Here is a 72,089-nt window from a genome sequence, read left to right as displayed (position 1 = left end):
CATCTTTAATAATTGACTCCAACATTTTCCCCACTACTGATGTCGGGCTAACCGGTCTATAATTACCCGTTTTCTCTCTCCCTCCTTTTTTAAACAATGGTGTTACATTAGCTACCCTCCAGTCCATAGGAACTGACCCAGAGTCGATAGACTGTTGGAAAATGATCACCAATGCATCCACTATTTCTATGGCCACTTCGTTAAGTACTCTGAGATGCAGACTATCAGGCCCTGGGGATTTATTGGCCTTCAATCCCAGCAATTTCCCGCTTTATAAGGATATCCTTCAGTTCCTCCTTCTCACTAGACCTTCGGTTCCCTAGTATTTCCAGAAGGTTATTTGTGTCTTCCTTCGTGAAAACAGAACCAAAGTATTTGTTTAACTGTTCCGCCATTTCTTTGTTCCCCATTATAAATTCACCTGAATCTGACTGCAAGGGACCTACGTTTGTGTTCACTAATCTTTTTCTCTTCACATATCTATAGAAGCTTTTGCAGTCAGTTTTTATGTTCCCAGCAAGCTTTCTTTCATACTCTATTTTCCCCCTCCTAATTAAACCCCTTTTCCTCCTCTGCTGTATTACAAGTTTCTCCCAGTCCTCAGGTTTGCTGCTTTTTCTGGCCAGCTTATATGCCTCTTCTTTGGATTTAACACTATCCTTAATTTCCCTTGTTAGCCACGGTTGAGCCACCTTCCCCGTTTTATTTTTACTCCAGATAGGGATGTACAATTGTTGATGTTCATCCATGTGATTATTAAATGTTTGCCATTGCCTGTCTACTCAACCCTTTAAGAATCACTCGCCAGTCTATTCTAGCCAATTCACGTCTCATACCATTGGAGTTACCTTTCCCGTTCAGGACCGTAGTCTCTGAATTAACTGTGTCACTCTCTATCTTGATAAAGAATTCTACCATATTATGGTCACTCTTCCCCAAGGGCCTCACACAACAAGATTGTTAATTAGTCCTTTCTCATTAGCATGGCCAGCCCTCTAGTTGGTTCCTCAACATATTGGTCTAGAAAACCATCCCTAATACACTCCAGGAAATGCTCCTCCACCGCATTGCTACCAGTTTGGTTAGCGCAGTCAATAGTAGATTAAAATCGCCCATGATAACTGCTGTACCTTTATTGCATGCATCTCTAATTTCTTGTTTGATGCTGTCCCCATCCTCACTACTACTGTTTGGTGGTCTGTACACAACTCCCACTAGCGTTTTCTGCCCTTTGGTATTCCGTAGCTCCACCCATACAGATTCCACATCATCCAAGCTAATGTCCTTCCTTACTATTGCATTAATTTCCTCTTTAACCAGCAATGCCACCCCACCTCCTTTTCCTTTCTGTGTATCCTTCCTAAATATTGACTACCTCTGGATGTTAAGTTCCCAGCCTTGGTCACCCTGGAGCCATGTCTCTGTGATGCCAACTGAGCAATGCACCCAGAGAGGCACCGCTAAGTTTGTGGTCATGGCCCTCCAAACCATGGTCTAGTATCTACGTTGATTTCGCGGGCCCATTCCCAGGCAAAATGTTCTTGGTTATTGTGGATGCTTATTCAAAATGGAATGAATGTGTAATAATGTCTGTAAACACGTCCACTGCCACCATCGAAAGCCTACGAGCCATGTTTGCCACACACGGCCTGCCTGATGTCCTTGTCAGCAATAATGGGCTGTGTTTCACCAGTGCTGAATTCAAGGAATTCATGACCCACAATGGGATCAAGCACGTCACATCTGCCCTGTTGAAGCCCGCATCCAACAGCCAGGCAGAACGGGCCGTTCAGACCATCAAGCAAAGCTTGAAATGTGTGCTGGAAGCCTCCCTGCAGACCCGTTGTCCTGAGTCCTGCTCAGCTACCACACCAGACCCCACTCGCTCACCGAGGTTCCCCCAGCTGAGCTGCTCATGAAAAGGGCACTCAAGACAAGGCTCTCTCTTGTCCACCCTGATCTCCATGATCACGTCAAGGGCAGGAGGCATCAACAAATTATGTACCATGATCGAGCAAACTTGTCACGCGATATTGAAGTCAATGACCCTGCATTTTACTCAACTATGGACATGGTCAAATGGCTTTCTGGTACAATCATAGCCAAAGAAGGGAGTAGGGTGTTTCAGGTCAAACTGGCCAATGGACTAATGTGCAGAAAGCATTTGGACCAAACCAAATTGTGATTCACAACCAGCCACGAGCAACCCGAAGAGGACACCACCAACTTTGACCCTCCAACACACACACAAGTGGCAACCGACATCATGGTTGACCACGAAGCTGAACTGACCATCCCCAGCAGCCTGGCAAGGTCAGCAGCCCAGCGAAGAACCAACCAACTCAGCCACACCTGCATTTGTTCCGAGACGATCGACAAGGGAGCGAAAAGCCCCAGATCGTCTCACCCTGTAAATAAGTGTATTATTGACTTTGGGAGGCAGTGATGTTATGTATGTAATCCTTCGCAATTTGTATCATACCACCAACAGAGGGCCTACCTGTTGGAGTCCCAAGGGATCCCAGCATCCCTTGGGAGCACTGTATATTAGCAGGCCTTCCATGCTGTATTGACACTCTGGAGTTTAATTAAAGGAGCTAAGGCCACACTTATTCATTGCATACAGTAGTCAGTTGTATCACTTTATTATGAGTATAACAGGGTCTTGCATCTGAGTCCACGTGGATCTGCACTTTGGCTCCTGTGAAGTTGCCGATGCCTGGTTTGAACAGCGAGAGGAACTTGCTCAGTACTTGGACACATGTATCTTCCTCTGACGACAACGCCTTGATGTCGTTCTAGTCGCATCTGATTTTTTCAAGCCAGTTCCTGCCAAACAGCGTTGGGCCATTACCTGGGACAATCGATAGCGGTAACTCATGAATCGCACCATCATATGACACTTTAATTGTGGCACTTCCAATCACCGTTCTGAGTTCTTTGGTGTACGTGCGCAACTTGGTATTGACTGGACTCAGCCTGGGCCTCACAGCCTTAGTATCCCACAGCGTGTCGAGTGCCCTCTGTCTCATTATCGATTGACTCGCTCCCATGTCCAGTTCCATCGATACCGTCACCCCATTAAATTTCACGTTGATCTTTATCGGTTTGCTCTTGGGAATGAGTATAGTCCATACACTTCCTCCTCTGGTATCTCGGGTTGCGTATCTGGATCTGCGCGAGTCTGACCATCATCCTCCACGTGATATGTCGCAGCACACTTGCTCATTTGTGGACACTTGTGCTGGATGCCCCACTCTCAGACAGCCTTTGCAACTATATTGCTTAAATCAGCACTGCTGGTGCCGGTGATTTCCCCCACAACGCCAACACAGAGAAAGTGTATACATTCCCGCTGGCGAACTTTGGGCAGCCACAGGTTTTGTGTACGCAGTCAGGTAGGCCTGGCCGTGTGCCGCTCTGCCGAACGCCGAATCGATTACAGTACTTGCCAAGTTTCGATTTTTCACTGATATCTGCTTTAGACTTCTATCCGTCGTCATGCATGATTGAGCGATTGTGATGGCCCTGTTCAAGTCCAACGTCTCCACCACCAGTAATTTATGCAGGATCACCTCATGGTTGATGCCAATTACAAAGAAGTCGCGCATCATGTCTGCCAACACAGCCCCGAACTTGCACGGTCCCGTTAGACATCTCAGGTCGACAACGAATTCTGCCGGATTCTGGCCCGCTGAGCAAACGTGCATATAAAATCTGCATCTCGAGATGATGATGCCTTCATCTGGCTTAAGGTGGTCCTGTACCAGTGTACACAATTCTTCATACGTCTTCTCTGTTGGACTCACAGGCAGGAGTAGATTCTTTATCAGACCATAAATTTTGGGACCGCAAACCGTAAGGAACACTGCCCGGCGCCGATCTGCGTCGCCGACCTCCTCCATTTTGTTGGCCATGTAGAACTGTCTCAAACAGCTCACAAAGTCTGCCCAATCTTCTCCTTCCACAAATCACTCCAACAATCCAATTGTGCTAATTTTCGCATGCAAAGGTTCTTGTTGCCTCATTGTCAAATGTTGTGTATGCAATAACTGTTAGACTGAACACTGTTTGACTCCAAGGGGCATGACCTTGGCTCTGCTTTATTAAGGCCCAAAATGACTAATATACAAAATGCCTGACCTAATATACTTGGGCTGCACACACGTACATGCAGTCCAATGGCCTCCAACAGTGACGCCATCCAGTGGTTAGTGATCCCAAAAGTACATACATGACAGAAACACGGCAGTCAATTTGTACTCCGCAAGCGATAATGATCAAATAATCTGTTTTTGTTATGGTGATTGAGGAATAAATATTGTCCAGACCACCGGGGACAACTGCTCTCCTTTGAAATTGTGCTGCGGAATCCTTTTTTGCCCACCTGAGAGGACAGATGGGGCCTCGGTTTAATGTCTCATCCAAAAGACAGCATTCCCTCAGTACTGCACTGGAGTGTCAGCCTAGATTTTTGTGTTCAAGTCTCTGAACTGAAGCCACAACGTTCTGATTCAAAGGCGAGATTGCTACCCACTGAGCCACTGCTGACACAGTCCGTGCTGTGCGGCTTTTTGGCAATTGTGTTGCCTTTGCAATTACACTCTAATTTACACCAGCCTTTATTCATGGTCTACATTTTTTTTAAGATTCAATACATTTTCTCACCCCATGTAGATTATGTTGCCATTTCTTCATGTCTGTACCTTCACTCTGCATTTTTAAACATTTTCTTATGAGTATCAAAAAAGAAAGACTTGTAATTCTATAGCGCCTTTCACGACCACAGGATGTCTCAAAGCGCTTTACAGCAATGAAATTCTTTTGCAGTGTAGTTACTGTCGTAAGATGCATAACGCGGCAGCCAATTTCCGCACTGCAAGCTCCCACTGACAGCAACGTGATAATGACCAGATAATCTGTTCTGGTTATGTTGAATGAGGGATAAATAGTGGCCAGGACATCGGGGATAACTGCCCTGCTCTTCATCAAAATAGTGCCATGGGATCTTTTCCGTCCACTGAAAGGGCTGACGGGGTTTTGGTTTAACATCTCATGCCCTGGAGTGTCAGCCTAGATTTATGCAATTTATGGGTTCATCCCTGGCGTGGAACTTGAATTCACAACGCTCTGACTCAGAGGCGAGTGTGCTACCCACTGAGCCACAGCTGACACTGAATTAATACAAAAAAACCTGTTGCAGAACATAAGAAATAGAAGCCGGATTATGCCATTTGGTCCATCAATAAAATCATGGCTGATCTGACCATGGACTCAGTTCCACTTTCCTGCCACTCCCCGTAACCCTTCACTCCCTTATCGCTCAGAAATCTATCTCCGCCTTAAATATATTCAATGACCCAGCCTCCACAGCTCTCTGGGGCAGAGAATTCCATAGATTTACAACCCACTGAGAGAAGAAATTCCTCCTCATCTCAGTTTTAAATGGGTGGCTCCTTATTCTGAAACTATGCCCCCTAGTTTTACTTTCCCCTATGAGTGGAAATATCTTTTCTGCATCCACCTTGTCGAGCCCCCTCATTATCTTATATTGCATTCCTTGTTGACGGATGGGATAGCAGCTTCCTAGGGAGCGCTCCCCAAACAAACCCTCATCTGATGCCATCTTCCACCTCTCTCTCCCTCAAATCTCTCAAACCCCCCCCCCTCCCCGTCACTGTCTAAGCCCCCTCTGGTCCTAACCCTGACCCTCAAGGTATTCTACCTACCCCTTAAACTGTGCTACAAAGGCCCACTGCTCATCCCCCATCCCCCAACTGCGGCCTACCTTCCAGGCCAACCTCCTCGCTGCCAAGTCCCTCCAGCTGGACCCACTCTTCTCGCTCCCCATGGATGACTCAGCTGCTCCTAGCGACCCCCAGCGATCTCAGTGGTGGTGAACCGTCGATCAGCTTCAAAAAAGGTTTGGGTCTACCTCACGCGCGAGCCTTCCCTTCGGGCCTCCACCCATCGGCGACGACCAGGCCTCCCTCCATCCATCGCTGACTGGGCCTCCCTCCATCCATCGACGACCTGTCCTCTCCTCCTCCAGTGGCGACCTGGCCTCTCCTCCAGCACGCGGTGAGCACAATAGCTGTGCCCACTCTGACCTCTTTGACCTCTCCTCCTTCCACAAAATGGACCTTTGACTTTCCCAATGACTGCCCCCAGCCAGGCCTCGGTTCACTTATCATCCCACTGAAGGGCGCCATAGGCAATTAGGCTCATACAGCAATGTCTGGTCTCCAGTAGTCTTGGATCCCCTTGCCACTGGACCAAGACCTTGCTCAGCTAAGCCCGTGTGATAGCCGATGTGCAACGGCCACCCCATGTTAAAAGAACTCACGTACAGGCATCTTCCACCCTTTAATATGAAGTTCGGGACCTGGAATGTCAGGACCCTCATGGACAATTCCAACAGCGACAGGCCAGAACGCCGTACCGCCATAGTTTCCCGGGAACTTAGATGCTTCGATGTCGACATCATCACCCTAAGCGAGACCCGGCGGGCAGGGGAAGCCAGCTCAAGGAAGCTGGATGTTATACCTTCTTCTGGAAAGGCAAACCAGAGGAAGAACGCTGCCTCGACGGAGTCAGTTGCGCTATCAAGAATGAGCTGGTTGACCGCCTCAGAGACTCCCCCTGTGAGATTAGCAAACGTCTCATGACTCTCCGACTCACCCTATCTTGGAACCAGTGCACCACAGTCGTCAGTGCGTACGTCCCAACACTCGATGCAACAGATGAGACCAAAGAGGGTTTTTAACTCCAGCCTCGACAAATCCATGCCCCGCGTCCCTATGGACGAAAAACTGATCCTCCTCGGTGATTTCAATGCCAGGGTCGGCAAGGACACAGTCCTCTGGGGAGGCGTGATCAGCAGAAAGGGCGTAGGAAAAACCAATTCCAGTGCTACCCTGCTCCTGAGCACAATCTTGTCATCATTAACGCCTTGTTCTGTCAGAAGGACAAGTGCAAGGCATCGTGGCAACACCCTCGTTCCAAACACTGGCACCTGCTCGACTATGCCACTGTTCGAGCCAGGGATCGCAAGGATGTGCGCATCACCCATGCCATGACAGCAGCTGATGACTGCTGGATGGACCACCGCCCAATCCGTTCCATCATCAACATCAACATAGCCCCAAAGCGATGATGGCACTCGGAGCAGTGCCGCAAAAAAGTCAATGCCAGGTCACTTCAAGACCCAGCTAAGAGAGCCCTATATAGCCAGCACCTCACTGCTAACCTGGCGACCCTTGATGACCCCGAGACACAAAATGCCCACAGTGTGCCCTCCAGGCCACCATAACCAATGCCTGCGAAGAGACGCTCTGTCACTCAACCAGGAAACACCAGGTCTGGTTTGATGAGAATGACCAGGAGATCCAAGAGCTAATAAATCGCAAGCGCAGGGCATTTATGAACCTAAAACAACAACCCAACTCGGAAGCAGTAAAGCAGCATTACAGATGGCTTAAAGCCGAGGTCTAACAAAAAATCTGCGACCTAAAAAATAGATGGTGGATGGAGAAAGCACAGGAAATTCAGCAGCAGGGTGACAGCCATGATGCGTGAGGATTCTTCACCGCAGTCAAGGCCACCTACAGCCCAAGCACTCAAAGCCCCACCCCACTGCTGGCCAATAACGGGGAGACATTCATCAAGGACACCGAGGCAGTCAGTACCCACTGGAAGGAGCACTTTGAAGATCTCCTCAACTGTGACTCTGCCTTTGACACGAGTGTCCTCAACTCCATCCTGCAGCATGCTAACCGCCACCATCTCAGCAAAACCCCAGCCCTACACGTGGTAGAAAAGTCTATCCATCAGCTCAAGAACAACAAGGCAACGGGAGCGGATAGAATCCCCACTGAGGTACTGAAGTATGGCGTAGAGGCACTATTGGCATGAATGCATGACCTCATCTCTCTCATCTGGAAGGAGGAGAGCATGCCGGGAGATCTCAGAGATGCTGTAATCATGACCATCTTTAAGAAAGGGGACAAGTCTGACTGCAGCAACTCACAGGAATCTCCCTGGGAAAGTCGTCGCTAGAATCCTCCTCAAACATCTTTTCCCTGTGCTGAGGAGCACCTCCCGGAATCATAGTGCGGATTTCGTCCTCTACGGGGTACAACGGACATGAATTTTACGGTGCAACAGTTGCAGGAAACAGCACCAACCCTTGTACATGGCCTTCTTTGACCTTACAAAGGCCTTTGACACTGTCAATCGCGAGGGACGATGGCGCATCCTCCTCCATTTCGGCTGCCCCCAAAAGTTCATCATCATCCTCTGCCTGCTGCAGAGGAAAGTGCGTGCGGCAAACCAATCCCACTCACCCTTTTCTTCAATGACTGTCTGTCCCACCTGTGACAGAGACTGTATTTCCCGTATTGGACTATTCAGTCACCTAAGAACTCACTTTTAGAGAAGGAAGCAAGTCTTCCTCGATTTTGAGGGACTGCCTATGAGGATGATATCTCATATGTTTTGATAAGATCACCTCCCATTTTTCTGAACTCCAATATGTATCGGCCCAACCGACTCAATCTATCTTCATAAGTCAACCCCCTCATCTCCGGAATCAACCCAGTGAACCTTCTCTGAACAGTATCCAATGCAAGTATATCCTTCCTTAAATACGGAGACCAAAACTGTATGCAGTACTCTAGGTGTGGTCTTACCAATACCCTGTACAGTTGTAGCAGGACATATCTGCTTTTATACTCTATCCCCCTTGCAATAAAGGCCAACATTCCATTTGCCTTCCTGATTACTTGCTGTACCTGCAAACTAACTTTTTGTGTTTCATGCACAAGGACCTCCAGGTCTCTCTGTACTGCAGCACTTTGGCATTTTTCGTCATTTAAATTGTAATTTGATTTTCTATTTTTTTCTGCCAAAGTGGATAACCTCACATTTTCCCACATTATACTCCATCTGCCAAATTTTTGCCCATTCACTTAGCCTGACTATATGCCTCTGCAGATTTTTTTTGTCCTCACAATTTGCATTCCCACTCATCTTTATATTATCGGCAAGCTTGGCTATATTACACTCGGTCCCTTCAGCCAAGTCATCAATATAGAGTGTATATAGTTGAGGACCCAGCACCGATCCTTGCGGCATTCCACTAGTTACCACTTGCCAACCAGAAAATGACCCCTTTATCCTGACTTTCTGTTTTCTGTTAGTTAGCCCCAACCCCGTGAACTTTTATCTTGTGCAGTCATCATCATAGGCAGTCTCTTGGAACCGAGGAAGACTTGCTTCCACTCTAAAAATGAGTCCTTAGGTGGCTGAACAATCCAATACAAGAACCACAGTCCCTCTCACAGGTGGAACAGATAGTCACTGAGGGAAATGCTGGGTGGGACAGGTTTGCCGCATGCTCTTTCAGCTGCCTGCGCTTGATTTCTGCATGCTCTCAGCGATGAGACTTGAGGTGCTCCCGGGTGCACTTCCTCCACTTAGGGCAATTTTTGGCCAGGGACTCCCAGGTGTCAGTGGGGATGTTGAACTTTATCAGGGAGGCTTTGAGTGTGTCCTTGGAACATTTTCTCTGCCCACCTTTGGCTCGTTTGCCCTGAAGGAGTTCCGAGTAGAGCACTTGCTTTGGGAGTCTCATGTCTGGCATGCAAACTATGTGGCCTGCCCAGCGGAGTTGATCAAGTGTAGTGCTTCAATGTTGGGATGTTGGCCTAGTTGAGGACGCTAACGCTGGTGTGTCTGTCCTCCCAGGGGATTTGCAGCATCTTGCAGAGACATCGTTGGTGGTATTTCTCCAGCGACTTGAGGTGTCCACTGTACATGGTCCATGATTCTGAGCCATACAGGAGGGCAGGTATTACTACAGCCCTGTAGACCGTGAGCTTTGTGGCAGATTTGAGGGCCTGGTCTTCAAACACTCTTTTCCTCAGGCAGCCGAAAGCTGCACTGGCGCACTGGAGGCGGTATTGAATCTCGTCGTCAATGTCTGCTCTTGTTGATAAGAGGCTCCCGAGGTATGGGAAATGATTCACGTTGTCAAGGGTCTCGCCGTGGATCTTGATGACTGGGGGGCAGTGCTGTGCAGCGAGGACAGGCTGCTGGAGGACCTTTGTCTTACGGCTGTTTAGTGTAAGGCCCATGCTTTCATATGCCTCAGTAAGTGCCTGGTCTCCAGTCATCTTGGACCCCTTGCCACTGGACCAAGACCTTGTTCAGCTAAGCCTGTGTGGTAGCCGATGTGCAAGACCACCCCACGTTAAAAGAACTCACGCATAGACATCTTTCACTCCCTTAATATGAAGTTCGGGACCTGGAACGTCATGGACAACTCCAACAGCGACAGGCCAAACCCCGCCCCTTTTTTCTTGTGCAGTAACCTTTTATGTGGCACCTTATCGAATGCCTTCTGGAAATCCAAATACACCACATCCACTGGTTTCCCCTTATCCACCCTACTCGTTACATCCTCAAAGTACTCCAGCAAATTTGTCAAACATGATTTCCCTTTCATAAAACTGGTTGATTGAATTATGCTTTTCCAAATATCCCGCTACTGCTTCCTTAATAATGGACTTTAGCATTTTCCCAACGACAGATGTTAGCCTAACTGGTCTGTAGTTTTCTGCTTTTTGTCTGCCTCCTTTTTTAAATAGGGGCGTTACATTTGAGGTTTTCCAAACCGCCCCAGAATCCAGGGAATTTAGGTAGATTACAACAAATGCATCCACTATCTCTGCAGCCACCTCTTTTAAGACCCTAGGAAGTAGGCCATCAGGTCCAGGGGACATGTCCACCTTTAGTCCCATTATTTTATCCAGTAGTACTTCATTAGTTATAGTGATTGTATTCGTGATTGTTCCTCCCTCTCATAGCCCCTTGATTATCCACTATCGGGATGTTTTTAGTGTCTTCTACCGTGAAGACCAATACAAAATATTTGTTCAACATCTCTGCCATTTCCCTGTTCACCATTATTAATTCCAGTCTCATCCTCTAGGGGACCATGATTTACTTTAGCCACTCTTTTCCTTTTTATGTACCTGTAGAAACTCTGACTATCTGTTTTTATATTTCGTGATAGTTTACTCTCATAATCGATCTTCCTTCTCTTTATCATTTCTTTAGTCATTCTTTGCTGTCTTTTAAAAGTTTCCCAATCCTCTGGCCTCTCACTAGTCTTGGCCACATTGTTGCCCTTGTTTTCAATTTGATACCCTCCCTTATTTCTTCAGATAGGCACGGATAGTTATCCCTTTTACAGTCTTTCCTCCTCATTGGGATATATTTTTGTTGCGAGTTACGAAATATCTTCTCAAATGTCTGCCATTGCTCATCAACTGTCCCATACTTTAATCTATTTTCCCAGTCCATTTTAGTCAACTCTGCCCTCATACCATTGTAGTCTTCTTTATTTAAGCTTAGGATCCTGGTTTGAACTTTCTCAACCTCCAACTGAATTTGAAATTCAACCATGTTATGGGCACTCATTCATAGAGGATCCTTTACTCCGAGATAATTTATTAATCCTGTCTCATTACACAGTACCAGATCTAAGATAGCCTGCTCCCTGATTGATTCCACAATATACTGTTTAAGGAAACTATTCTGCATATAGTCTATGAACTCTTCTTCAAGGCTGCCCTGGCCAATTTGCTTTGTCCAATCAATATGAAGGTTAAAATTGCCCACAATTATAGCCGTTCGATTATTTCATGCCTCCATTATTTCTTGATATATATACTCCGTCCAACAGTGTAGCTACTGTTAGGGGGCCTATATACTATGCCCACCAGTGACTTTTACCCCTTATTATTCCTTATCTCCACCCAAACTGATTCAACATCTTGATCCTCTGAGCCAATATCGTTTCTCACTAACGCACTGATCCCATCCTTTATTAACAGTACTACCCCATCTCCTTTTCCTTTCTGTCTGTCCTTCCGAATGAATGAATATTTTAGTTCCCAGTCCTGTTCACCTTGCAACCACGTCTCTGTAAAGGCTATCAGATCATACCCATTTGTATCTATTTGTGCCATGAACTCAACTATTTTGTTACAAATGATATGTGCATTCAGATAAACAGCTTTTAAGTTTTTTTTTTACCATTTTGTTCCTGCTTTGACCCCACATTCTGATTCACCTTTATGTTTATACACTATGTCCCTTCCTGGCACACTCTGGTTTTTATTTCCCCCAGTGCTACCCTGATCTATTGTCTTCTCCTGGTTATTTGAATTTTTAAATTCTCGCTCAGCTGAATCCGCCCCCTACTAATTCGTTTAAAGCCCTCTCTACAGCCTTAGTTATTTAATTTGCCAATACCCAGTCCCAGCATGGTTTAAGTGAAGCCCGTCCAAACGGAACAGGTCCCTCTTACCGCAGTACTGGTGCCAGTGTCCCACAAACCAAAATCCATTTCTCCCACACCAATCTTTGAGCCACGTGTTTAACTCTCTGATCTTATTTACCCTGTGCAAATTTGCTCGTGGCTCAGGTAGTAATCCAGAGATTATTATCTTTGTGGTTCTACCTTTTAATTTGGCCCCTAGCTGCACATACTCTCTCAGCAGAATCTCTTTCTTTGTCCTGTCTATGTCGTTGGTACCCACGTGGGCCATGACAACTGGATCTTCCCCCTCCTACTCCAAGTTCCTCTCCAACCCCGAGGAGATGTCCCTTAAACCTGGCAAGACAGCCTTCAGGACTCACGCTCTCAGCTGCAGAGAATTGTATCTATCCCTCTAATGATACTGTCTCCTACCACAACAATGTTTCTTTTTAATCCCTCTACACTGCCCCATCAAACACTCCCAGGGCAGGTACAGCACAGGGTTAGATACAGAGTATAGCTCCTTCTACACTGTCCCATCAAACACTCCCAGGGCAGGTACAGCATGGGTTAGATACAGAGTAAAGCTCCTTCTACACTGTCCCATCAAACACTCCCAGGTCAGGTACAGCACAGGGTTAGATACAGAGTATAGCTCCTTCTACACTGTCCCATCAAACACTCCCAGGGCAGGTACAGCACAGATTAGATGCAGAGAAAAGCTCCCTCTGCACTGTCCCATCAAACAATCCCAGGCTAAGTACAGTACAGGGTTAGATACAGAGTATAGCTGCCTCTACACTGTCCCATCAAACACTCTCAGGCCAGGTACAGCACAGGTTAGATGCAGAGTAAAGGTCCCTCTACACTGTCCCATCAAAACACACCCTAGGTGAAAGGGCTATGAAATGACTGCCTGTGTCAAGCGGGAGCAGGAAAGCTACCCGCACATTCCGAGGCCAGCCTGAAAAAATTCACATTGGCCCATCTTTTTTCTGGCATAAATCTGGGGGTGGGGGCGGGGAGGGGCATATGGCATTTGAACATTGCTGGGAGATGTACAAGTGAAGCTTGCAGGTTGTTATCTGGGCTGAGGTTACTAGCTGCCGGTGGCACATAACCACAAGTAAACTGAATAGTCTTGACTCGTGCTCTTGGTATGTGTATCTGTTTCAGCATTGCAGGTAGACCACCACCTCTCCTTTCCCCTTCCTGTAGACACGACCGCTTAATTGACATACCAGCCAGTTTCCTGTTTATGTGGCAGCCATGTCTCTGTCGGTAACACTCTCACCTGAATAAGTAGGTCATAGGTTCCAGTCCCACTCCAGAGACTTCAGCATAAAATGTAGACTGTCACTCCACACTGTTGGAGGTGCCGCCTTTCGGATGAGGCCCCAGCTGCTTTCTCAGGTGGGCGTTAAGGAGCCCATGGCGCTAGTTCTCCCTGGTGTCTTGGTCCATCCATGATCCAACCATCCCTGAACCAACAGTACCAAAACAAATTACAGTGATTATCACATAGCTGCATTTGGCATCTTTCTGTGCAAAAATTGACTGCCTTGTTTTCTACACTACAACAATGATTACGCAACAAATCCACTTCATTGGCTGCAAAACACTGACAGGTATCCTGAGTTTGTGAGTTTGTGAACGTTGCTATGTAATTGCAAGTTCTTTGTTATTTTCTTCCCTCCTCTCCTGAAGACACCTTTAGGATATTTTCTTTCATTGTTAATCACCCCACCATTCCTGTAAATTTTTGTAACAGATTTTTGTGTTTCTTTTATTTTAACCGCTAATCTTTGCTTGTACTCTTTGCACTTCTTATATATTTGTTCAATTTCCCCCTGCACTGTGTATTCTACCCGGTATTTGACTCTTCTGTACCTGACGTTCATCATAAACCTTTTTATCTTTTATTTTAACCCCTATTTCCTTTGTCATCCATTTTTGTCTTGTCACATTTTCTTTAATAAAGTTGGGGACCACATTAGCCTCCATCCAGTTAATGTTAGAACATAATGATAATAAAACTAACAGCTTCATCAAGAGTGAAGACCAATGCAAAGTATTCATTTAATATTTCTGCAACACCCAGTGAGTCATTTGCAACCTGCCCTTGAACATCCTTCAATGGCCCAGTAAAGTCTTTGACAGTTCTCTGATGCTTCACATAACTGAAAAAGCTGTTCCCATTAATTCCACAATTTTTTATGATCTTCTTAGCTGATCTAATAGCGGCCTTAGTTTTCTTTAGCTGTTCCTTGTACTTAACTCTGTTTAGTTAAGTACTCGACATGTTTGATTTGTAAAAGAAAAGAAAGACTTGCATTTCTATAGTGCCTTGCACAACCACCAGATGTCTCAAAGTGCTTTACAGCCAATGAAGGAACCTTGGAATGTTAGTCACTGTTATAATACGGGAATGGCGGCAGCCAACCTTGCACAGCAAACTCACAAACAGCAATGTGATCATGACCAGACAATCAGCCCTTGCTATGTTGATTGAGGGATAAATAGCGGCCAGGACACCAGGGATAACTCCCCTGCTCTCTTTCAAAATAGTGCCACGGGATCTTTTACGTCCATCTGAGAGGGCTGACGGGGCCTCGGTTCAACGCCTCATCCGAAAGACAGCACTTCCAACAGTGCATCATTCCCTCAGCACTGCACTGTCAGCTTATATTTATGTGCTGAAGTTCCTGGAGTGGGACTTTAACCCACAACCCTCTGACACAGAAGTGAGTGTGCTACCCACTGAGCCATAGCTGACAATAGAAACATTTTTGTTTACATCTAATTTGTCTTTGTACATGGCCAATTTCCCACTCTGGCTTTATCTTTTCACATTCCCTTCTTGTGACTTTGAGTATATATTTGTCTCCCACATTTTATTTCTCTTATTCTTCAAAACTTTCCATTTGTATTCGACATCTGTCTCATCACAGTTTTGGTCTCCTTACCTAAGAAAGGAGGGAGTGCAGACTGATTCCTGGGATGGCAGGACTGTCTTATGAGGAGAGATTGGGTCGTCTAGGCCTGTATTCACTAGAGTTTAGAAGAATGAGAGGGGATCTCATTAACACGTATAAAATTCTGACTGGGTTGGACAGACTGAATGTGGGGAGGATGTTTACCCTGGCTGAGAAGTCTAGAACAAGGGGTTACAGTCTCAGGATATGGGGTAGAAAGTTTATGACCAAGATGAAGATAATTTTTTTCACTCAGAGGGTGGTGAACCTGTGGAATTCTCTACCACAGAAGGCTGTGGAGGCCAAGTCATTGAATATATTTAAGAGGGAAATAGATGGATTTCTAGAAACAAAAGGCATCAAGGGTTAAGGGGAAAAAGCAGGAATATGGTGTTGAGATAGAGGATCAGCCATGATTATATTGAATGGCTGTGCAGACTCGAAGGGCTGAATTGCCTACTACTGCTCCTATTTTCTATGATTCTATGTTTCACCACCCAGTAAGGTTAGACAATTAAACTGTTCCAAATATTCTGCCATTTCAGCAAAGTTTGCCCTTCTGAAATCTGGTACGAGTTGTAGATTCTCAGTACCTTTTGTTCTACCAGCCAATTGAAACTGTATAATGTGGTCACTGTTGTCCAGATGTTCCTCTACATGGAGGCCCGATATGAAGTCAGGCTCACTACTAAACACTAAATCTAACATATGATTATCCCTGGTTACTTCATTGACATGTTGAGTCTTATATATTTTCAATAAGTTTTTCAGCTGCACTTCGCAACACAACAAAGGGTAAACCATCGTGTCACTGAATTGCAGGAAATTAAAGTCACCCATCAAACAAAGGTGGCATACTTCTGATGCGTTGGAATAGTAACTCATCATGTTCAGGTATCTGACCTGGGGATCGATAATAATTACCAATAATTAGTCCCTGCCCATGAGCTTGTCCACTTGAACACAGACAGTTTCAGCCATACGTAATCAGGCAAAGTCAAATCTCTCACTCAAAAAACAGCACCTCCTCTTTGATCTACTCTATCCCTTCTGAATCCCTTGTAGCATCTCAGGAGAATTTGATTTCAGTCCCATCACTTGCATCTAGCCATGTCTCAGAAATGCACTAAATATCACATTTTTCCAACATAGCACACAATTGCATTTCTAACTATTTGTTTCTCACACTTCTCATTTAGAGGGATAAGATCTTTCATCTACCTTCTTAGAGTTATTTATTCTTATGTGCCCTCTACATGTTTAAATACTTTTTTATAAACACGTTTAGTGAAAATTATTTTTTTCCAAACATACTAAATTTCCAATATGCGTGACCAGTCACACCTCAAGGAAATTTTGCTGATATGGAGACGAGGATGCATAAAGAGTTGTATTAATGCAAATTATTGCTTTCTTTCCTGGAAAGGCTGTTTTTAAAAAAGTAATCTCATCACAGCAGGTTAATAATGTAGTTTAACAGAGGCAAATATCTTTGAATGTCAATATCAATAAAACTTGCATTCATAGAATCATAGAAATTTACTGAACAGAAGGAGGCCAACTGACAAAAAGCCTAATCCCACTTTCCAGCTGTTGATCTGCAGCCTTGTAGGTTATGGCACTTCAAGTGCATTTTTAAATGTGGTGAGGGTTTCTGCCTCTACCACACTTTCAGGCAGTAAGTTCCAAACCCCCACCAAGGTCTGGGTGATAAAAGCTCTCCTCAACTCCCCTCTAATGTTTCTAGTAATTACTTTAAGTCTAGGTCCCTGATTATTGACTTCTATGCGAAGGACAATAGGTCCTTCCTATCCACTCTATCTAGGCCCCTCATAATTTTATTCACCTCAGTTAAGTCTCTTCCCTGTCTCCTCGGTTTAAAGGAAAACAATTCCAGCCTATCCAATCTTTCCTCAGAGCTAAAAGTCTCCAGTCCTGACAACATCTTTGTAAATCCTCTCCATACCCTCTCTAGTGCAATCACGTCTTTCCTGTAATGTGGTGGCCAGAACTGTACGCAGTACTCTAGTTGTGGCCTGACTCGTGTTTGCATTGAATAACCCCTTTAATCAAACCTGCAACCTCTACTACCAAGAAAGACAAGGACAGCAAGTGCATAGGACCACCACCACCTGCAAATTCCCCTACAAGTCACACACCATCCAGAGTTGGAAATATATTGCCGCTCCTTCATCATCACTGGGTCAAAATCCTGGAACTCCCTCCCTGATGGCACTGTAGGAGCACCTTCACCACACGGACTGCTGCAATTAAAAAAGGCCGCTCACCACCACTTTCTCGAGGGCAATTACGGATGGGCAATAAATGCTAGCATTGCCAGCGACGCCCACATTCCATGAACGAATAAAACATTTTTTTATCAGTGGCCACATTGTTCGAAATCACCATTCTGTTGTACCTAACATTGGCTATAGACAACTGTTGTCAGTCTTGTCTTATACCTTAAGTTGTGTATTCAGGTCTAGAGAGACCTGCAGGCGTAAGTTTTGTGAGAGCCAAACTGCCAGTGTCCTGGCCGACATCCTTCCTCAACTAACAGGACATTCATCTGACAGTTGTTGATAGGACCTTACTGTTGGCTGTCCCGTGTATTCACATAACAACAGTGACTGCTCTTCAAAACTGATTCACTGTGAAGCACTTTGGGACATTCTGTCTTTATGCAAGTTCTTTCTTTCAATCTGTAAATGATGGCGAGGTTGAAGCGTGTTAGATCAAGACATTTAGACTCCCTGGTGAACTGAATGCTAATGCTTGGAATATGAATAAGTTAAAGTGAAAGAGATGTGCCACAAATTGTGAATCTAATACTTTCACTCTGTTCCTGTATTTGACTGTTCACTTCCAAATTAGGGCAGAGAAGATCGAACTACTGATGTTTCACCTTGTTTGAACAACCTCAAGAACTCTCTGGGTGGTGCTTAGCAGATCTTACAAACTCCCCAATCATTTATTATAAACCTTAATTATTGTGCGTGCTGGAGATATTCGGGTCTGGTTCCGATTACCGGTACAATGGCAAAGACTATTGAATTATTAAAGGACCTGAAAGAGAACTTGCTGAACAACAACTCAACCGCATTCAAAATCATTATGAATGGTGCAATCTTTCTAATCATGGGTGGATTTGAAGAACTCCTGGAAAAAAAGATCCCGTGTCCGTGTGATGTGGAAATGAATACTACCTACTTCTCAGTGTTTCTCAGTATCCCTTTAGTGTCATTATTTTTCATCAGTGTATTGGTGCAATTTTGTTCACATCAATGCCATTGGTGCAATGACTGCTTCAAAGTCGGCGACAAATGCTGCAAAGACGGCAGCAATTCATGTTGCTTGTTCTCATTTTTGTCATTTAAAGCATTGATTCCATCACTAATGTGGACCGTCGTATTCTTCTTGGACGGTGATTATTACGCCTGTTCAGAGTTCATGAAAAGTAATGAAACTTCGGCTGTTCAGACATGCATTGAATTCAAGTGCAGCCCGAATCCGAATAAACTTCCAGCTGATCTACAAAGTGCTTGCAATCAATCGCGGGTGAGTAGTGTATTTAAATGTTCCTTCTAATGATTAATTGTAACAAAAAATATACAGCAGCAAATTACATTTACACAACACCTTTAATGTAGCAAAGCATCTTAGCCATTTCATATTGGAGATCAGTCCCGAGCTGGAGTCGAAGGGCGGACTGGGGAGACACCTGAGAATACTGCATATACTATAGATCTTCAGGGGTCTTTAATGTCAGGAGAGCTAATGTAACTCTAGCGTAGGGGAGAGATGTAGTAATCCTGAGAGGTTCAGTGTGGAGGACAGAGGGCTAAATGCTCTGTCACTGATAGTAGAACAGAGAGCGGGAAAGATGCCGTACACCAGAGTTGGAACCGAGGAGGGACACTGGACTCGAAAAGGTAACCGAGATAGGGACGGCGAGCTGTGCAGAGATTTGAAAAGAAGGGCAAGGATTTTGAATTTGGTGTACTGAGGGAGGATAGAGATCGGCAAGGATTAAAGGTGATGGGGAGTGGGAGAAATGGGCGGGGTGGCAGTTATTGATCAGCTGGTGTTTGTGCAGCATAGAGCTTGGGAGATCAGTAAGGAAGGGATTTGAAAAACGAAGTCTGGAGGTGTCACACTCATGAATGAGGGTTCCAGCAGTGAGAGTGAGAAAGGGCAGAGGTGGATGATGTTTCAGGTGAGAAAGTAGGCAACTTGGGGATGTGGGGTGAAAACTAGAAATGTGGCAACAGTTACACACCCACCTACACATGCTATTATACTGTCTTACACAGATGCACTTACATACACACACTCTATCAGACAAACACATAACTATCCCACACACACATAGTGAGACGCGCATTCTTTTAGACACACACGTACTTGCCCCACACACTCAGACACACATTCTGCCATATAGAGACATACCGTCCCACGCACACACACACTCTCGGGCACATTCATACACACTTTCTGTTGTACAGCCACATACCGTTGAAATCGGAATTGTCCTTCGTTGCACTGCAGAGGAGGAGAGCTCCATGTTGGATGTCGCCCCTCAAATCTCTGCAATGGAACAGTTCTGTTAAAGGGTCGTTGTTTAAATCATTTTCTGATTTCTCCATCCATATCTTAACAGCTCATCGGTTGCCTTATAATTGTATTTACCCTGGCTGTGCTGGTATTATGCTACGGTCTTCCTCGTTGCATTTGCTGTGACAGCATGAAGAAATCGTGTTGCTTTGCCTACGTGAAGAATTCTTATTACAAGTTTGAATATAATTATCTACGTGGAAAAGAGGAAGAAAGGCTGATTGTGGAGGAATTCAGACGCAGAGCAGTTGAAATGGCGAAAATAAACTCTGTCACGGAGATCAAAGGAATCCCTGAATACTTTGTGCCTGCACAAAGAAATGGCGGCATTGCAACGGACAATCTGGTAAGTGTTAAGCACGGTCCAACCACCAGCGAGTGAAATGGCAATGTCAAGCTGTGATCTCAGAGCAAGTGTGATGAGTGCAGCTAAATTCAACCCACAAAATGCTTTAAAATATTGTGGGATTTTCCACTCCAGCACATACTGGGAGTGTGTAAGCAGAAATTACATTTTGCTCGCCCTTGATATTTCCAAACATTCATAGTACTGGTGGGGAAATCATGAGTTAAGAGGTGTGGAATTTTGCAAATATGCTCCTGGCATGAGGCAGGAGAGCTGAAGCAGGAAAATCGAATTATAGTTCTTCAAAGGGATAGCCCAGGCACGCCCGACCGCCAGCAACTGACCCATAACCCGCACTCACAAGCAGTGAGCTGCTCCTCCCTCAAACCCAGTACAAGGCAGCACCATGTCATTATTCAACATCACTCAAATTAGCTGCCGCGTTTCCCACATTACAACAGTGACTGCACTTCCAAAAAGTAAGGGCGTAAACGCTTTGAGGCATCCGCTGATCGTAAAAGGCACTGTGTAAATGCTAGTCTTCTTATTTTTTTAAATTATTTTAACAAGATATTGCCATCTGTATAGTTGGGGATTATTTTGGTGAAAGGATGGAAACGGGTGCTAAATGGGTGCTGTGCTAATAACACACGCCTGTTTGAAAGCCTGGTTTTTGCACCCACTTTTGGTCCTAATTGTTGGTAACAATAATTTGAACTTGTCTTGCGGCTAAAATGGACAGCTGCAGATTTAGCACTCAAGCGCTGATTAGACACAATTTTCGCGGAGCAGTATATGTGGGCTGCATATGTTCACTCACCTACTTCCACTGAAGGTGTGGTCAGTGCTGACTGACACACAGCCGGCACATTTCAGGTTGGCTCAGGGATCGAGAGGGAGCACAGGTTCTCAGACGTGGCACTAGAGGCCGTGGTGGAGGAGGTCCAGCATTGGAGGGATGTCCTGTACCTGCAGGGGGTAGGAGTCCACCTCGCCCTCCTGTCCCTCTCTCCCGCAACAGCTGGTGCTGCTCTGCCTGTCCTCATGTCCTCCTGCAGGCCAAGGAGAACCTTAGCCGATGACCAAGCACTCCATTTCTACTGGGGATAGATTACAAAATGCAGTGGTACAGAAGGATCTGGGGCTCCTTTTACATGAAACAGTTAGCATACAGGTACAGCAAGTAATTAGGAAGGCAAATGGAATGTTGGTCTTTATTGCAAGGGGGATGGAGTATAAAAGTAAGGAAGTCTTGCTACAGCTGTACAGGGTATTGGTGAGACCACACCTGGGGGCCGAAATTGCCCTTTTCCTTAAGACCGGTTGCCACCGGAAATTGGCGGCCATGCTACAAAGTGGAATGGCTGGTGATTTTTCGTGGAATGGCCGCCATTTTGAAAATTGCCCTCCTGCGGTGTCTGCTTGTGGACCGTTCCCCCCACCTATGCCCTGCTGCTTTACTGTATAAATATTTTAAATACAAGAAATATTTATGTATTAACTATATAAAATCTTAAGTGCGTCATCAGAGCGCGCACTGCTGATTTCACCACCCCCAAACCCCAAATTCTGCCAAGAAAATGTTGCTGCTGCTGCTCGGTGCCGGCAACAGCTTTTTCTATCGGTGCACTACCGGGTCGGCCCGACAAATCTTTAGAATTCTCTATGCCAGAGAGCTGGGTCATTGAATATATTTAAGGTGGAGATAGACAGATTATTTGAACGATAAGGGAGTCAAAGATTATGGGGAGCGGGCAGGGAAGTGGATTTGAGGCCGAAATCAGATCAGCCATGATCTTATTAAATGGCGGAGCAGGCTCGAGGGGCCGGATGTTCTTATTTTCTTACTAAGTGTCCAGTAATGTAGTGGAGCACATCACTCACTCGTTAGGTGAAGTCCTCAGAGAATTTCCAAAATTAATGTTGATAGAGTGTTGACAACATGCCCCAGAAAGTCTCCCGATGTGTTAGAATATACCTTGAAGTAGCGCTCAGAATCCTCTGCAACGTCTTGTTTATCCCAGTCAACTGGTCGCTGTTGGCCTTAGGTCAAGTGCTATCCTCCTTAATGAGCACTAGCAGGCAATTTAAGTGTCAATCAGCCCCTTCATGATTAGAGCATGCTTCAGCTCCTTTACCCAGATGATGTATTGTGCAAAACATGGGTTAAACCATCGGTTCAGCTAATGACCCAATCTTGGCCACCTCAGAGGCTCTTTGGTGCCTAAGTATCCGGAGAAAATCACCCCCAAAGATAATAACAGAAATCCAAAAATCATCAAATCACAAACACAAGGGTAAATTTTAACTTTTGGTGATGGTGTAAAACGATAGATATTGTATCAGCCACCTATGATAAGCCATTGTCTTGGGAAGGAAAATCAGAGGAGCTGTAAAACGGTCGGCTGGTCCGATATTGCCTGTTTTACACTATCGCCCCTGTAGGTAAGTATAGTTACTTTTCTGACACACATGAGGTAAATTTAACTTTGGCCGATGGTGCAAAACAGACAATATTGAATTATATTCAGAACCCAATGTTCCTTTCCATTCAAGAGAATCAAAGGAAAAGTCAGGGCGAGCACATAATGGGCAGCTGACTCGACATCGCTCAGTTTGCGCTCTCACGTAAAGTAGAAATTACCCCCATTGTCTATTTGTTGCTACAAAGTCTTGGGTTTGGTGGTGGATCTGGTGTTGAACGCTTTGTTTGACCTGTTCCAGGCAACTTCTCCATAAAGTTACCACCAGGACAGGCATTTGCGATAGAGCCATACCTCAGCTAGGACCTTCAACGAGCAACATGAATAATAACCTCCATGGTTAGTGTAGTGATTATGTTACTGGACTGGGAAGCAATGGTTTGGTCTAATTATCCAGCAAAACAGACAATGGTAGGTTGTAACAGTTAAATAATTTTTTTTAAAATAAAAAGCTGGTACCAATAAAAGTGACCGTGGAGTTTTGAGATCGTCATAAAAACACAACTGGTTCACTAATGTCCTTTAGGGAAGAAAACTTGCCTTCCTTACCTGGTCTCGCCTCTGACTCCAGTCCCACATCAACATGGTTTGACTCTCAAACTGCTACAAAGAATAACAAGAATTCCAGACTTAAATGCCTTAAGAAGAGGACTAACACCATCTTCTCAGGGCCACTAAGGATGTGCAATATTGCCAGCTGTCTCTGCGATGCCCACATCCTGAGAATGACTTTAAAAAATCTGGCTTGGCATTCTTTTCATTCCCAGTCCAAGACAGGAACATTCAGCAACAGTTGGACACTGAATATCCCAGTCTCAGGTGTTTCCTGACTTGGAGCAAGGACTGAAAAGGCAGCCTAGTGAGAGATTGGAAGCCACATGTCAGTGCTCCCAAAGTACAAGACCCTTCAGGAAATAAATGGGAGGGGAACACGCCCCACCTAAAAAAAATGAACATACAAAAATATATCCTATGAAATTCATACTATTCCTATGCAGTGTGGGGTGGGAAGATCATTAAACCTTTTCCTGCACTGTACCCAGGTGCAAAGCACTGCTGAATTTACCGTAAACTCTTTGGGCTATATTAGGCCACGCTGATTTAGTTTGTTGGGGTGGCCTCTTCCTGCCATCCTCAGGGAAGAGAACCTACCTACGTGCCCTCACTCCCTCAACAAGATGCTGGAGGGACTCATTATTAAAATGAGGTGCCTTTCAGACATCATAGTACAGACCTGCACTCACTAATACAAACTTCACAAAGGAAAATCCAACTGTCTGCAAATGGGACCATGGCCCCTTTAAATATATTGGTAAGGAGCGTGTCATCTGGTGATGTCACCAGACCCGCTCCCATTAATTGGAATGGGAACCACGCAGGGCGGTCCTAACAAGGCCCCATTACGATAAGATGTTATTTTTGGCTGGGATCGCCGCAGGACCGGGTTCATCATCCGCCGCCCCCAGCTCCTGCCTTCACCAACTGTATTGCCAACTCGTGCGATTCAATCGCGACAGACGCAATTTCAGAGTGAAATAAAGCCTCATTTGTGATCTTCTGATGGCAGGCCTAAATCTTGAGAACCTTTTCTTGAAAAAAATACACCGATTTGCGCAAGCAAGAATAACATCAATGTATTTCTGCATAAGCGCAAATTGGCATTTATGCCAAGATTTAGGTGATTCTGAGCATTGTTTCACTCTAATTAGGCCAATAATTGCGGTTGGGGGCTTACTTCCGGAGTATGCTTCCAACCTATGAAAGGAATACACACTTACCTGATGGTAGCCGTCCTGTGAAAACTTGCGGTCTAACAATGCGAGGCTGAGGGCAGCGTAATGGCCCTCGGATCCCAGGGATGCAGCCTGTGCGGAAGGGTGCCTGGGATCACGTGGGCCTGGTCTTCCAAACACAAAACAGAACTAGATTTTAATCATTTCAGAAAGGGATCCTGTAATCAGATTTAATGGAATCCTGTAATCAGAATTAATTACAATTTACAGGATTGGAATGTAATTCCTAATTAGCTTCAGTCCACCAACTGCACTAATAATGCAATTCTTTGATAATTTTTGACATCATTAAAATTCCAATAAGAACCAAGAAATAGGAGCAGGAGTAGGCCATTAGGCCCCTCGAGCCTGCTTCGTCATTTAATGAGATCATGGCTGATCTGATCATGGACTCAGCGCCACTTCCTTGCCTGCTCCCATAACCCTTTATTCCCTTATCGCTCAAAAATCTGTCTATCTCTGCCTTAAATATATTCAATGACCCAGCCTCCACAGCTCTCTGGGGCAGAGAATTCCACAGCTTTACAACCCTCTGAGAGAAGAAATTCCTCCTCATCTCAGTTTTAAATGGGCAGCCCCTTATTCTGAAACTATGCCCCCTCGTTTTAGTTTCCCCTATGAGTGGAAATATCCTCTCCACATCCACCTTGTCGACCCATCATTATCTTATACGTTTCGATAAGATCACCTCTCATTCTTCTGAACTCCAATGAGTATAGGCCCAACCTACTCAACCTATCTTCATAAATCAATCCCTCATCTCCGGAATCAACTTAGTGAACCTTCTCTGAATAGCCTCCAATACAAGAATATCCTTCCTTAAATATGGAGACCAAAACTATATGCAGTACTCCAGGTGTGGCCTCACCAATACCCTGTACAGTTGTAGCAGGATGTCTCTGCTTTTATACTCCATCCCCTTTGCATAAAGGCCAACATTCCATTTGCCTTCCTGATTACTTGCATACTAACTTTTTGTGTTTCATGCACAAGGACCCCCCAGGTCCCTCTGTACTGCAGCACTTTGTAATTTTTCTCCATTTAAATTATAATTTGCTTTTCAATTTCTTCTGCCAAAGTGGATAACCTCACATTTTTCCACATTATACTCCATCAGCCAAATTTTTGCCCATTCACTTAGCCTGCCTCTATCCCTTTGCAGATTTCTTGTGGCTACCTCACAATTTGCTATGCCATCCATCTTTGTAACATCAGCAAACTTGGCTACATTACACTCGGTCCCTTCATCCAAGACATTAATATAGATTGTAAATAGTGGAGGCCCCAGCAACGATCCCTGCGGCACCCTACTAGTTACTCTTTGCTAATCAGAAAATTACCCATTTATCCTGACTCTGTTTTCTGTTAATTAGCCAATCCTCTATCCATGCTAATATATTACCCCCAACTCCGTGAACTTTTATCTTGTGCAGTAGCCTTTTATGTGGCACCTTATCGATGCCTTCTGGAAATCCAAATATTTACAGAAATATTGAAAAACTCAATTGATTCAGTATGATTTCTGTATGATTTCCAATTTGAAAATGTTTACAATGTGCCTGAGGTGTCCCCTTGCCAGTTTGTATCAAAAGTAACATTTCTATAGGCAATTGCTGGTGGGGAAATAGCCCAACTCTGTGCCAGTAATTGCTTTTTCGTGGGCCATGCAGATAGTCTGTCAACTGACAGTCAGCAAGTTCTGGGTTTTGTGAACTTGCACTGGATATCAAAGGGGTTATGACGGCGTAGTCTGAGAGTACACTGCCATACCCACCACAAAATCCGGGCCATTGTTAGCAGCAGTGTTGAAGTACACCTCAGCCAGATTGTTGCATAGAAACACTGCTACTTCATCCCATATGATGCAATGTCTTGTCCTGCTCCTCAGTGAGACTGAAGCAGTAGCCTGTACAGTGCAGCAACTTCACTGAGTAACTCCTTGAGCATGTAATTTCCATCAACAGATGGGAGGAGCTTTGAGACATAAAAACTAATAAGACCCAACTCCTGCCCAGGAGCGTTCATTTCAACCCAAGCAGCGATTATTAATATTTGTCTGGGGTGAGGGGGAGAGAAGCTTCGAGAGGGAGTGCCTGGCAGTGACTTAATTCGCAGCAATAGCATCTCCCTGGGAACCAAACTCGGTCTCACCTCCGAGCGGCCATTACCGCACATCCCCGGTCACTGCGCCTGCGTGGCCGTGCTGCTCGCCGGGATTTGTAGTCTCCGGCTATTTGTGCGTGGGCCGAGTGGGAACAGAGAACTACAGTGAGGCAACATTGAAGAGCTGGAGCTGTGAAGCGATTCTAACACACCTGGGGGGAAATTGCAGCTGGAGGCTTCCTTCATATGAATGCCTGCGACCCGAAAAAAATCCACCAAAGTACCTGGTGGTCCCAGAGGAACATAGGACACCGATCAGAGGCCGAGATATGCTGCGCAGTGGAGAGATGTCTTTCACGTACGTACGTATGTACGTGCTGGAGTATGTATGTGGGCCTGGTCCACCAATCACTATGCAGTATTCTCATTGATAAAAATGGGAACTCCGTTTGTACGAGTTCCCATTACTCTCAATGAGAATAATCCCCTAAAACACCGAAACACAGCATAATAAATAAATAAATAAAACACCTCATATATTCAAAATTAATCGCAATTAATATTTTAGAAAAAAAATTGGAATTTTTTAAATGTGTTTTTATAGGGTTATAAATAACCTTACCTTAATGGACAGGGTTTTTAATGTAAAAATGTGTGTTTAATTTTAATTTGTGTGTGTTTTAAAAGGGTTTGCGTTGGTAAAAGTAAGCTACCAGGCGTAAAAGTTTGAAGGACATTCACTGTGATTGAGTTGGGCAAGTAGCCCAATCTCTCCCGCGTGGATGTCCTTCTCCCAGAGATGTTGAGGATCTGTACGGAAAAATCTTGACAGATCGGAAAAGCCGTTTTTCGGCGCATGGGCATCACTCCCCGAAAACCGACTTTTGCGAGGCTTCGCCTGGTCCGTACGCAGTTTGTACGGATCCGGCGAAGCCAGAATTTTCGGCTCATCTTCTTTTCCTGAAAATCGTGAATCTTGTCTCCATGGGAAGGTGTTTTCGATTTTTTCAACCCCAGAACTTACCTTTGGTTGGCAGCCGAAGGGACTTCATTGTATTTTGTTGGGCACCAGGTGAAGGTGTCTTATGTTTGGTTGGTAAGGATTCTTAAAGTTCATGCTTTTATCTCTGACTGTGCTTTTCCAACAGGCAGACAACACTGAAAGTGGTGCACTTTTACAGCAAGTTGGAGCAGGAGCAGCCATGAACAGTGCCCAATCGTAATTCAATGCAATTTATTGAACTTTTATTAATTACTATTGTAATTTTATTCACTTAATGCAGTTGCTGAATTGTATCAGCAGCTAAAATTTAAGGGTAAATGCTCCCCTTCAGCCCCTCTGAGATGGGGGTGTGGAATTTTACATTAGTCGGTCATGTCGTGAGTACTGTGAAGGAAATTGTTCCCTGAGATCATACATTTTCCTCATTATAGAAAATGTACCATATATAGAAAATGTAAACTTAAATCATAGTGTGCCCCGTTATAAAAAATGTATCCTTAAATTACACAATTGCCCCATTCTAGAAAATGTGCCCTTAAAATCAAACGTTTGCCGCATTATAGAAAATGAACCCTTAAATCGCATGTTTTCCCAATTGTAGAAAATGTAACTGCAAATCTACGGAGTGGAGCGGGAATTTGGTGAGAGTGAGAATTCGGTGCAGAGAGGGAAGCAGATGCTAAGTAATGTAAATCAAGGGGCAACAGTAAATATATAAATAATCAGTAATTAATTACATCTAAAGGGATTTTTAAGGGAAGGAAATCTGCCATCATTACCCGGTCTGGCCTATATGTGACTTCAGACCACAGCAATGTGGTTGGCTCTTAATTGCCCTCTAAAATGGCCTAGCAAGCCACTCAATTGTACACAACCACTATGAAAAACAATAATAAGAATAAAACCGGACGGACTATCCAGCATCCACCTCGGCACCAGCTATGGACACGACAACAGCACACCAAGCCCAATTGACACTGCAAAGTCTTTCTCACTAATATCTGAGGACTTGTGCCAAAATTGAGAGAGCTGTCCCACAGACTTGTCAAGCAACAGCCTGACTTAGTCATGCTTACAGAATCATAACTTTCAGCCAATGTTCCAGACTCCTTCATCACCATCCCTGGGTATGTCCTGTCCCACCAGCAGGCAAACCCACCGGGGATGGCAGCACAGTGGTATCCAGTTGAGAGGAAGTGGCCTTGGGAGTCCTCAACATTGACTCTGGACACCATGAAGTCTCAGGTCAAGCATGGGCAAGAAAACCTCCTGCTGATTACCACCTACCATCCTCCATCAGCTGATGAATCAGCACTCCTCCATGTTGAACACCACTTGGAAGAAACACTGAGAGTAGCAAGGGAACATAATGTACTCTGGATGGGTGATTTTAATGTCCATCATCAAGAGTGGCTCGGTAGCACCACTACTGACCGAGCTAGCCGAGTCCTGAAGAATATAGCTGCCAGACTGGGCCTGCAGAAGGTGGTGAAAGAACCAACACGAGGGAAAAACCTACTTGACCTCGTCCTCACCAATCTACTTGTTGCAGATGCACCTGTACATGGCAGCATTGGTAGCAGCGACCACCGCACAGTCATTGTGGAGGTGAAGTCCTGTCTTCACACGGAGGACACCATCCACCATGCTAAATGCGATAGATTCAGAACCGATCTAGCAACACAAAACTGGGGATCCATGAGGCGGCTGTGAGCTATCAGCAGCAGAATTGTATTCCAACATAGAAAAACATAGAAACATAGAAAATAGGTGCAGGAGCAGGCCATTCAGCCCTTCAAGCCTGCACCGCCATTCAATCAGTTCATGGCTGAACATGAAGCTTCAGTACCCCCTTCCTGCTTTCACGCCATACCCCTTGATCCCCCGAGTAGTAAGGACTTCATCTAACTCCCTTTTGAATATATTTAGTGAATTGGCCTCAACTACTTTCTGTGGTAGAGAATTCCACAGGTTCACCACTCTCTGGGTGAAGAAGTTTCTCCTTATCTCGGTCCTAAATGGCTTACCCCTTATCCTTGGACTGTGACCCCTGGTTCTGGACTTCCCCAACATTGGGAACATTCTTCCTGCATCCAAACTGTCCAAACCCGTCAGAATTTTAAACGTTTCTATGAGGTCCCCTCTCACTCTTCTGAACTCCAGTGAATACAAGCCCAGTTGATCCAGTCTTCCTTGATAGGTCAGTCCCACCATCCCAGGAATCAGTCTGGTGAATCTTCGCTGCACTCCCTCAATAGCAAGAATGTCCTTCCTCAAGTTAGGAGACCAAAACTGTACACAATACTCCAGGTGTGGCCTCACCAAGGCCCTGTACAACTGTAGCAACACCTCCCTGCCCCTGTACTCAAATCCCCTCGCTATGAAGGCCAACATGCCATTTGCTTTCTTAACCGCCTGCTGTACCTGCATGCCAACCTTCAATGACTGATGTACCATGACACCCAGGTCTCGTTGCACCTTCCCTTTTCCTAATCTGTCAGCATTCAGATAATAGTCTGTCTCTCTGTTTTTACCACCAAAGTGGATAACCTCACATTTATCCACATTATACTTCATCTGCCACGCATTTGCCCACTCACCTAACCTATCCAAGTCACTCTGTAGCCTCATAGCATCCTCCTCGCAGCTTACACTGCCACCCAACTTAGTGTCATCCGCAAATTTGGAGATATTACATTTAATCCCCTCGTCTAAATCATTAATGTACAATGTAAACAGCTGGGGCCCCAGCACAGAACCCTGCGGTACCCCACTAGTCACTGCCTGCCATTCCGAAAAGTACCCATTTACTCCTACTCTTTGCTTCCTGTCTGACAACCAGTTCTCAATCCACGTCAGCACACTACCCCCAATCCCATGTGCTTTAACTTTGCACATTAATCTCCTGTGTGGGACCTTGTCGAAAGCCTTCTGAAAGTCCAAATATACCACATCAACTGGTACTCCTTTGTCCACTTTATTGGAAACATCCTCAAAAAATTCCAGAAGATTTGTCAAGCATGATCTCCCTTTCACAAATCCATGCTGACTTGGACCTATCATGTCACCATTTTCCAAATGCGCTGCTATGACATCCTTAATAATTGATTCCATCATTTTACCCACTACTGAGGTCAGGCTGACCGGTCTATAATTCCCTGCTTTCTCTCTCCCTCCTTTTTTAAAAAGTGGGGTTACATTGGCTACCCTCCACTCGATAGGAACTGATCCAGAGTCAATGGAATGTTGGAAAATGACTGTCAATGCATCCGCTATTTCCAAGGCCATCTCCTTAAGTACTCTGGGATGCAGTCCATCAGGCCCTGGGGATTTATCGGCCTTCAATCCCATCAATTTCCCCAACACAATTTCCCGACTAATAAAGATTTCCCTCAGTTCCTCCTCCTTACTAGACCGTCTGACCACTTTTATATCCGGAAGGTTGTTTGTGTCCTCCTTAGTGAATACTGAACCAAAGTACTTGTTCAATTGGTCTGCCATTTCTTTGTTCCCCGTTATGACTTCCCCTGATTCTGCCTGCAGGGGACCTACATTTGTCTTTACTAACCTTTTTCTCTTTACATACCTATAGAAACTTTTGCAATCCGCCTTAATGTTCCCTGCAAGCTTCTTCTCGTACTCCATTTTCCCTGCCCTAATCAAACCCTTTGTCCTCCTCTGCTGAGTTCTAAATTTCTCCCAGTCCCCAGGTTCGCTGCTATTTCTGGCCAATTTGTATGCCATTTCCTTGGCTTTAATACTATCCCTGATTTCCCTAGATAGCCACGGTTGAGCCACCTTCCCTTTTTTATTTTTACGCCAGACAGGAATGTACAATTGTTGTAATTCATCCATGCGGTCTCTAAATGTCTGCCATTGCCCATCCACAGTCAACCCCTTAAGTATCATTAGCCAATCTATCTTAGCCAATTCATGCCTCATACCTTCAAAGTTACCCTTCTTTAAGTTCTGGACCATGGTCTCTGAATTAACTGTTTCATTCTCCATCTTAATGCAGAATTCCACCATATTATGGTCACTCTTCCCCAAGGGGCCTCGCACAATGAGATTGCTAATTAATCCTCTCTCATTACACAACACCCAGTCTAAGATGGCCTCCCCCCTAGTTGGTTCCTCGACATATTGGTCTAGAAAACCATCCCTTATACACTCCAGGAAATCCTCCTCCACCGTATTGCTTCCAGTTTGGCTCGCCCAATCTATGTGCATATTAAAGTCACCCATTGCACTCCTAATTTCCTGTTTGATGCCCTCCCCAACATCACTACTACTGTTTGGAGGTCTGTACACAACTCCCACTAACGTTTTTTGCCCTTTAGTGTTCTGCAGCTCTACCCATATAGATTCCACATCATCCAAGCTAATGTCTTTCCTAACTATTGCATTAATCTCCTCTTTAACCAGCAATGCTACCCCACCTCCTTTTCCTTTTATTCTATCCTTCCTGAATGTTGAATACCCCTGGATGTTGAGTTCCCAGCCCTGATCATCCTGGAGCCACGTCTCCGTAATCCCAATCACATCATATTTGTTAATATCTATTTGCACAGTTAATTCATCCACCTTATTGCGGATACTCCTTGCATTAAGACACAAAGCCTTCAGGCTTGCTTTTTTAACACCCTTTGTCCTTCTAGAATTTTGCTGTACAGTGGCCCTTTTTGTTCTTTGCCTTGGGTTTCTCTGTCCTCCACCTTTCCTCATCTCCTTTCTGTCTTTTGCTTTTGCCTCATTTTTGTCTCCCTCTGTCTCCCTGCATAGGTTCCCATCCCGCTGCAATATTAGTTTAACTCCTCCCCAACAGCACTAGCAAACACTCCCCGTAGGACATTGGTTCCGGTCCTGCCCAGGTGCAGACCGTCCGGTTTGTACTGGTCCCACATCCCCCAGAACCGGTTCCAATGCCCCAAGAATTTGAATCCCTCCCTGCTGCACCACAATCTGTAACCTCATGGCTTGGCATATCCCTCACTCTACCATTACCATCAAGCCTGGGGACCAACCCTGGTTCAATGAAGAGTGTGGAAGAGCATACATCAGGAGCAGCATCAGGTGTACCTGAAAATAAGGTGCCAACCTGGGGAAGCTGCAACACAGGACTACATGCAAGCTAAAAATTGGAAGCAGCATGCTATAGACAAGGCTAAGCGATCCCACAACCAACAAATCAGACTAAAGCTCTATAGTCCTCCCACATCCAGTGGCGAATGGTGGTGGACCATTAAACAATTAATGGGAGAAAGAGGAGGCTCTATGAATATTCTCATCCTCACAGAAGCCATTCTTCAGCCAATTCGATTTACTCCACATGATATCAAGAAATGGCTGAATGCACTGGATACAGCAAAAGCTATGGGCCCTGACACTATGCTGAAGACTTGTGCTCCAGAACTAGCCGTGCCTCTCGCCAAGCTGTTCCAGTATAGCTACAACACTGGCATGTATCTGACAATGCGTAAAACTGCCCAGGTATGTCCTGTCCACAAAAAGCAGGACAAATCCAATCCAGCCAATTACCGCCCGATCATTCTACTCTCAATCATCAGCAAAGTGATGGAAGATGTCATCAACAGTGCTATCAAGCAGCACTTACTCATCAATCACTGATGCTCAGTTTGGGTTCCTCCAGGACCACTCGGCTCCAGACCGCATTACAGCCTTGGTCCAAACATGGACAAAAGAGCTGAATTGCAGAGGTGAGGTGAGAGTGATTGCCCTTGACATCAAGGCAGCATTTGACCGACTGCATTATCAAGGAGCGCCAGTAACACTGAAGTCAATGGGAATCAGGGGGAAAAATCTCCACTGGCTGGAGTCATACCTAGCACAAAGAAAGATGGTTGTGGTTGTTGGAGGGCAATCATCACAGTCCTAGGACATCGCTGCAGGAGTTCCTCAGCGCAGTATCGTAGGCCCAACCATCTTCAGTTGCTTCATCAATGACCATCCTTCCATCATAAGGTCAGGTGCAGATGTTCGCTGATGACTACATAGTGTTCAGTTCCATCTGCAACTCCTCAGATAATTGAGCAGCCCATGCCCACATATAGCAAAACCTGGACAACATTCAGGCTTGGGCAGATAAGTGGCAAGTAACATTTGCGCCACACAAGTGCCAGGCAATGACTATCTCCAACAAGCGAGAGTCTAACCACCGCCCCTTAACATTCAATGGCATTACCATCACCGAATCCCCTGCAATTAACATCCTGGGGGTCACCATTGACCAGAAGCATAACTGGACCAGCCACATAAATACTGTGGCAACAAGAGCAGGTCAGAGGTTGGGCATTCTGTGGCGAGTGTCTCACCTCCTGACTCCCCAAAGCCTTTCCATCATCTACAAGGCACAAGTCAGGAGTGTGATGGGATACTCTTTACTTGCCTGGATGAGTGCAGCTCCAATAACACTCAAGAAGCTCGACACCATCCAGAACAAAGCAGCTCACTAGATTGGCAACCCATCCACCACCTTAAACATCCACTCCCTCCACCATCACCGTACCGTGGCTGCAGTGTGTACCATCTACAAGATGCACTGCAGAAAATCGCCAAGGCTTCTTCGACAGCACCTCCCAAACCCGCAACCTCCACCACCTAGAAGGGCAAGGGCAGCAAGCACATGGGAACACCACCACCTCCACATTCCCCTCCAAGTCACACACCATCTTGATTTGGAAGCATATCGCCATTCGTTCATCGTCGTTGGGACAAAATCCTGGAACTATTTCCCTAATAGCACTGTGAGAGTACCATCACCACATAAATTGCAGCAGTTCAAAAAGGTGCCTCACCACCATCTTCTCAAGAGCAATTAGGGATGGGCAATAAACGCTGGCCTTGCCAGCGATGCTCACATTCCGTGAACGAATAAAAAGAAAATAGTACTATGGGATCTTTTACATCCACCTGAGAGAGCAAAAGTTAGTTTAATTTCTCATCGAAAGGACAGCACGTCCAACAGTGCAGCATTCTCTCAGCACTGCTCTGGAGTGTCAGCCTAGATTTATGCGCTTGAACCCACAACCTTCAGACTCAGAAGTGAGTGTGCTACCCACTGAGCCACAGCTGGTGCTCAGTTACAGATACAGTTAATCTCTATGCTATCTAGGCTGAAAATGTTTAAAACATGCCTGAAGTATTCCCTTACTCTGTAGGCAATTGCTGGGCATTTTGTGGGGAAATAGCCCAACTCTGCGCCAACAATTGCTTTTTGGTGGGCCATGCAGATGGCCTGACACTGCATACCTTGACAGACCACAAATTCCAGATTTCGCGAACTTGTGGTGGATTTCAGGGAGGTTATGACAGCGTAATCTGAGAATACACTGCCATACCCACAGCAAAATCTAGGCCATTGTTAGCAGCAGTGTTGAAGTAGACCTTGGCCAGATTGTTACATAGAAACACTGTTACTTCACCCCATATGATGCAATGTCTTCTCCAGTGAGCCTGAAGCAGTAGCCTGTACAGTGCAGCAACTTCACTGAGTAACTCCTTGAGCCTGTAACTTCCATCCACAGATGGGAGAAGCTTTGAAAGTGATTTTTAACTAAGCTCAGGTGCGTTCACTTCAACCCGAGGTGCAATTATAGAAACATAGAAAATAGGTGCAGGAGTAGGCCATTCGGCCCTTCGAGCCTGCACCACCATTCAATAAGATCATGGCTGATCATTCACCTCAGTACTCCTTTCCTGCTTTCTCTCCATACCCCTTGATCCCTTTAGCCGTAAGGGCCATATCTAACTCCCTCTTGAATATATCTAACGAAATGGCATCAACAACTCTCTGCGGTAGAGAATTCCACAAGTTAACAACTCTCTGAGTGAAGAAGTTTCTCCTCATCTCGGTCCTAAATGGCTTACCCCTTATCCTTAGACTGTGACCCCTGGCTTTGGACTTCCCCAACATCAGGAACATTCTTCCGGCATCTAAGCTGTCCAGTCGCGTCCGAATTTTATGTTTCTATGAGATCCCCTCTCATTCTTCTAAACTCCAGTGAATACAGGCCCAGTCAAACCAGTCTCTCCTCATATGTCAGTCCTGCCATCCTGGGAATCAGTCCGGTGAACTTTCGCTGCACTCCCTCAATAGCAAAAACGTCCTTCCTCCGATTAGGAGACCAAAACTGAACACAATATTCCAGGTGAGGCCTCACCAAGGCCCTGTACAACTGCAGTAAGACCTCCCTGCACCTATACTCAAATCCCCTAGCTATGAAGGCCAACATGCCATTTGCCTTCTTCACCGCCTGCTGCACCTGCATGCCAACCTTCGATGACTGATGTACCATGACACCCAGGTCTCGTTGCACCTCCCCTTTTCCTAATCTGCCACCATTCAGATAATATTCTGCCTTCATGTTTTTGCCTCCAAATTGGATAACCTCACATTTATCCACATTATCCTGCATCTGCCGTGCATTTGCCCACTCACCTAACCTGTCCAAGTCACCCTGCAGCCTCTTAGCATCCTCCTCACAGCTCACACCGCCACCCAGCTTAGTGTCATCTGCAAACTTGGAGATATTACACTCAATTCCTTCATGTAAGTCATTGATGTATATCGTAAATAGCTGGGGTCCCAGCACTCAGCCCTGCGGCACCCCACTAGTCACTGTCTGCCATTCTGAAAAGGACCCATTTATCCCGACTCTCTGCTTCCTGTCTGCCAACCAGTTCTCTATCTACGTCAATACATTACCCCCAGTACCATGTGCTTTAATATTGCACACCAATCTCTTTGTGGGACCTTGCCAAAAGCCTTTTGAAAGCCCAAATACACCAAATCCACTGGTTCTCCCTTGTCCACTCTACTAGTTACATCCTCAAAAATGTTTAGAAGATTTGTCAAGCATGATTTCCCCGTCATAATTCCATGCTGACTTGGACCAACATTTATCCCGACTCTCTGCTTCCTGTCTGCCAACCAGTTCTCTATCCACGTCAACTCATTACCCCAATACCATGTGCTTTGATTTTGCACAACAATCTCTTGTGTGGGACCTTGTCAAAAGCCTTTTGAAAGCCCAAATACACCACATCCACTGGTTCTCCCTTGTCCACTCTACTAGTTTGGCGGGGGTGGGGGGCGCGGAGGAGGCGAGGTTGCAGGGGCTCGGGGGGTGTTGGATGCTTCGAGACGGAGTGCCTGGCCATGAATTAACTGGGAGCAATAGCATCTCGCTGGGAACTACACTCGACCTCACCTCTGGAGTGGCCATTGTCGCACATCCCCGGTCAATGCAGCTACGTGGCCGCACTGCTCGCTGGGATTTGTCGTCTCTGGCTGTTTGTGCATGGGCCGAGTAGGAACAGAGAACTACAATAACCAGCAGGCTGCTGTTCTGTGGGTGAGGGGTGAGGTTGAGAAACAAGGCAACCATTGAAGAGCTGGAGCTGTGAAGAGATTCCAAAACATAAGGGGTGAAATTCAGGGTCCGGATAAGGCCTGTTACCGCCGTTTTGTGGCGGCCATGCGGCAGAATCGAGCCACCATGACCCAAATTCAGCTCGGGGATTTTTCGGCTACTTCCACCCCACTGCTGCTGACTGCCGCAAGCACATCATCAAAGTGCGCACCGCTGATCTCCCGCACCTCCAGCACACTCTGCCCCAAATTTACCTGTAGAAATCTTTGCTCTGCCGCACGGTGCACATGACAGCTTTTTCTGTCGGTACACCTTGTTCTATGTGTGTGTGGCCTGGCAGCATGGTGGCCCTTCAAGGGGAGGGCGCACTGCCGCGGCCGCCATGGTTTTATTTTTGCAGGCCTACTTCCCGATTGGCTGTCCAATTATTGCCCTGGGTTCGGCTGGGCCGCCAACAGGCAGCCTGGCACCCCCTCTTGGACCAACTGAAACCCTCCCTGGTGGATGAGTGGCTGAAGCTAAATGATCGCTGGTTCTCTCCCCTTTAAATGAGGGGAGGGATGTGGTGACGCACACGCGCAATGACGTCATCACCAGTCCGCCGCTGAGCGACTCGATCCCGCCCAACTTCCGCCCCTCACCAGGCCTTACCGGCGCACTTCCGCCTCCATTATGAGCGACTTCCAGTCTTGTTGAAAAAAAACAACAAAAGACCCGAATATCGATCAGGAGGCAAACTCTTCCCATGCGGTGGTAAAAACAGGACGAAATTGTAGTAGCGCCAGGTTTCTGATGAGCCTGAATTTTGCCCCGATCCTCTTTTCCTGAACATCACAACTCCTGTCTCCAAGGGAAGGTGTTTTTGATTTTTTTTTTCCCCAGTACTTGCCTTTGGTTGGCAGCTGCAGGCACTGCATTGCATGGTGGTTTTGTTGGGCACCAGGTGAAGGTGTCTTAAGATAACTCAAAGCAGGGAAGTTCTCGGTTTGGTTGGTAAGGATTGTTAAAGTTCACGCTTTTATCTTTCACTGTGCTTTTCCAACAGGCAGACAACACCGGTCGTGATCTATGACAGGAGGACGAATCAGGTGCTGTTGTTTACTGACCAATTGGAAAGTCCCCAATTTACACAAACTCATGTGTAATTCAATGCCATTTATTGATCTTTTATTAATTGCTATTGTAATTTATTCATTTAATGCAATTGCTGAATTGCATCATCAGCTAAAATTTAAGGGTAACTGCTCCCCTTCAGCCCCTCTGAGATGGGGGTGTGAAATTTTACATTAGATATTCACGTCATGAGTACTGTGATGGAAAATGTTCCCTGAAATCATACATTTGCCCCATTATAGAAAATGTACCATATATAGAAAATGTAAACTTAAATCATACTTGTGCCCCATTGCAGAAAATGTATCCTTAAATTACACATTTAAACATAAGAACATAAGAATTAGGAACAGGAGTAGGCCATCTAGCCCCTCGAGCCTGCTCCGCCATTCAATAAGATCATGGCTGATCTGGTCGTGGACTCAGCTCCACTTACCCGCCCTCTCCCCGTAATCCTTAATTCCCTTATTGGTTAAAAATCTATCTATCTTTGACTTGAAAACATTCAATGAGCTAGCCTCAACTGCTTCCTTGGGCAGAGAATTCCACAGATTCACAACTCTCTGGAAGAAGAAATTCTTTCTCAACTCGGTTTTAAATTGGCTCTTCCGTATTTTGAGGCTGTGCCCCCTAGTTCTAGTCTCCCCGACCAGTGGAAACAACCTCTCTGCCTCTATCTTGACTATCCCTTTCATGATTTTAAATGTTTCTATAAGATCACCCCTCATCCTTCTGAACTCCAAGGAGTAAAGTCCCAGTCTACTCAATCTATCATCATAAGGTAACCCCCTCATTTCTGGAATCAGCCTAGTGAATCGTCTCTGTACCCCTTCCAAAGCTAGTATATCCTTCCTTAAGTAAGGTGACCAAAACTGCACGCAGTACTCCAGGTGCGCCTTACCAATACCTTATACAGCTGCAGCAAGACCTCCCTGCTTTTGTACTCCATCCCTTTCGCAATGAAGGCCAACATTCCATTTGCCTTCCTGATTACCTGCTGCACCTGCAAACTAACCTTTTGGGATTCATGCACAAGGATCCTTGGAGATGGAGCACGCGGTGTCCACCGGTACGCTCGCGGCCTTCCGCGAGAGGTGGGCACCGGAGGGACTGGAGTGCATCATCACACCCGGCAACCAAATTTTAATTTGATTTTGCGTTTTAAAGTTTAATTTGTTTTAATTGCCGGTGCTTTTAGTGTCCCCCTCCCCTTTTATAGGGGGCACTGGAAAAAATATTTGATTTTAGTGCCCAAAAAAAACCCCCCCAAAAAAACCACAAAAAAAAAGGGCCTTGTAAATATCTGATGTGTCATCCAGGTCGGGTGGCACCATTTAATGTTTATGTGTTACAGGTAAACTCAAAAGAGTTTCATGCACAAGGACCCCCAGGTCCCTCTGCACCACAGCATGTTGTAATTTCTCCCCATTCAAATAATATTCCCTTTTACTGTTTTTTTTCCCAAGGTGGATACCTCACACTTTCCGACATTGTATTCCATCTGCCAAACCTTAGCCCATTCGCTTAACCTATCCAAATCTCCTTGCAGCCTCTCTGAGTCCTCTACACAACCCGCTTTCCCACTAATCTTAGTGTCATCTGCAAATTTTGTTGCACTACACTCTGTCCCCTCTTCTAGGTCATCTATGTATATTGTAAACAGTTGTGGTCCCAGCACTGATCCCTGTGGCACACCACTAACCACTGATTTCCAACCGGAAAAGGACCCATTTATCCCATTTGCCCCATTCTAGAAAATGTGCCATTCAATCAAACATCTGCCACATTATAGAAGATGATTCCTTAAGTCACACATTTCCCCAGTTGTAGAAAATGTAACTGTAAATCTATGGAGTGGTGCGGGAATTTGGTGAGAGTGGGAATCCGGTGCAGAGAGGGAAGTAGATGTTAAGTAATCTAAACAGTAGCTGTATAACTAATCGGGGTAATTAATTACATCTAAAGGGACTTTTTAAGCAAAATGCTGCGACAGCTGAGACCCATTGCCAGCAATTCCTGTGCCATGTGGAAACTCCAGGACGCTTCATGTGTCCTGAATAACCATGTGTGCAGGAAGTGCCTCCAGTTGCGCCAACTCGAGCTCCGGGTTTCTGAGCCTGATGAGCTCTGGAGTCACTGCAGAGAATACGGGAGGCTGAGAGTTTCCTGGAGCACACCCACAGCTACCGAGAGTTCAGGAGAATATTAAATGTGTGGACTCGGGTAGGGATGGAAGAGGCAGCAATGCGGGAATCTTCCAGGAGCGCTGAATACCAGTGAGAGTGACGACACCTCAGGAGAGTGCAGTCGAGAGCATATTCACAGCAAATGACTGCACAGGGAGGCACAGCAAAGCGTACAAATGCAGTGGTCATAGGCATTCAATAGTCATGGGGATAGATTGGTGTTTCTTGAGTCCCACCTGGCGTGCTGCCTTCATGGTGCCAGGGCAAAGGACATCACTGAGAGGATGCAGAACATTTTGAGGGGGGGAAGTGGAACAGCCAGAAGTCATGGTCCATGTGGGAACCAATGACAGAAGAAGGAAAAGGGTTGAGGTCCTACAATCAGAGTTTCAGGAGCTGGGGAGGGAGTTAAAAGCATAGGAACAGTAGAATAAGACAGCTAATGCATGGCTGGAGAAATGGTGTCAGAGGGAGATTTTCTAATTCCTGGGCCATTGGGACCAGTTCTGGAGCAAGAGGGACCTGTTCCAGGTGGACAGCTTGCACCCAGTGCTCCGTTTAATTTGTTTTTGTGCACAGTCCCTTTAACTGGCTATGCAGCCCATTCAAGTATTCGCGCATGCACAGTTTCTTCAATCTAAAACCGGTGAGTGACCTAAGTATGACCTCCAGACCACTGCAGGGCCATGCAGCTTAACGAGAACATTTGTTTCACCTCAGCAGATCTGTGACTAATATCCTCATGGGAAGGTTAACCGGTAATTTGGCAGGGGATGTGCACCAGGATGAATCATTACAGAGAGCAAACAAGGTGCACAGAGGACTCAGAGAGACGAATACTACTAGAATAAAGAATAGTTCAGAAATAGGAAGGATCAGACAGGGGGCACATTTGAAGCAGATGGGTTTGAACTGTATATACGTAAATGTACGGAGCATGGTAAATAAAGTTGGTGAGCTGCACAAGCTGCCACATGGAAGTATGATACAATGACAATAACAGAGACCTGGCTCAATGAAAGGGAGGATTGGGAACTTAATATTCCTGGCTGCAAGGTATTCAGGAAAGATGAGGAAGGAAACATTGGAGAGTTTTGGAGTATTAATCTAGGAAACTATTACACCACTGGAGAGGGATGATTTAGCTGAGGGGCCAAAGACCGAGTGTACTGGGCATTTACTGTAGGTGACCAAACAATGGGAAGGAGACAGAGGAACAAATTTGCAGGCAAATTACAGAAAGTAGCAAGAGAAATAGAGTCACGATAATGGGACTATCGGGGGAAAAGACAAAGTATGAGAATAGATTAGTGGTTAACAAAAGAGGTAACCCAAAAGTCTTTTATTAACACATAAACAGTGGAAAGTTGGGGCCGATTATGGACTAAAAATGAGATATTATTGTGGAATCAGAGGGCATGGCTGAGGTACTAAATGAGTAATTTGCATCTGTTTTTACTGGAGAAGAGGATGATGCCAATGTAGTAGTAAAGAAGGGGGCAGTAGCGATATCGGATAGGATAAAAATAGATAGAGGATTTACTTAAGCGGGTCGCAGAACTCAAAGTAGAAAAGCTCCCTGGTCCGGAAGGGATGCATCCTGGGTGACTGAGGGAAGTAAGGATGGAAATTGCGGAGGCTCTGTCCACAATCTACCAATTCCCCATGGCTATTGGAGTGATAGAGCAGGATTTTAAATTTTATACCCCTGTTTAAAAAGGGGGTAAGTGATAAACCCAGCAACTACAGGCCAGCCAGCCTAACTTCCGCAGTGGGTTATCTTTTACAGACAATAATCTGAGACAAAATTAATTGACATTTGGAAACGTGTAGGCTAATAAACGAAAATCAGCATGGACTTATTGAAGACAAATTGTTTTTGACTAACTCGATCGAGTTCTTTGATGAAGTAACAGAGCGGGTTGATGAGGTTAGTGCAGTTAATGCTGTTTATATGGACTTTCAAAAGGCATCTGACAAAGTATCATATGTTAACAAAATTAAATCCCATTTCATTAAAGTGACAGTGATAGCACAGATCCAACATTGGCTAAGGGACAGAAAGCAGACAGTACTGGTGAACTGCTGTTGTTCAGAATGGAGGGAAGTATACAGTACAGAGGGAAGTGTTCCCCAGGGGTTGGTATTGAGACGACTGCTCTTTTATATATATATATATATATATATATTAATGGCCTGGTCGTAGGTATACAGAGCATAATTTCAAAGTTTGCAGATGATACAAAATTTGTAAATGTAGTAAAATGTGAGAATAGTAACAGACTTCAGGATGACATACATAGACTTGTAAAATGGGTAGTAGACACATGGCAGAACAAAGTTAATGCAGAGACGTGTGCAGTGATACATTTTGGTAGGAAGAATGAGTAGAGGCAATATGAAGTAAATGATATAGTTTGAAAGGGCTGCAGGAACCTGGGGGTATATGTACGCAAATCTTTGAAAGTGGTAGGACAAGTTGAGAAGGCTGTAAAAAGCTTATGGGATTCTTGGATTTATTAATAGAGGAATAGAGTAAAGAACAAAATTATACTAAACCTTTATAAAACACTGGTTCAGCCTCAGCTGAGTATTGTGTTCAATTTTGGGTACTACACTTTAGGAAGGATATTAAGGCCTTAGAGAGGGTGCAAAATATTTACAAAAATGGTACCCGGCATGAAGGAATTCAGTTATGTAGAGAGACTGGAGAAGCTGGGGTCGTTCTCCTTGGAGAAAAGAAGGTTAGGATATGATTTAATAGCAGTGTGCAAAATGATGGCCCCGAATTTGCAGTTCTAATGATGGTGAAACTGCCATCATTACTGTGTAAAACTGACATCGACTTCTGCCATCCACACATGAGCAGTTAGATGCAGAAATCCTGAAGTTGCTGCAGTGATGCCCTGTTCCTCCACAGGATGCGCTAATACAGTTTTCGCAGAAGCAATCAACACACAACCAGTGATTTGACATGAACTTCAACTTTTCATGCACTATTCTCGCTATAAAAAACATTGAAAAATTTAAGCCTTGTTGAATGAGGTGTAATGGTGTACTAAGTCATAATTATTGCTGAACAACCTCTGTGGTCCTGAAAGACTAATGTTAGAAGTGTGGAGTCTTATTCCTTCCATTCCATGATAAAAACCCCATTAATTTTAAAAATAATTGCAAAACAAATTTTTTTTTTACTCTGATTATGATATTTCAGCTTCTATCTTATTCCCATGTGTATATCTCAATCTTTATTTTGTTCTTTGTAAAATTAAAAAGCAAATAATAAAACCTGTATTTTACTTCCTGGTTTGCTCTCTGAGAATTCTTCAATGTAATTGGCTGCTCAGTCTGCTTGATGACTTCACTGTTCCTGGATGCCAAAGATCCTCTATAGATGGTGCCAGAATAAAATTGATGTCGTAAAAGGAGAAGTTGACGCTACAGTGATCACTAAATCTTGGTGGGCAGCTTTCTCCGAGGTTAATGGCAAATGCCGTTCCTTCACTGCTCACCACAAAATTGGGTTCATGAATGGTTTTGATAGAGTAAATAAGGAGAAACTGTTTTCTGTAGTAGAAGGGTCGGTAACCAGAGGACACAGATTTATGGTGATTGGTAAAAGAACCAGAGGCGACATGAGGAAACATTTCCTTACACAGCAAATTGGGTGATCTGCAGTGCACTGCCTGAAAGGATGGTAGAAGCAGACTCAATTCTAATATTCAAAACAGAATTGGATAAATTCTTGAAGCATATAAAAGGTCATGCTTATTTGCACTAGCAAAATGCTCTGATAGCGTGACCTGATTGATGATTGCTCCCCTTGGAGGATATGATACACCCAGCAGTTTTGCTGGAATGTGTAATTAGAACCACCCAGCCCAAGTTCTCAGAGACTTTGCAAAGTGTAATTCGAGCCATTCTGACTGCCGAGTTCGGACAGGAGAGAGCTCGCCCCTCACTGCCCAAGTTCCTGACCCATCCCAACTCAATGTCCCCAAGTTCATGTCCCCCTAGCCCAAGTTCCTGAGTCTCCCCCTAGCCCAAATTCATATACTCCAGCCCAAGTTTGAGTCCCCCCAGCGCAATTCCCTGAGTCCTCCCCCAGCCTATGTTCATGCACCCCCCCCCAGCTGAAGTTCATGCTAACCCCCAGTCGAAGTTTCTGAGTGCCCCCCCAGCATAAGCTCCTGAGTCCATCCCCCCCCCCCCCCCCGTAGCCCAAGATCCTGCCCCATCCCAGCCCAAGTTCCTGACACCCCGGCAGCAGCACTGCTCAGAGGAGCAGCACAGTCAGGGGACGGCAGCAGCACTGCATAGCTCAAAAATGCCCAGACTCAGGTTTGAGGAGTCTGTGCATGTGTAGATGGGCAGGGGTGGAGTCCAGATGGATGTTGGTGCACATGCGTCGGGGGCAGAATCCAGACACGGAGCCGCAGATTGACGCTCAAAAAAACCAATGCAAATAATCACTCTCATAAAAACCAATTCAATACTTTTGGAGTGTAGATACTGTTGTAATGTGGGAATGCGGACGCCAACTTGCGCACAGCAATCTCCCACAAACAGCAATGTGATAATGACAAGATAATCTGTTTTTATTAAGTTGATTGAGGGCTAAATATTGGCCCCAGGACACCAGGGATAACTCCCCTGCTCTTCTTCAAAATAGTGCCAAGGGATCTTTTACATTCACCTGAGAGAGCAGATGGGGCCTCAGTTTAATGGCTCATCTCAAAGACGGCACCTCCGACAGTACAGCACTCCCTCAGCACTGCACTGGAGTGTCAGCCTAGATTTTCTATGTGCTCAAGTTACTGGAGTTTGACTAATATTAATGTTAAATTGAAAATTGAAAATTTTAAATCATCCACAAACATTTAAAATTCGCTTATGTAAAATTTGGCGCAGATTAAAATGTTTAAAATTATTTTTCCAAAAAATGTTTTTTTTTAATTGTAAATGGGACTTTTGATTAAAGTTGAAAATGGGAACATTTATTGTTATTCCAGTTGTGTAAATTATTTCATTATTTGGGTATTCCTCGAATGCTAATGGGGATTCAGATCGTAAATGGAATCCCCCATGATGAGGAATCCTCCTTTTTGATTGGAGGACCTGGCCCACATGATCCCAGGGATGCTTCTGAACCGACTGCACCTCTGCGATCCATGGGCCTTTTTGCAGGTGTACACCTACAGGCTCAGGACCCATCGCCTTCAAAGCCCAGCATCCAGTAGGAAGGTTCGGATTTTGTTTTTCGGCTCGAAGACATACTCTAGAGGTACTCCTCTGACCGCAATTACCAGCCTAATATTTTCATAATGCAGGGAGAAAAAAACCTGAAAACTGCTTTGCAACATTTACAGCACTAATTTTCTCTCACACCCAGAAGCGGCCATGCTTGGACAGCTGAGCAGCTTTCAGGCTGAATGGGTAAATGGAAGACCCCAAGTCTATCCATTACCTCCACCCGTCACAGCCACTTTAAGACTAGGGAAATACCAACTAGTATCTAGCTGCTTTGCACTTAAGACTCAAAGCCATATAGTGTTTCACTCGTACCACCCAATGTTACTTCCTGATCATGGAGGTGGCACAGTGTTGTGGTACAGCACGTGTTGGCATTCTGTACCCACTGGTGAGCCCCAATCCTAACCACAGGGATGCCCCTTCTGAGGAGTTTGGGGGTAGATGGAGATATAAATAAATGGGAGAGTCATCCTGCGACTTACTGAATTATATAAAGAGACTGGAAGCATTGTTCAGCTAGATATCAGATGGAGGGAATACCTCAGGAAAGGGGGGAGGAAACAACATTTTCAGAAGGAACAACATTGTAACTGGGTTACAAGAGAGTATGAGGAAGAAAGAGTTCCATGGAAGGGCTGACTTTGACTGCGTAAGGACACGGTGGAGGAAGCAACTTGTCCCTCTAAAGCAGCTTTCATTGTGATTGGTGGACTGCCAAAACTATGTTTAGAATTGTGAGGACAGAAGATGAAATCTGGATTTCTGCCAGTGCATCCGAAATTCTGACACTGACAGTTAGTAGGCAATCTTTGTGATAGAGCGAACTTGGGAGTCAGAAACTAAGCTGAGAGTTGAATAGGTTCTTCAAGTATCTTAGTTAACATTTGATGACACAACGAACAGATTGGCAAATTTCACTCTGTGATTATTTGCACGAACACCTTTGTGGCCTTTCGCGTAAGCGCACTCGGTTCAGGAGCTGCATGCCCATGTACCCATGTTGCGCCCTGCACCAGCACACTTTCCTTGGCCCTGTGTGGAGAAGGTCAGCGGATCCATTGGTGGCGCAGTGTGGTGGAAGATTGAGGATCGAAAGGGGAGAGGTAGGATCGAAGGGGCCAGAGAGAGGGAAGAATGGGGAGAGACTGGGAGAGAGAGAGAGTAGGGGGGGAGGGGGGGGGAGAGACTGGTGAGAGAGAGAAACTGGGGGTGGGGGGGAGAGAGAGAAACGATAGAGACGGGGGAGAGAGAGTGAGACTGAAGGATAGGGAGAGAGAAACTGGGAGAGAGAGAGAGAGAGAGACTGGGCAGGGAGAGAGAGAGAGACTGGGCAGGGAGAGAGAGAGAGAGACTGGGCAGGGAGAGAGAGAGAGAGACTGGGCAGGGAGAGAGAGAGAGACTGGGCAGGGAGAGAGAGAGAGACTGGGCAGGGAGAGAGAGAGAGACTGGGGATAGAGAAATTCGGGAGAGAATGAGAGACTTTGGGAAAGAGAGAGTTTGGGGCAGAGAGAGAGAGACTGGGGATAGAAAGAGAGACTGGAGAAGAGAAAACAGATCAGAGGAGAGAAGAGAGGGGATTGGAGTGGGAGAAAGAAGAGATCGTAGGCTGAAGAGAGGGGGGGATCAAAGGGAGATCAGAAGGGGGTCAGAGGGTTTCGGAGAGGGGAGAGAGGAAATTGGAGGTGGGAGAGAGAGGATCGAAGGGAGAAGAGAGGATCGGACGGCGAGAGGAGAGAAGCTTGAGTGGAGAGGAGGTCAGGAACTCGGGGACAAGAGAAGTCAGGAACTGGCGTGGGGCGGAGGGGGGGCGTGGGGGAGAACATCAGAAACCCGGGGTGGGGGGTAGAAGGTCAGGAACCAATGTCACTATTAACTTCAAACCACAAAACCTGTTAACAATCCATGACCCACACACAATGCCCCATCAAAGGGGGTTGGTTGGGGGGGGGGGGGGGTGGCGGGGGGAGGGAGGTGATCAAGAAATTGTTGGAAAGCAAAAAGGTCAGAAACTTGGAGGGTGGGGGGAAGAAACATAGAAACATAGAAAATAGGTGCAGGAGTAGGCCATTTGGCCCTTCGAGCCTGCACCACCATTCAATAAGATCATGGCTGATCATTCCCTCAGTTCCCCTTTCCTGCTTTCTCTCCATACCCCTTGATCCCTTTAGCCGTAAGGGTCATATCTAACTCCCTCTTGAATATATCCAATGAACTGGCATCAACAACTCTCTGCGGCAGGGAATTCCACAAGTTAACAACTCTCTGAGTGAAGAAGTTTCTCCTCATCTCAGTCCTAAATGGCTTACCCCTTATCCTTAGATTGTGTCCCCTGGTCCTGGACTTCCCCAACATCGGGAACATTCTTCCTGCATCTAACCTGTCCAGTCCTGTCAGAATTTTATATGTTTCTGTGAGCTTGTTGGGGAGGGGGCCGGAACTTATTGGGGAGAAGGTCTTGGGAGGAGATCGGGTGAGCCCTGACTATTCTCTGTGAGTTGTGTCTGGAGCCTGAATGAATGAATGGCTCAAATTTCACATTGCAAAGTATCATTGGCTGTAAAGTGATTTGGGACATGCGGTGGTCCTAGAAGGCGCTATATAAATGCAAGTGTTTTGTTTCTTTCCCAGGAGGACGTAAGTAACAACTTACCACATACTTTGTAGTGACAACTCTCACCTCCTGTATCAGCCATGGCTCACGAGTAGCACACTTGCCTCCGCGTCAGAGGGTTGTGGGTTGAGCACATAATTGAGGCTTACAGAGACTTGAGCATATAATTGAGGCTTACACGCCCAGTGCAGTACTGAGGGAGTGCTGCACTGTCCGGGGTGCCATCTTTCCAATGAGATGTTGAACTGATCCCTGCCGTCAATGGTGCTGCACTATCGATACCTGTTGCCAAGCAGCCAGGACGCTGCAGCACCAATCACTGCCACCGATTGGGCACGGCGCTGCAGCACCAATCATATTGTATAATATTGTTATTTAACAATTTTCATGTATTAACAACGGTTTTCACTTCCATTAACAATCAAAGATGTGCTGGCAAGTTCTGATTGAGGTTGCTTTCAATTTTTAACTTGTTTCCTCAGTGAAAGTAAACAGCGCATCCACAGCGTATTCAACATCCCTGATAAACTGGTTACTATGGGCCTGCGAATGATAACCATGGGCCTGGGATGATGCTCAAGAGAGGGTGTTGAATGTCGAAAGATAAAGAAGTGATGGAGGCTGATCATACAAGTCATGTTAAGAGGGAGTTGGACAGGCATTTGATGAGGCTATCAACTGGGGAATGTAGGAGTGTGAACTGCATTGGCTGCATTTTGCTGTGGTTTCTGGAACTCTTCTGCTGAGCTTTCCATGGATGAGTGGGAGAAGCCCCATGGAAATTCAACCTCTTTCTGAGTCAGAATGTCATGGGTTGATGTCCCACTCCAGATATGTGGGCACATAATACAGATTGACACTCAGTACAGTACTAAGGGAGTGCTGCACTGTTGGGTGCCATCTTATTGATGATAATGATTCTGCTGTTGCCATTTACAGCTCGTCTAGACCCATCTTTTGTTCCTTTACTTGTTCCATTACCACCCACATCTCCTTGCACAACCATTCCTTTTGTCAATTAATCACTCCTGCTTGCCACCAAATCACAGGCATTCTCTTTTCCTCTTTGTTGTTCTATTATCCCACAACCCGATCTTGATGAAAGCATGGGCCTTACGCTAAACATCAGTAAAACAAAGGTCCTCCACCAGCTTGTCTTCGCCATGCAGCACTGCCCCCCCAGTCATCAAGATCCACAGCGCGGCCCTGGACAACGTGGACCACTTCCCTTATCTCGGTAGCCTCCTATCAACAAGAGATTGACGATGAGATCCAACACCGCCTCCAGTGCGCCAGTGCAACCTTCGGCCGCCTGAGAAAAAGAGTGTTTGAAGACCAGGCCCTCAAAACTGTCACCAAGCTCCTAGTCTATAGGGTTGTTGTAATACCAGCCCTCCTGTATGGCTCAGAAACATGGACCATGTACAGTAGACACCTCAAGTCGCTGGACAAATACCACCAATGATGTCTCCGCAAGATCCTGCAAATCTCCTAGGAGGACAGATGCACCAATGTTAACGTTCTCGACCAGGCCAACATCCCCAGCATTGAAGCACTGACCAGACTTGATCAGCTCCGCTGGGCAGGCCACATAGTTCGCATGCCAGACACGACACTCCCAAAGCAAGCGCTTTACTCGGAACTCCTTCATGGCAAATGAACCAAAGGTGGGCAGCGGAAACATTACAACGACACCCTCAAAGCCTGCCTGATAAAGTGCAACATCCCCACTGACACCTGGAAGTCCCTGGCCCAAGACTGCCCTAAGTGGAGGAAGTGCATCCGGGAGGGCGCTAAGCACCTATAGTCTCGTTGCTGAGAGCGTGCAGAAATCAAGTGCAGGCAGCGGAAAGAGTGTGCGGCAAACCAGTCCCACCCACCCCTTCCCTCAACGACGATCTGTTCCACCTGTGACAGAGACTGTGGCTCTCGTATTGGACTGTACAGCCACCTAAGAACTCATGTTAAGAGTGGAAGCAAGTCTTCCTCAATTCCTAGGGACTGCTTCTGATGATGATCTTGACGAAAAGTAGGGGAGTTTGTCCGATGACCTGGACAACACTTATCTCTCAACCAACATTACTAAAACAGATTATCTGGTCATTTATCTCATTGCTGTTTGTGGGACCTATATGTGCACAAATTGACTGCCACATTTCCCTATATTACAACAGTGATTACACTTCAATAGTGAGTTATTGGTCGTGAAATACTTTGACAGTCCTGAGTTTGTGAAAGGTATAATATACTGATGGATTTATTTGTACTAACTGAATTGCAGCCGTTTCTCTGAATGGCTCTACATTATCACATGACCTATTGCTGATTGGTCCCCTTGGAGGATAAGCCACACCAAGATGTTTCTCTCGAATGTGTAAATGGAACCACCCAGCCTAACTTTGCACATTGTAACATGATTCATTTGGACTTCAGAAGTCAGAAAGGACACATCCCTTCCCCAGTCGAAGTCCCTCCTTACCCCAACGCAAGTGCATCCCTCCCCCAGTCAAAGTCCCTTACCCAAGAGCTAAAGTTTCTTATCCACCTTACAACCCCGGCCCGCCCCCCCCGCGCACCCCCCCCCCCCCCCCCGCGCCATAGATGGGGCATCATTGTGTGCGGGTTGTTAACAGGTTTATTGGGTATGAAGTGTCAGTGTCGTGACTTCTGGATTTCATCCACTCCAGCGATGTTGGGTGTGGTTGTAAAGGGGTTTGGAAGAATGTGATTTGTCTTCCATGAGTTCCCTCTCTTGCCCCCCACCCCCCCGCTCACCCTATCAAACTTCCCTCCCCCAGATAAGCTTTCTTCCCCCTTCCCCCAAACCAGGCTCTCTCTCCCCCCAAAGAAACCAGGCTCTCTCCCCCTCCCCACCCCCCCACCCCCACACAAACAGGCGCTCGCCCCTCCCCCCCGAACTAGGCTCTCACTCTCCCCCCCCCCCCCCTCCGCTCCCCCCAACCAGGCTCACTCTCTCCCTCATGCCCTCCCCAAACCAGGCTCTGCCCCCCCCCAAACAGGCTCTCTCCCCCCCTGCCACCGCCAACCAGGCTCTCTCCCACACCACCCCCCCCCCCCCCAAAACCAGGCTCGCTCTCTCTCTCTCTCTCTCCCCTGCTCCCGTTGCCCGCCGGCTCTCTCTGACCGCCACTCTACCCCCGGCTCAGGGCTCGGCGGCCGACGGCTCAGCTGACAACGTGGTGTTCAGGGCCGGTTCTAATGCATGCGCAGAAATGGGTTAGTGTAAATGACTCTGGGGGGGGGGGGGGGGGAGGTGTGGAGTCGGAGACTATTTGTCCGAACTTGCTTCTGTGCATGCATCGGGAGATCCATGTGCAAAAGTGCAAGTTAGGACAAATAGTCACTGCGATAATATACTGCAAGTTCTATCTTTTTTCTGAAGTGTATATACTGTTCTCGAACTCTAGGGTCATCCAGCAAGACCCTAAAGTTATCTTCTGGTCTTGCACATTACTACAGTTTTGGTTTCTTAAAATTATGTGCACACCATTCCCCCTTTAAAATGTTAACGTTTCTGGTCAATGAACTGGAAGATGCTTGAGATTAACAGGTTTTAGGCAAACATAGTGAGCCCATATTTACATGGTGAGCAGGCTTTGCACCACTTTAGTATATTAGAACCTCAGCAGTGAGTTATTCATAATGTGATTTAAAGGTAGTTTTTCTATAACGGTTCAGACAGGTGATTTATAGGTACATTTTCAACAATGGTGCAGTCAAGCGATTTAAGGATACATTTTCCATAATGCTGCAGACAGGCGAGTTCAAGGTACAAAGACAAATACTGAGGATGCTAGCAATCTGAAGTAAAAACAGAAAATGTTGGAAATATTCAGCAGAGCTAGCAGGATCTCTGGAGAGACAAACAGAGCTAACGTTTCAAGTTGACGACCTTTCAACAGAACTGGAAAAAGTTGGATATAACTGTTATTAAGCAAGCACAGAGACAGGGAAAGAGGGAGGGGAGGAAGGAGCAAAAGGGAATGCCTGTGATAGGGTGGAAAGCAGAAGTGATTACTTAACAAAAGGAATGATGGTGCAAGGAAAAGTAGTGGTAATTGGATAAGTAAAGGAACAAAAGATGGGTCGTGATGAGCTGCAAATGGCAACAGCAGAATCATTATCAGCAACTGCTGTCTGAAAAAATGGGAGCAATGGTTATGATCTGAAGTTGTTGAACTCATTGCTAAATCTGGAATCTTGTAAAGTGCCTAATCATAAGATGAGGTGTTATTATTTGATCTTCCATTGAGCTTCATTGGAACCGTGGCGAGGGCTGGGGACCGAGAGGTGAGAGAGGGAAGGAGACAGAGAATTAAAATGACAAGCGATTGGAAGCTTCGGGTCATGCTTCAGCACTGAGCAGAAGACTGAACATGTAGAAGAGACCACATTGTGAGCAGCAAGTATAGTATACTAAATTGAAAAAGTGCAATTAAATCATTGTTTCACCTATAAGGAGTATTTGGGACCCTGGACGATGGGAAGGGAGGAGGTGAATGGGCAGGTGTTGCTTCTGCTGCAGTTGCATGCGAAGGTGCTGTGGGAAGAGGAGCTGATGTTGGGGTGATGGAAATGTGGACCAGGGTGTCAGAAGTGTGGACCAGGGTGTCACAGAGGGAATGATCCCTTCGGAATATGGCAAGGGGAGGTGTAGATGAGTTTCGTGGTAGCATCACATTGGAGGTACAGAAATGGCAGAGGATGATCTGTTGAATGTGGGCGCTAATGGGGTGGAGGATGAGGACAAGGGTAACCCTAACCTGGTTCTGCAAGGGAGGGTAAGGAGTGAAGGCAGAATTATGGGAAATGGGACGGATACCATCGCAGGCACTTTCAACCACAATTATGGGGAATCCTCAGTTGAGGAAAAAGGAAGACATAGTGGAAGCTGGCATCGTCAGAAGAGAGGCGACGGAGATGAAGAAACAGGGAGAATGAGTCCTTACAGGGTTCAGGTGGGAGGATGTGTAATCATGGTAGCTGTGCAAGTCAGTGGGCTTATAGTAAATATTGGTGGACTGCCTGCCCCAGAAATAGAGAATAGAAAAGACAAGGAAGGACAGGGAAGAGTGGAAGGTGGAGCATGTGAAGGTGAGGGAGGGGTAGAAATCTTCCAGTTCAGGGCGAGAGCAGGAAGTGGCACCGAAACAGACATCAATGTACCAGAAAAAGAGGGGAGGGATGGGACCCGAGTAGGACTGGAACAAAGAATATGCCACGTATCCCACAAAAAGGCAGGCATAGCTAGGACCCATGTGGGTTCCCATAGCGAAACCTTTGATTTGGAGGAAGTGAGTGGATTCAAAGAAGAAGTTGATCAATGTAATTAAAAAGTTCAGCCAGGTGCAGGAGCATGGTGGTGGTTGGGGACTGGCTGGATCCCCGTTCAAGGTAGAAGTAAAGGTTCTGCAGGCCATCCTGAAAGCAGATGGGAGGAGGTATAGTGGGACTAGCTACCCATGATGAAAAGGAAATTGTTAGGGTCAGGAAACTGGAAACCGTTAAAGTGGCGGAGGGAGTCAGTAGAGTCATGGGTGTAGATCAGAAGAGACTGGAGAAGGGGAAAAATAGAGAAGAAATACGTTCTGAGGGGCAATAAAAGGTTGAAACAATGGGTCTACTTAGGCATTCCTGTTTTTGGATCTTTGCGAAGAGGTAAAAGGGGGCTGTGCGGGATTGGGAGACTAGGTGTTTGGAGGCCATGGTGGTGGAGGTGGGGAGGAGGGTGTGAAGGGAAAAGGTCCGTGGGTTGACAGGAAACATGGTTTCTTTATGGAACATTTATTGCACACCACGAATGAAAGTGGTCCAAGTGGTTGTAGTGCAAACACCCTTCAATGTCTCTCTGCACCAAGGCTTCCCAAGCAGGGGTCCGAGGCCCCCTAAGAGTCGGCGGGAAGATTTCAGTGGGGTTTGCCAGTTGGTTTGTTACATCAGTATACAGGGGAGGCAGCCGGTGTTTCTGGCATGATGTCAGCAGTCCCCCCCTGTAGATTGAGACGAATGGAATAGTCCCACTGCTTCGAAGACTGGGCATGCACACTCAAGCTTCTTGTCGGCCGCCGTTTGAGTCTCTCCGCCTGAACGGCTTTCAGAGTATTGATGGAGGTAAGTGTATTTTTGGAGTGGTGGCCCAGTGCTAATAGCGTCAAAGTTCATAAATGGCTTGCTAGTTTTAACTGTGAAATAAAATAGCTGGAGTTGTGACGTCCTCCAGGCGAAGGCGGGGATTGGGGCCGGAGCCGGGAAAGCGGCGGGTGAGTCCAGCTGGGGCAGCGCGAACCTTTTGCTCCCCAGCCTTTCCTTCCGCTCGTGCCGCGCCACCCAGCGGCGGTTGGAAGCCGCGCACCCGTGCGTTTGAAAATGGCGCCATCGGTGGAGAGAGTGCACCTGCGCGCATTTGGAAAGCGCTATCAGTGGAGATATAATGTTGGAAAGTGTGAGGTCATGCACTTTCGCAGGAAAAATCAAGGAGCAAGTTATTATTTAAATGGAGAAAGATTGCAAAGTGCTGCAGTTCAGCGGGACCTGGGGGTACTTGTGCATGAAATACAAAAGGTTAGTATGCAGGTACAGCAAGTGATCAGGAAGGCCAATGGAATCTTGGCCTTTATTGCAAACGGGATGGAGTATAAAAGCAGGGAAGTCTTGCTACAGTTATACAGGGTATTGGTGAGACCACACCTGGAATACTGCGTGCAGTTTTGGGTTCCGTATTTACGAAAGGATATGCTTGCTTTGGAGGCAGTTCAGAGAAGGTTCACTAGGTTGATTCCGGAGTTGAGGGGCTTGACTTATGAGGAAAGGTTGAGTAGGTTGGGCCTCTACTCATTAGAATTCAGAAGATTGAGAGATGATCATATAGAAATGTATAAGTCATGTTTGACAAATTTGTTGTAATTCTTTGAGGATGTAATGAACAAGGTGGATAAAGGGGAACCAGTGGATGTGTATTTGGACTTCCAGAAGGCATTTGACAAGGTGCCACATAAAAGGTTACTGCACAAGATAAATGTTCACGGGGTTGGGGGTAATAGATTAGCAAGGATAGAGGATTGGTTAACTAACAGAAAACAGAGTTGGGATAAATGGTTCATTCTTTGGTTGGCAACCAGTAACTAGTGAGGTGCCGCAGGGATCAGTGCTGGAACCCCAACTATTTACAATCTATATTAATGACTTGGAAGAAAGGACTGAGTGCAACGTAGCCAAGTTTGCTGATGATACAAAGATGGGAGGAAAAGCAATGTGTGAGGAGGACACAAAAAATCTGCAAAAGGACATAGACAGGCTAAGTGCATGGGCAAAAGTTTGGCAGATGGAGTATAATGTGAGGTCATGCACTTTGGCAGAAAAAAAATCAAAGAGGAAGTTATTATTTAAATGGAGAAAGATTGGAAATTGCTGCAGTACAGCGGGACCTGGGGGTACTTGTGCATGAAACACAAAATGATAGCATGCAGGTACAACAAGTGATCAGGAAGGCCAATGGAATCTTGGCCTTTATTGCAAAGGGAATGGAATATAAAAGCAGGGAAGTCTTGCTACAGCTATACAGTGTATTGGTGAGGCCACACCTGGAATACTGCGTGCAGTTTTGTTTTCCATATTTACGAAAGGATATACTTGCTTTGGAGGCAGTTCAGAGAATGTTCACAAGGTTGATTCCAGAGATGAGGGGGTTGACTTATGAGGAAAGGTTGAGTAGGTTGGACCTCTACGCGTTGGAGTTCAGAAGAATGAGAGATGATCTTATCGAAATGTATAAGATTATGAGGGGGCTTGACAAGGTGGCTGCAGAGAGAATGTTTCCACTAGAGGGCATAACCTTAGAATAAGGGGTCGCCCATTTAAAATTGAGATGAGAAATTTCTTTTCTCAGAGGGTTGTGGATCTGTGGAATTCGTTGCCTCAGAGAGCTGTGGAAGCTGGGTCATTGAATATATTTAAGACAGAAATAGACAGTTTCTTAACCGATAAGGGAATAAGGGGTTATGGGGAGCTTGTAGGAAAGTGGACCTGAGTCCATGATCGGATCAGCCATGATCGTATTAAATGGCGTATCAAGCTCGAGGGGTCGTGTGGTGTACTCCTGCTCCTATTTCTTATGTTCTTATGTTCTTATGTTCTTATGTGGAGAGAGTGCGCCTGCGTGTGTTTCAAACGAGCGCCGGGAGTGCTCACTCTGGTTCTCTCACCACAGATGTTGCTTGACCTGATGAGTATTTCCAGTAATTCCTCCTTTTATTTCAGATTTCCAGCAGCTCCAGAGTTTTGCTTATGTAGATTTAAGGCTTAGTAAATCCTGCGTGCGTTTGAGAAGAAGGGGAAGACAGGATGAAGGGGGGGCGGGGGCGGTGTGGGAGACATGATGAAGGGGGGTGGGGAGACGAGCTGAAGTGGGGGGGAGACAGGATGAAACATAGAAACATAGAAACATAGAAAATAGGTGCAGGAGTAGGCCATTCAGCCCTTCTAGCCTGCACCGCCATTCAATGAGTTCATGGCTGAACATGAAACTTCAGTACCCACTTCCTGCTTTCACGCCATACCCCTTGATCCCCCGAGTAGTAAGGACTTCATCTAACTCCCTTTTGAATATATTTAGTGAATTGGCCTCAACTACTTCCTGTGGTAGAGAATTCCACAGGTTCACCACTCTCTGGGTGAAGAAGTTTCTCCTTATCTCGGTCCTAAATGGCTTACCCCTTATCCTTAGACTGTGACCCCTGGTTCTGGACTTCCCCAACATTGGGAACATTCTTCCTGCATCCAACCTGTCCAAACCCGTCAGAATTTTAAACGTTTCTATGAGGTCCCCTCTCACTCTTCTGAACTCCAGTGAATACAAGCCCAGTTGATTCAGTCTTTCTTGATAGGTCAGTCCCACCATCCCGGGAATCAGTCTGGTGAATCTTCGCTGCACTCCCTCAACAGCAAGTATGTCCTTCCTCAAGTTAGGAGACCAAAACTGTACACAATACTCCAGGTGTGGCCTCACCAAGGCCCTGTACAACTGTAGCAACACCTTCCTGCCCCTGTACTCAAATCCCCTCGCTATGAAGGCCAACATGCCATTTGCTTTCTTAACCGCCTGCTGTACCTGCATGCCAACCTTCAATGACTGATGTACCATGACACCCAGGTCTCGTTGCACCTTCCCTTTTCCTAATCTGTCACCATTCAGATAATAGTCTGTCTCTCTGTTTTTACCACCAAAGTGGATAACCTCACATTTATCCACATTATACTTCATCTGCCACGCATTTGCCCACTCACCTAACCTATCCAAGTCACTCTGTAGCCTCATAGCATCCTCCTCGCAGCTCACACTGCCACCCAACTTAGTGTCATCTGCAAATTTGGAGATACTACATTTAATCCCCTCGTCTAAATCATTAATGTACAATGTAAACAGCTGGGGCCCCAGCACAGAACCCTGCGGTACCCCACTAGTCACTGCCTGCCATTCCGAAAAGTACCCATTTACTCCTACTCTTTGCTTCCTGTCTGACAACCAGTTCTCAATCCACGTCAGCACACTACCCCCAATCCCATGTGCTTTAACTTTGCACATTAATCTCCTGTGTGGGACCTTGTCGAAAGCCTTCTGAAAGTCCAAATATACCACATCAACTGGTACTCCTTTGTCCACTTTATTGGAAACAGCCTCAAAAAATTCCAGAAGATTTGTCAAGCATGATCTCCCTTTTACAAATCCATGCTGACTTGGACCTATCATGTCACCATTTTCCAAATGCGCTGCTATGACATCCTTAATAATTGATTCCATCATTTTACCCACTACTGAGGTCAGGCTGACCGGTCTATAATTCCCTGCTTTCTCTCTCTCTCCTTTTTTCAAGGGGGGTGGGGTGTGGGACAGGGAGATCCTATGTCCCCCACCATTACAGCATCCAGTGGTTTCTTAAATTATTTCAGGGTTCTCATCCACGGCTCTATGTTGAAGTTTATTCCACATATCAATCATGTTTTGAAGAAGAATTTCCTGATTTCGGTCCTAAAATGAGCATTTATTAGTTTTATCCTGTGGTTGAATTTAAAATGATGTGTTGGGTTAACATTCTCCACCTTTAACTGTCTTGTTTATCTCCGCGGGCACTTCTCAGGCAATTACTTTTGGGTGGGCGTGCCGCCCATTTGGATATCAGCTGAAAATCATGTTGGGCGGCAAATGGCTGGACAAATCTTCGATTTTACGCTTGCAACCTCCCCATTTTCCAGTAAAAATTGGTTGCGACAGTGAAACATCGCCCTGATAAATTTTCTGTCATTAGCAGGATGTCAGGGAAAAGAGCAACAGCTGCAAAAATGCAATCCATCTTTATTCAAAACCACATGTGTAACCTGCCACCTGGGGTGCTGCTAGTCTTGAAGGACAGTTTATTTAAAGGGCCAATCTACCTACACCTCATCATCTGGGATGTACGCTCTTGTAATGTGTCCAGGAGAATCGCATTCCTTTTGACAATGGCCCTGAAATTCCGATGTCCCGGGTCTGTAAGTAGTTCCTATGGAGTCGGGAAGGCATCGGAAATGGCGGTTTCCAGCACGCAATGCGCATACGCTGGAAACCAACATTTCCGATCTGTCAAGTTTTTGGTCTTGACAGATGGCCGCATCTCGGGAGCTAGGACACTTGAGGGTCAGATTTCCGATATTTCCGAATATCTTGCAAATGTCCTTTAAAATCCTGGGCCTGAAAAAGCAGGCGTATAGCCTACTTTTACAGGCGCAAGTGGTTAAAAATACACATACATATCAAAAATAAAGTTATAAAAGCACTTTTTATGTTTAAAAACCCTCCACACTACGGGAAGTCTATTTTAAGTGTTAATAAAAACTTTTTGTTTTAAAGTCGGAAAACTATTTTTTTATAACAACTTTAATTTAAATGCATGTTAATTGTGTACTTTATTTTCTACATTTTATTGGTTTTTAAGTGTTTAGGGGGGGTTTCTCATTCATAACAATAGGAGTTCCATTACGGAACTCCTATTGCTATGAATGAGAAACTATACAGCACCTGATTGGCTGCTGTCACTAGATTCCGGCCTGTGCACATCCCCACGTGCACGAGCTGCGTGCGCAGTCACCTCTGGGCCTCAGGCTCGGAAGTTCAGACAGTCGCAGCAGCAGCAGGTACGTGCGTAACTTTTTTCTATTTTTAGGTTGTTTGCCCGCAGGAATGGTGTTACCAGAATTTCAGAATGTTCCCTTACTGAAAAGAAAATTTGCCGCTTACAACACCCCAACAGAGAACAACTACTGGGGGATGAATATCAACAGTAACAAGGCTGAGACCGCACAAATAGGAAGATAAATTGCCAGGCCCAGATGAAATGTATCCCAGGCTGTTAAGAGAAGCAAGGGAGCAAATAACAGAGGCTCTGACCATTATTTTCCAATCCTCTTGTGCTGCAGGTGTGGTGCTGGAGGACTGCTAACATTGTACCATTGTTTACAAAGGCAGAAATGGATAGACTGAATAATTACAGACTAGTCAGCCTAACCTTGGTGGTGGGCTAATTATTAGAAAGAATTCTGAGGGACAGTGTTGGCATTTAGAAAGGCATGGATAAATCAAGGATAGTCTGCATGGATTTGTGAAGGGATGGTCATGTCTAACTGGCTTGATTGAATTTTTTGAGGAGGGTCGATGAGGGTAGCGCATTTGATGTAGCCTACATTAATTTCAGGAAGGCTTTTGACAAGGTCTCACATAGCAGACTGATCAAAAAAGTAACAGCCCACGGGATCAAAGGGAAAGTGGCAAGTTGGATCCAAAATTGGCTCAGTGGCAGGAAGCAAAAGGTAATGGTCGACGGATGTTTTTGTGACTGGAAGGATGTTTGCAGTGGGGTTCCTCTGGGTTCAGTACTCTGTCCCTTGTTTTTTTTTAGTATCTATCAATGATTTAGACTTCAATGTAAGGGGCATGATTAAGAAGTTTGTGGTGAGATAAAAAACTGGCTGTGTGGTTGATAGTGAGGAATAAAGGGGTAGACTGCAAGAAGATATCAATCGAGTGGTCAGGTGGGCTGAAAAGAGGCAAATGAAATTTAATCTGGAGGAGTATGAGGTAATGCATTTGGGGAGGTGTAACAAGGCAAGGGAATACACATACATGGTAGGATACTGAGAAGTGTAGAGAAAAATAGAGACTTTGGAGCACATTTCCATAGATCTTTGAAGGTAGCAGGAGAGACAGACAAGGTGGTTAAGAAGGCATACAGAATACTTTCCTATGTTAGCCAAGGCATAGATTATAAGAGCGGGCAGATTATGCTTGAACTGTATAAAACACTAGATAGGCCACAGATAAGAACATAACATAAGAACATAAGAATTAGGAATAGGAGTAGGCCATCTAGCCCCTCGAGCCTGCTCCGCCATTCAACAAGATCATGACTGATCTGGCCAAGGACTCAGCTCCACTTACCCGCCCGCTCCCCATAACCCTTAATTCCCTTATTGGTTAAAAATCTATCTATCTGTGATTTGAATACGTTCAATGAGCTAGCCTCAACTGCTTCCTTGGGCAGAGAATTCCACAGATTCACAACCCTCTGGGAGAAGAAATTCCTTCTCAACTCGGTTTTAAATTGGCTCCCCCGTATTTTGAGGCTGTGCCCCCTAGTTCTAGTCTCCCCGACCAGTGGAAACAACCTCTCTGCCTCTATCTTGTCTATCCCTTTCATTATTTTAAATGTTTCTATAAGATCACCCCTCATCCTTCTGAACTCCAACGAGTAAAGACCCAGTCTACTCAATCTATCATCATAAGGTAACCCTGTCATCTCCGGAATCATCCTAATGAATTGTCTCTGTACCCCCTCCAAAGCTAGTATATCCTTCCTTAAGTAAGGTGACCAAAACTGCACGCAGTACTCCAGATGCGGCCTCACTACTACCTATACAGTTTCAGCAGGACCTCCCTGCTTTTGTACTCCATCCCTCTCGCAATGAAGGTGAACATTCCATTCGCCTTCCTGATTACCTGCTGCACCTGCAAACTAACTTTTTGGAATTCACGCACAAGGACCCCCAGGTCCCTCTGCACCGCAGCATGTTGTAATTTCTCCCCATTCAAATAATATTCCCTTTTACTGTTTTTTTTTCCAAGGTGGATGACCTCACATTTTCCGACATTGTATTCCATCTGCCAAACCTTAGCTTAACCTATCTAAATCTCTTTGCAGCCTCTCTGTGTCCTCTACACAACCTGCTTTCCCACTAATCTTTGTGTCATCTGCAAATTTTGTTACACTACACTCTGTTCCCTCTTCCAGGTCATCTATGTATATTGTAAACAGTTGTGGTCCCAGCACCGATCCCTGTGGCACACCACTAACCACCGATTTCCAACCCGAAAAGGACCCATTTATCCCGACTCTCTGCTTTCTGTTAGTCAGCCAATTCTCTATACATGCTAATACATTTCCTCTGACTCCGCGTACCTTTATCTTCTGCAGTAACCTTTTGTATGGCACCTTATCGAATGCCTTTTGGAAATCTAAATACACCACATCCATCGGTACACCTCTATCCACCATGCTCGTTATATCCTCAAAGAATTCCAGTAAATTAGTTAAACATGATTTCCCCTTCATGAATCCATGTTGCGTCTGCTTGATTGCACTATTCCTATCTAGATGTCCCGCTATTTCTTCCTTAATGATAGCTTCAAGCATTTTCTCCACTACAGATGTTAAATTAACCGGCCTATAGTTACCTGCCTTTTGTCTGCCCCCTTTTTTAACCAGAGGCGTTACATTAGCTGCTTTCCAATCCGCTGGTACCTCCCCAGAGTCCAGAGAATTTTGGTAGATTATAACGAATGCATCTGCTTTAACTTCCGCCATCTCTTTTAATACCCTGGGATGCATTTCATCAGGACCAGGGGACTTGTCTACCTTGAGTCCCATTAGCCTATCCAGCACTACCCCCCTAGTGATAGTGATTATCTCAAGGTCCTCCCTTCCCACATTATCGTGACCAGCAATTTTTGGCATGGTTTTTGTGTCTTCCACTGTGAAGACCGAAGCAAAATAATTGTTTAAGGTCTCAGCCATTTCCACATTTCCCATTATTAAATCCCCCTTCTCACCTTCTAAGGGACCAACATTTACTTTAGTCACTCTTTTCCGTTTTATATATCGGTAAAAGCTTTTACTATCTGTTTTTATGTTTTGCGCAAGTTTACTTTCGTAATCTATCTTTCCTTTCTTTATTGCTTTCTTAGTCATTCTTTGCTGTCGTTTAAAATGTTCCCAATCTTCTAGTTTCCCACTAATCTTGGCCACCTTATACGCATTGGTTTTTAATTTGATACTCTCCTTTATTTCCTTTGTTATCCACGGCTGGTTATCCCTTCTCTTACCGCCCTTCTTTTTCACTGGATTATATTTTTGTTGAGCACTATGAAAGAGCTCCTTAAAAGTCCTCCACTGTTCCTCAATTGTGCCACCGTTTAGTCTGTGTTTCCAGTCTACTTTAGCCAACTCTGCCCTCATCCCACTGTAATCCCCTTTGTTTAAGCATAGTACGCTCGTTTGAGACACTACTTCCTCACCCTCAATCTGTATTACAAATTCAACCATCCTGTGATCACTCATTCCGAGAGGATCTTTTACTTGGAGATCGTTTATTATCCCTGTCTCATTACACAGGACCAGATCTAAGATAGCTTGCTCCCTTGTAGGTTCTGTAACATACTGTTCTAAGAAACAATCCCGTATGCATTCTATGAATTCCTCCTCCAGGCTACCCCATGCGATTTGATTTGACCAATCGATATGTAGTTTAAAATCCCCCATGATTACTGCCGTTCCTTTTTCACATGTCTCCATTATTCCCTTGATTATTGCCCACCCCATCGTGAAGTTATTATTTGGGGGCCTATAAACTACGCCCACCAGTGACTTTTTCCCCTTACTATCTCTAATCTCCACCCACAATGATTCAACATTTTGTTCATTAGAGCCAATATCGTCTCTCACAACTGCCCTGATATCATCCTTTATTAACAGAGCTACCCCACCTCCTTTCCCTTCTTGTCTATCTTTCCGAATTGTCAGATACCCCTGTATGTTTAATTCCCAGTCTTGGCCCCCCTGCAACCACGTTTCTGTAATTGCCACCAAATCATACCTATTTGTAATGATTTGTGCCGTGGACAGCTAACTGTGTACAGTTCTTGTCACCAAATTATTGGAAAGATGTAATTGCAGTCGAGAGGATACAGAGGAAGTTGACGAAGATGTTGTCAGGACTGGGTATTTTAGCTATAAGGAATGATTGGTAAGGCTGGGATTGTTTTCTTTGCAGCAGAGGAGGCTGAGGGCAGACTTAATTGAGGGGCATAAAATTACGAGTCGCCTCGAAAGGGTGGATAGGAATAACCTATTTCCACTAACAAGGGCCATTGATGTAAAGCAATTGGTAGGTAGTTTAGCGGGGAATTGAGAACTTTTTTCACCCAATGGATGGTGGGGATCTGGATCTCACTACCGGAAAGGGTGGTAAAGGCAGAAACCTTAACTACATTTTCAAAAGTACCTATGCAGTTGAAGTGCAGTAACTTAGAAGGATACAGACCAAGAGCTGGAAAGTGGGATTAGGCTGCATAGCTCTTTTTGCCAGCACAGGCATAATGGGCTGAATAGCCTCCTTCTGTGCAGTAAATTACTCTGATTTTATCTGTAGATAATTGGCAGACAGTACAGGAGGGGCAGTGGGAGATGGTGAGGTTGGAGACAAAGTGTCGAGTGATGGTTGGTAAGGGCAGCACCAGGCTCATCGTGTGTAGTGACAGCCTCATGTTGTGTCTCAAACTATTTCAATGCCCTTATACTCAACCGTTATTTCTGCCAGGGCAAGTGTCACTGTGTGCACAACCAAACAAACTATTTTCTGTTTTTCATTCAGGGGTACCTTGGAGGAAGAGGCCAGTCACTCCATTGAGTAGCTGGGCACTTCCAGACACGCCAAATGTTTCCAGTTCTAGATTCCTGCCACATCCTCACCAAGGCCACAACACCAGCCCAACCACACCCACTTGAGAGAAAGTAGCGAGTGAGTCAGAAGTATTTTCAACTTGTGCAGTTTCGAGCACCAGTGATATGATGGATCTGGGAATGGAAGAGAGAGAGAATGCTGTTCCTTGACAGGGTGAAGAAACAATTGTGATCAGCTGAAGAGCCCAGGTACCCGCACCTCAGGGGCCATTCTTCCACAAGAATTAAAATTTCACACATGGCTGAGATGATGGAGAAATGAGGAGACCACTACACGTATCTGCAGTACAGTACAGGGAATGGCCTGGGGAGAGTGACAGAACAGAAGATCCCTTCAGAAACACATTGCCAGCAGGAGGTAGAAAGGAATCCGGTGGCTACCGACAGTGCTGCAGCAGATACCTTGGGGGTCAGCCTGAACACCAGAGCCCCAATTTTAACCAAACCTACCCGGCGGGTTCAGTGAAGTCAATGGAGGCAATGATAGAGTCACCAGCCGTGAATGCAGAGTCAGCCCTGATCAACTTTCCTCATCTCATGACTGTGTGACTCCTCACCTCAAAACTGTGTGACTCCTCACCTCAAAACTGTGTGACTCCCTACCACAAAGCTGAGTGATATTTCAATGGTAGTATTGAGGGAATGCTGCATGGTCAGAGGTGCTCTCTTTCAGAAAAGATGTTGAAGTAAGGCCCCAACTGTCTGTTTAGATGGATATAAAACATCCCATGATGATATTTAAAGAAGAGTAGGAAGTTTTCCTGATGCCCTAATGAACATTTTTCCCTGAATGAACACTATCAAAATCTATGCAGCTGGTCATTCGTTCCATTTGTTCATTGGATCTTGCTGTGCATGACTTAGCTACTGTGTTTGCCTATAAATGTAAGGATCTTGGAATCAGCTCCAATCTTGGTCACAATAACCTTTATTGTGCTCAACCATGTCTTGACACACACTCAATGTCTAAGCAATAGTCATACATAGAAATAAACAATAATATCCTGCTTTTCCTGTGGGTCGGGAGTTGATCCTTTTGTTCCCGTCTCTTTCTACAAGTTGAGATGGAAAACCTAAGACTTTTAGAGGCCACTGGTCACCCACAGCTATCCTTGTAACCATGGTGATTCATTATGATTTGATCATGGTTGTTGTGAAATTAGGTAGTTCCCAATGAAACTTCCAGATTGCCAATTTGTTACCGTTAATCATGTAACTTATTATTTTGGGCCCAACAGTCTTGTTTCACAATGTGGTAACAAGGTTCAGTCAGTAGGCATGAATTAATACAGCCTGTATTGCAGCAAACAGATAAGCAGCACAGTCAGCTAAATGGTGCACATGATACATTAACTAACTTTAACTTGCATTGAAATTAAGCACATCATATTTCCTTGGTAACAAAAGACCCTCTCCTTGCTGATGAAAGAATTTATTTCTGAATGTGATTCATACCCTGAAACATCCTGTGAATGAATGACTTCACCATTTTGTTATCTCTAGTTACAGTACAAATTTACAAGGTATTTAAAAGTCAAAAAATAAATAAAAACCTTTAATCAGATGAGATTCAACAACCCTATGCATATATGTATATAAATATAGCGTATCTTAAGAACATAAAAAATAGGAGCAAGAGTAGGCCATAATGCCCCTCGAGCCTGCTCCGCCATTCAATAAGATCATGGCTGATCATCGACCTCAATTCCACTTTCCCGTCCGATCCCCATATCCCTTGATTTCCCTAAACTCTAAAAAATCTATCTATCTCAGCCGTGAATATATTCAGAGACTCAGCATCCACAGCTCTCTGGGGCAGAGAATTGCAAAGATTCACAACCCTCTGAGCAAAGAAATCCCTCCTCATCTCTGTCTTAAATGGCCTACTCTTTATCCTGAGACTGTCCCCTAGTTGTAGACACTCCAGCCAGGAGAAACAACCTTTCAGCATCTACCCTGTCAATCCCCTTCAGAATCTTGTATGTTTCAATGAGATCACCTCTCATTCTCCAGAGCGTATAGGTCCACTTTACACAATCTCTCATCAGAAGACAGCCCTCTCATCCCAGGAATCAATCTAGTGAACCTCCATTGGACCGCTTCCAAGTCAACTATATCCTTCCTTAGATAAGGAGAACAAAACTGTGAACAGTACTCCAGGTGTGGTCTCACCAAGGCCCTTTACAATTGTAGCAAGACTTCCTTACTCTCATATTCCAACCCCTTGCCATTTGTCTTCTGTTATGTATGCATGCTTGTATTGTTAAATGATGTCTATAAAACTGAATGTACCTTACACTGTACACACCTTACCTGTACACCAGAGGGTGCTGCTGCTGGAGACCTAAGGGTTACCTACACACTGCAAGTAACCCAATATAAAAGGGAGCTCACAGTTTGGTGTCCTCACTCGAGGAGCTGCAAATAAAGGACTATAGTCTACACAGTTTAAGTACCATACCCTGCCTCGTGGAGTCATTACCAAAGGTGCCTATATACACAACAACTTGGCGACGAGGTCACAAGCTACACGCTCAGCATGTTGAATCTCAGCAACTTTCAGCAATTTACCAATGGGGAAGATTGGGACGCTTTTGTAGAAAGATTGGAACATTTCTTCATAGTCAATGACCTGGATGGGGACACACATGCTACACGACCAAAAGAGCGGCGGGCCATCCTGCTGAGCAGTTATGGGCACACCATCCATTGTCTCGTCAGGAACTTACTAGCCCCGGAGAAGACAACCACCAAGAGCTATGAGGAACTTGTAACACTAATACAGGAGCAACTAAAACCAAAAGAAAGCATCCCCACAGCCAGGCACCGGTTCTACATTTACTGGCGACCCGAAGGCCAAGAAATTATCAAGTATGCTGCACATTTAAGAAGACTAGCTGCACCGTGTGATTTTGGAGACCACCTTAATGAAGCACTACGGGACATATTTGTCATCAGAATCAGCCACGAGGGCCTCCTACGCAAATTGCTGTCTGCGGACATCACAGTCACTCTGCAGAAAGCAATTCAAGTGAGCCAGGCCTACATGGTTTTGGCCGGTGACTCCAGACGAATACTGACCAAGGACTCTAAACCAGCAAGTGCAGTGCACCGCATGGCTACTTCTAAAGGCAGAAATGCTGCCCCGAGTCCCGCAACCCTGAGTCCGCCACACGGGGCAAACCGGATGGCCCCGTGCTGGCGCTGTGGATGAAACCATAGGGCCCACCAATGCCGCTACAAAGACTATACATGCAAAGAAAAAGGGCACCTTCAGAGAATGTGCAGAAAAAGCTTAACTCACCGTGTCATCGAAGCGTTGGCTGATCACCGGGGCTCCGACACAGATGAAGATGAAGCTGCTCAACCCCTGGAAGAAGAGTATGGAATTTATACCTGCTCCACCGAAAGTTCTCCGTGGATGATCGAAGGGGTCCCAGTTTCCATGGAGATCGACACAGGTGCGGGCCAGTCTGTGATGAGCCAAACGACCTTTGAAAAAGTTTGGATGAAACCCGCCACTCGACCAAAACTGTCACCTGTCTAAGTGAAGCTGCTCACCTACACCAAAGGTAAAATCCAAATCGTTGGCAGCGTGGACATCCAGGTCTCCCGGGGTGAAGTTTTCAACAAACTCCCCCTGTGGACCGTTGCCAGCGATAGTCCCACGCTGCTGGGAAGAAGTTGGATGAACCTGGTCCAAATAAGTCGAAGTGGTGATGGCCTCCAGGCTCCAGCAATCGACATCGAACATGGATCCATTGCTGCATCTAGAGATCCCACTGTCCAGCTCGACTGCGTGGCGAAATCTCCAGGACCACACCACGACGAAATCTCCAGGACCGAAAACTCAAGCTTCTCCTTCCTGGCCGGGGCAGAACCCCAAGAGGCGAAAATCATCGAGAAAGATGGGCTCCCGATGTCCATGACTGAACCTGAGGAAGAAAAGACCACCACAGCCTACCTGGAGGAGAGCGCGAAGATGGCTGCCACACCACGAGGATAAGAACCTGCAATCAAAATGGCCGCGACCAGACCACGAGGGGCAGCATTAGAGGAGTGACACGTGACACCAAGCGGCCAATCGGATTGGAAGGCTCCCTGAAAGGAGACCAGTTCCTCAAAAAATTTAAAGGGACAGTTTCAACTTAAAGATGACAGGGACTTTAAAAGCTAAAAATGCAGTAAAAGGGTGCAAGTATGATAATGTAACCATGAATTGTGATGTTGGTGTAACTAATGTGAAAAATGAAATGAATGCTTACGTAAGTAAGGTTAAGAACAGGCTTGTTATGTGCGATGATTATGACAGAGAGTTTGAAATGCCTAATATAACCATGTCTGGTGAGACCATGATACCAAAAAGTGATGCAAATGCTGTTATTAACAATGTAAAGGTAGTCAATAATGTAGACTCGACAATGTATGACCAGAGCCATGGTGTCATGTATACAGGTAGAACACTGTTAAAGGACACTGGGTTCTACAGGGACCATGCAAATGCTAGAGGAATCCCCCCATGGGAGATCTCCAGGTCCAGCAGGCTACCAGACGATGGTAGTTTGGAACTAGTATGATGCCCCAGGAAGGACACACACACACACAGTGGGAGCAGACCCACTACAGGGACAGTGGTCAATGGGCAGCACAGCCACCACCACTGGCAACCTGCCCCAGACCAGCCCTACACCCCCTGGCCACGAGGGCCAACACCAGGAGCGAGAGGCCAATACCCTCCAGCTTTTCTGGCAAACCCTGGGATGATCAGACTCTCATCCCAATTGGAGGACAAGGAGCCCACACAGTCCTGTAGCCCTGCCCACCACAACACAAGTACCCACATCATAGAGTATGCACCCTACCCACTGCTGCAATGGCTACCCCACTGAGGGATCCCACAGCATTGACACCCACATGGTCTGTGTGTGAGGGGGGTGGGGAAATGTATGAGGCCAGCCTCAAGTACAGGGATCACAACTGGCACCCACACAACCCTCACCACAACCTCCCATAGCCCACCACTGATCACCTCCCCAGGTCATTACAATAAGGACTTGAAAAATGCTTAGGGGGGAGTGTTGTTATGTATGCATGTTTGTATTATTATATGACATCTGTAACACTGAATGTACCTTACACTGTACACTGCACACACTGCAGGTAACCCAGTATAAAAGGGAGCTCACAGCTTTGTGTCCTCACTCAAGGAACTGCAAATAAAGAACTACAGTCTACACAGTTTAAGTACCATACCCTGCCTCGTGGAGTCATTACCAAAGGTGTCTACACACACAACACCTTCCTCATTGCTTGCTGTACCTGCATGCTAGCTTTCTGTGTTTCTTGCACAAGGACACCCAAATCTCCCTGAACACCAACATTTAAAAGTTTATCAATGTTTAAAAAGTATTCTGGTTTTTAATTCTTCCTACCAAAATGAATAATCTCACATTTCCCTATATTATACTCCATCTTCCACCTTAGTGGTCACACACATAGTCTATCTATATCCCTTTGGAGACGCTTTGTGTTCTCCTCACAGTTTACTGCCCCATCTAACTTTGTATCGTCAGAAAACTTAGATACATTACACTCGGTCCCTTCATCTAGGTCATTAATATAGACTGTAAATAGCTGAGGCCCCAGCACTGATCCTTGCGGCACTACATCAGTTACAGCCTGCCAACCTGAAAAAGACCGGTTTATCCCTACTCTCTTTTCTGTTCATTAACAATCGTCTATCCATGCCAATACATTACCTCCAATCCCATGAGCCCTTATCTTGTGTAATAACCTTTGATGTGGCACCTTATCAAATTCCTTTTGGAAATACAAATATACTGCATCCACTGATTCCCCTTCATCTACCCTGCTAGTTAATTCCTCAAAAAACTCTAATTTATCAAACACGATTTCCCTTTCATAAAACCATGTTGACTCTGCTTAATCATGTTATGATTTTCTAAGTGCCCTGATACCACTTCCTTAAGAATGGATTCCAGCATTTTCCCGATGACTGATGTCAGGCTAACTGGCCTGTACTTCCCTGTTTTCTCTTTCCCTCCTTTCTTGAATAGTGGTGTTACATTTGCTACCTTACAATCCGCTGGGACCATTCCAGAATCAAGGGACTTTTGAAAGATCAAAACCCATGCATCCACTATCTCTTTTAGAACCCTCGAATGTCGGCCATCGGGTCCAGTGGATTTGTTGGATTTTAGCCCCATTAGTTTCTCGAGTACCTTTTCTCTATTTATATGAATTACATTTAGTTCCTCACCCTCATTAGACCTTTGGTTCCCCACCATTTTAGGTATATATTAGCTATATTAATGACTTGGATGAAGGGACTGAGTGTAACGTAGTCAAGTTTGCTGATGTTACAAAGATGGGTGGGAAAGCAAATTGTGAGGAGGACACAAAGGGGTATAGACAGGCTATGTGAGTGGGCAAAAATTTGGCAGATGGAGTATAATGTAGTGAAATGTAAACTTATCCACTTTGGCAGAAAAAATAGAAAAGCAAATTATAATTTAAATGGAGAATAATTGCAAAGTGCTGCAGTACAGAGAGATCTTGGGGGTCCTTGTGCATGAAACACAGAAAGTTAGTATGCAGGTACAGCAAGTAATCAGGAAGGCAACTGGAATGTTGGCCTTTATTGCAAGGGGGATAGAGTATAAAAGCAGAGAAGTCCTGCTACACCTGAACAGGGTATTGGTGAGGCCACACCTGTTTTGGTCTCCGTATTTAAGGAAGGATATACTTGCATTGGGGGCTGTTCAGAGAAGGTTCATTAGGTTGATTCCAGAGATGAGGGGGTTGACTTATGAAGATAGGTTGGGTCTATACTCATTGGAGTTCAGAAGAATGAGAGGTGATCTTTACGAAACATATGAGATAATGAGAGGCTCGACAAGGTGGATGCAGAGAGGATATTTCCACTCAGGGGAAACTAAAACCAGGGGACATAGTCTTAGAATAAGGGACCGCTCATTTAAAACTGAGATGAGGAGAAATTTCTTCTCAGAGAGTTGTAAATCTATGAAATTCTCTGTACCAGAGAGCTGTGGAGGCTGGGTCATTGATTATATTTAAGGTGGAGATAGACAGATTTTTGAGCGATAAATTTCTAACCTGCTATGATGAGATTACATTTTTAAAAACAGTCTTTCCAGGAAAGAAAGAAATAATTTGCATTGATACAACTCTTTATGCCTCCTTAAGTTGGCCCAAAGTTGCTGCACAGGGAATTAATTATTTGAACTGCAGTCACTGTTGTTTTGGGAGGGGAACACATTAGCCATTTTGCACAGACCCACAATCAGCAATTGGATAAATGACCAGATAACCTGTTTTGATTGTTGAGGGATAAATGATGAACACGATTTGTTGTACTCCCAAAATGGCCAACATGCTCCACCCTTTGTTTCTGAATGGTGCCCTTGGTGATAAGCCACATCCTGAAGTTTCACAGGAACTTGTCACTGGAACCTCCCATCCCAAGGTCTCACTGATTTTTCAAATTGTAAATCGGTCCACTTTGACTTCCTGAAGCGACAGAGAACAGAGCTCCCCAGAAGATATCAAGGGCCAGCCAAAGTCCTGTACCGGGATGGCGGGACTGACCTATCAAGAAAGACTGGATCAACTGGGCTTGTATTCACTGGAGTTCAGAAGAATGAGAGGGGACCTCATAGAAACATTTAAAATTCTGACGGGGTTAGACAGGTTAGATGCAGGAAGAATGTTCGCAATGTTGGGGAAGTCCAGAACCAGAGGTCACAGTCTAAGGATAAGGGGTAAGCCATTTAGGACCGAGATG

The 72,089-nt window shown here is 45.4% G+C and overlaps 1 protein-coding gene across 3 annotated transcripts; it reads left to right on the top strand.

Annotated features, from left to right (window-relative positions):
• The first annotated feature begins 18,603 nt into the window (after positions 1-18,603).
• Positions 18,604-43,624, top strand: LOC139229807 (uncharacterized). 3 transcript variants are annotated; one of them, XM_070861401.1, is made up of 4 exons: positions 18,604-18,861; positions 19,964-20,263; positions 27,795-27,861; positions 38,083-43,624. In XM_070861401.1, exons 1-3 carry the CDS (start codon positions 18,700-18,702, stop codon positions 27,846-27,848), a joined length of 516 nt encoding a protein of 171 aa, XP_070717502.1. In that variant the 5' UTR covers positions 18,604-18,699; the 3' UTR covers positions 27,849-27,861; positions 38,083-43,624. The 3 variants fall into 3 exon arrangements, with proteins under 3 accessions (XP_070717502.1, XP_070717500.1, XP_070717501.1); XM_070861399.1 differs by having other exon boundaries at positions 27,791-27,861; XM_070861400.1 differs by lacking the exon at positions 18,604-18,861 and adding an exon at positions 19,438-19,519 and having other exon boundaries at positions 27,791-27,861.
• Positions 43,625-72,089: the final 28,465 nt, after the last annotated feature.

The sequence above is a fragment of the Pristiophorus japonicus genome, chromosome 19 (assembly GCF_044704955.1).
Source record: "Pristiophorus japonicus isolate sPriJap1 chromosome 19, sPriJap1.hap1, whole genome shotgun sequence".
Lineage (NCBI taxonomy): Eukaryota > Metazoa > Chordata > Chondrichthyes > Pristiophoridae > Pristiophorus > Pristiophorus japonicus.
The sequence above is the reverse complement of the archived record's forward strand: the minus strand, read 5'-3'. Positions and strand labels throughout refer to the sequence as shown.

Coding starts and splice junctions, on each gene's coding strand:
- LOC139229807 (XM_070861399.1), top strand. CDS start 18,700: ATGTGGACCGTCGTATTCTTCTTGGACGGTGATTATTACGCCTGTTCA. Junction 18,862..19,963: donor GTGCTTGCAATCAATCGCGG/GTGAGTAGTGTA, acceptor ATATCTTAACAG/CTCATCGGTTGCCTTATAAT. Junction 20,264..27,790: donor GCATTGCAACGGACAATCTG/GTAAGTGTTAAG, acceptor CTTTTCCAACAG/GCAGACAACACTGAAAGTGG.